Consider the following 63932-nt stretch of genomic DNA (forward strand, 5'->3'; position numbering starts at 1 on the left):
GTGCGGAGTCTGTGCGGGGTCTGTGCGGGGTCTGTGCGGGGTCTGTGCGGGGTCTGCGAGGAGTCTGTGCGGAGTCTGTGCGGGGTCTGTGCGGGGTCTGCGAGGAGTCTGCGAGGAGTCTGTGCGGGGTCTGCGAGGAGTCTGTGCGGGGTCTGTGCGGGGCCTGTGTGGAGTCTGTGCGGGGTCTGTGAGGGGTCTGTGCGGAGTCTGCGAGGGGTCTGCGAGGAGTCTGTGCGGAGTCTGTGCGGAGTCTGTGCGGAGTCTGTGCGGGGTCTGCGAGGAGTCTGTGCGGGGTCTGTGCGGGGTCTGTGTGGAGTCTGTGCGGATTCTGTGCGGGGTCTGTGCGGAGTCTGTGCGGGGTCTGTGCGGGGTCTGCGAGGGGTCTGCGAGGGGTCTGCGCGGGGTCTGCGCGGGGTCTGCGCGGGGTCTGTGCGGGGTCTGCGAGGAGTCTGTGTGGGGTCTGTGCGGGGTCTGTGCGGGGTCTGTGCGGGGTCTGTGCGGAGTCTGTGCGGAGTCTGTGCGGGGTCTGTGCGGGGTCTGTGCGGGGTCTGTGCGGGGTCTGCGCGGGGTCTGCGCGGGGTCTGCGAGGAGTCTGTGTGGGGTCTGTATGGGGTCTGTGCGGGGTCTGTGCGGGGTCTGTGCGGAGTCTGTGCGGGGTCTGTGCGGGGTCTGTGCGGGGTCTGTGCGGGGTCTGTGCGGAGTCTGTGCGGCGTCTGTGCGGGGTCTGTGCGGGGTCTGTGCGGGGTCTGTGCGGGGTCTGTGCGGAGTCTGTGCGGAGTCTGAGCGGGGTCTGTGCGGGGTCTGTGCGGGGTCTGTGCGGGGTCTGTGCGGGGTCTGTGCGGAGTCTGTGCGGAGTCTGTGCGGGGTCTGTGCGGGGTCTGTGAGGGGTCTGCGAGGAGTCTGTGCGGGGTCTGTGCGAGGTCTGTGCGGAGTCTGTGAGGGGTCTGTGCGGGGTCTGTGAGGGGTCTGTGCGGGGTCTGTGCGGAGTCTGTGTGGGGTCTGTGCGGAGTCTGTGCGGAGTCTGTGCGGAGTCTGTGCGGGGTCTGTGCGGGGTCTGCGAGGAGTCTGCGCGGGGTCTGTGCGGGGTCTGTGCGGGGTCTGTGCGGGGTCTGTGCGGAGTCTGTGCGGGGTCTGTGTGGTGTCTGTGCGGGGTCTGCGAGGAGTCTGTGCGGGGTCTGTGCGGGGTCTGTGCGGGGCCTGTGTGGAGTCTGTGAGGAGTCTGTGCGGGGCCTGTGTGGAGTCTGTGCGGGGCCTGTGTGGAGTCTGTGCGGAGTCTGTGCGGGGCCTGTGCGGAGTCTGTGCGGGGTCTGTGCGGGGTCTGTGTGGAGTCTGTGCGCGGCCTGTGCGGGGTCTGTGCGGAGTCTGTGCGGAATCTGTGCGGAGTCTGTGCGGGGTCTGTGCGGGGTCTGCGAGGGGTTTGTGCGGAATCTGTGCGGAGTCTGTGCGGGGTCGGTGCGGAGTCTGTGCAGAGTCTGTGCGGGGTCTGTGCGGGGTCTGTGCGGGGTCTGTGCAGGTCTGTGCGGGGTCTGCGAGGGGTTTGTGCGGAATCTGTGCGGAGTCTGTGCGGGGTCTGTGCGGGGTCTGTGCGGGGTCTGCGCGGGGTCTGCGCGGGGTCTGCGCGGGGTCTGCGCGGGGTCTGTGCGGGGTCTGCGCGGGGTCTGCGCGGGGTCTGTGCGGGGTCTGTGCGGGGTCTGTGCGGAGTCTGTGCGGGGTCTGTGCGGGGTCTGTGCGGGGTCTGTGCGGGGTCTGTGCGGGGTCTGTGCGGGGTCTGTGTGGAATCTGTGCGGAGTCTGTGCGGGGTCTGTGCGGGGTCTGCGCGGGGTCTGCGCGGGGTCTGCGCGGGGTCTGTGCGGGGTCTGCGCGGGGTCTGTGCGGAATCTGTGCGGAGTCTATGCGGGGTCTGTGCGGGGTCTGTGTGGGGTCTGCGCGGGGTCTGCGCGGGGTCTGCGCGGGGTCTGCGCGGGGTCTGCGCGGGGTCTACGAGGGGTCTGCGAGGGGTCTGTGCGGGGTCTGTGCGGAGTCTGTGCGGGGTCTGTGCGGGGTCTGTGCGGGGTCTGTGCGGGGTCTGTGCGGAATCTGTGCGGGATCTGCGAGGGGTCTGCGAGGGGTCTGCGCGGGGTCTGCGCGGAGTCTGCGAGGGGTCTGTGCGGGGTCTGTGCGGGGTCTGTGAGGAGTCTGTGAGGAGTCTGCGAGGGGTCTGCGAGGGGTCTGTGCGGGGTCTGTGTGGAGTCTGTGCGGGGTCTGCGAGGGGTCTGCGCGGGGTCCGTGCGGGGTCTGCGAGGGGTCTGCGAGGGGTCTGTGCGGGGTCTGTGCGGAGTCTGTGCGGGGTCTGCGAGGGGTCTGTGCGGGGTCTGCGAGGAGTCTGTGCGGGGTCTGTGCGGGGCCTGTGTGGAGTCTGTGCGGGGTCTGTGAGGGGTCTGTGCGGAGTCTGCGAGGGGTCTGCGAGGAGTCTGTGCGGAGTCTGTGCGGAGTCTGTGCGGAGTCTGTGCGGGGTCTGCGAGGAGTCTGTGCGGGGTCTGTGCGGGGTCTGTGTGGAGTCTGTGCGGATTCTGTGCGGGGTCTGTGCGGAGTCTGTGCGGGGTCTGTGCGGGGTCTGCGAGGGGTCTGCGAGGGGTCTGCGCGGGGTCTGCGCGGGGTCTGCGCGGGGTCTGTGCGGGGTCTGCGAGGAGTCTGTGTGGGGTCTGTGCGGGGTCTGTGCGGGGTCTGTGCGGGGTCTGTGCGGAGTCTGTGCGGAGTCTGTGCGGGGTCTGTGCGGGGTCTGTGCGGGGTCTGTGCGGGGTCTGCGCGGGGTCTGTGCGGGGTCTGCGAGGAGTCTGTGTGGGGTCTGTATGGGGTCTGTGCGGGGTCTGTGCGGGGTCTGTGCGGAGTCTGTGCGGGGTCTGTGCGGGGTCTGTGCGGGGTCTGTGCGGGGTCTGTGCGGAGTCTGTGCGGCGTCTGTGCGGGGTCTGTGCGGGGTCTGTGCGGGGTCTGTGCGGGGTCTGTGCGGGGTCTGTGCGGAGTCTGAGCGGGGTCTGTGCGGGGTCTGTGCGGGGTCTGTGCGGGGTCTGTGCGGGGTCTGTGCGGAGTCTGTGCGGAGTCTGTGCGGGGTCTGTGCGGGGTCTGTGAGGGGTCTGCGAGGAGTCTGTGCGGGGTCTGTGCGAGGTCTGTGCGGAGTCTGTGAGGGGTCTGTGCGGGGTCTGTGAGGGGTCTGTGCGGGGTCTGTGCGGGGTCTGTGCGGAGTCTGTGTGGGGTCTGTGCGGAGTCTGTGCGGAGTCTGTGCGGAGTCTGTGCGGGGTCTGTGCGGGGTCTGCGAGGAGTCTGCGCGGGGTCTGTGCGGGGTCTGTGCGGGGTCTGTGCGGGGTCTGTGCGGAGTCTGTGCGGGGTCTGTGTGGTGTCTGTGCGGGGTCTGCGAGGAGTCTGTGCGGGGTCTGTGCGGGGTCTGTGCGGGGCCTGTGTGGAGTCTGTGAGGAGTCTGTGCGGGGCCTGTGTGGAGTCTGTGCGGGGCCTGTGTGGAGTCTGTGCGGAGTCTGTGCGGGGCCTGTGCGGAGTCTGTGCGGGGTCTGTGCGGGGTCTGTGTGGAGTCTGTGCGCGGCCTGTGCGGTGTCTGTGCGGAGTCTGTGCGGAATCTGTGCGGAGTCTGTGCGGGGTCTGTGCGGGGTCTGCGAGGGGTTTGTGCGGAATCTGTGCGGAGTCTGTGCGGGGTCGGTGCGGAGTCTGTGCAGAGTCTGTGCGGGGTCTGTGCGGGGTCTGTGCGGGGTCTGTGCAGGTCTGTGCGGGGTCTGCGAGGGGTTTGTGCGGAATCTGTGCGGGGTCTGTGCGGGGTCTGTGCGGGGTCTGTGCGGGGTCTGCGCGGGGTCTGCGCGGGGTCTGCGCGGGGTCTGCGCGGGGTCTGCGCGGGGTCTGCGCGGGGTCTGCGCGGGGTCTGCGCGGGGTCTGCGCGGGGTCTGCGCGGGGTCTGTGCGGGGTCTGTGCGGGGTCTGTGCGGGGTCTGTGCGGGGTCTGTGCGGGGTCTGTGCGGGGTCTGTGTGGAATCTGTGCGGAGTCTGTGCGGGGTCTGTGCGGGGTCTGCGCGGGGTCTGCGCGGGGTCTGCGCGGGGTCTGTGCGGGATCTGCGCGGGGTCTGTGCGGAATCTGTGCGGAGTCTATGCGGGGTCTGTGCGGGGTCTGTGTGGGGTCTGCGCGGGGCCTGCGCGGGGTCTGCGCAGGGTCTGCGCGGGGTCTACGAGGGGTCTGCGAGGGGTCTGTGCGGGGTCTGTGCGGAGTCTGTGCGGGGTCTGTGCGGGGTCTGTGCGGGGTCTGTGCGGGGTCTGTGCGGAATCTGTGCGGGATCTGCGAGGGGTCTGCGAGGGGTCTGCGCGGGGTCTGCGCGGAGTCTGCGAGGGGTCTGTGCGGGGTCTGTGCGGGGTCTGTGAGGAGTCTGTGAGGAGTCTGCGAGGGGTCTGCGAGGGGTCTGTGCGGGGTCTGTGTGGAGTCTGTGCGGGGTCTGCGAGGGGTCTGCGCGGGGTCCGTGCGGGGTCTGCGAGGGGTCTGCGAGGGGTCTGTGCGGGGTCTGTGCGGAGTCTGTGCGGGGTCTGCGAGGGGTCTGCGAGGGGTCTGCGAGGGGTCTGCACGGGGTCTGCGCGGGGTCTGCGCGGGGTCTGCGCGGGGTCTGTGAGGGGTCTGCGAGGGGTCTGTGCGGGTCTGTGCGGAGTCTGTGCGGGGTCTGTGCGGGGTCTGCGAGGAGTCTGCGCGGGGTCTGTGCGGGGTCTGTGCGGGGTCTGTGCGGGGTCTGTGCGGAGTCTGTGCGGGGTCTGTGTGGAGTCTGTGCGGGGTCTGCGAGGAGTCTGTGCGGGGTCTGTGCGGGGTCTGTGTGGAGTCTGTGCGGAGTCTGTGCGGGGCCTGTGCGGGGTCTGTGTGGAGTCTGTGCGGAGTCTGTGCGGGGCCTGTGTGGAGTCTGTGCGGAGTCTGTGCGGGGCCTGTGCGGAGTCTGTGCGGGGTCTGTGCGGGGCCTGTGTGGAGTCTGTGCGGAGTCTGTGCGGGGCCTGTGTGGAGTCTGTGCGGAGTCTGTGCGGGGCCTGTGCGGAGTCTGTGCGGGGTCTGTGCGGGGCCTGTGCGGAGTCTGTGCGGGGTCTGTGCGGGGTCTGTGTGGAGTCTGTGCGGAGTCTGTGCGGGGCCTGTGCGGGGTCTGTGTGGAGTCTGTGCGGAGTCTGTGCGGGGCCTGTGTGGAGTCTGTGCGGAGTCTGTGCGGGGCCTGTGCGGAGTCTGTGCGGGGTCTGTGCGGGGCCTGTGCGGAGTCTGTGCGGGGTCTGTGCGGGGTCTGTGTGGAGTCTGTGCGGAGTCTGTGCGGGGTCTGTGCGGGGTCTGTGTGGAGTCTGTGCGCGGCCTGTGCGGGGTCTGTGCGGAGTCTGTGCGGAATCTGTGCGGAGTCTGTGCGGGGTCTGTGCGGGGTCGGTGCGGAGTCTGTGCAGAGTCTGTGCGGGGTCTGTGCGGGGTCTGTGCGGGGTCTGTGCAGGTCTGTGCGGGGTCTGCGAGGGGTTTGTGCGGAATCTGTGCGGAGTCTGTGCGGGGTCTGTGCGGAGTCTGTGCGGGGCCTGTGTGGAGTCTGTGCGGGGCCTGTGTGGAGTCTGTGCGGAGTCTGTGCGGGGCCTGTGCGGAGTCTGTGCGGGGTCTGTGCGGGGTCTGTGTGGAGTCTGTGCGCGGCCTGTGCGGGGTCTGTGCGGAGTCTGTGCGGAATCTGTGCGGAGTCTGTGCGGGGTCTGTGCGGGGTCGGTGCGGAGTCTGTGCAGAGTCTGTGCGGGGTCTGTGCGGGGTCTGTGCGGGGTCTGTGCAGGTCTGTGCGGGGTCTGCGAGGGGTTTGTGCGGAATCTGTGCGGAGTCTGTGCGGGGTCTGTGCGGGGTCTGTGCGGGGTCTGCGCGGGGTCTGCGCGGGGTCTGCGCGGGGTCTGCGCGGGGTCTGTGCGGGGTCTGCGCGGGGTCTGTGCGGGGTCTGTGCGGGGTCTGTGCGGGGTCTGTGCGGAGTCTGTGCGGGGTCTGTGCGGGGTCTGTGCGGGGTCTGTGCGGGGTCTGTGCGGGGTCTGTGTGGAATCTGTGCGGAGTCTGTGCGGGGTCTGTGCGGGGTCTGCGCGGGGTCTGCGCGGGGTCTGCGCGGGGTCTGCACGGAGTCTGTGCGGAGTCTGTGCGGGGTCTGTGTGGGGTCTGCGAGGGGTCTGCACGGGGTCTGCACGGAGTCTGTGCGGAGTCTGTGCGGGGTCTGTGTGGGGTCTGCGAGGGGTCTGCGAGGGGTCTGCACGGGGTCTGTGCGGAGTCTGTGCGGGGTCTGTGCGGGGTCTGTGCGGGGTCAGTGCGGGGTCTGTGCGGGGTCTGTGCGGGGTCTGTGCGGAGTCTGTGCGGGGCCTGTGTGGGGTCTGTGCGGGGTTTGTGTGGAGTCTGTGAGGGGTCTGTGCGGGGTCTGTGTGGAGTCTGTGTGGAGTCTGTGTGGAGTCTGTGCGGGGTCTGTGCGGAGTCTGTGCGGGGTCTGCGAGGAGTCTGTGCGGGGTCTGTGCGGGGCCTGTGTGGGGTCTGTGCGGGGTCTGTGTGGAGTCTGTGAGGGGTCTGTGCGGGGTCTGTGCGGGGTCTGTGCGGGGTCTGTGCGGAGTCTGTGTGGAGTCTGTGCGGGGTCTGCGAGGAGTCTGTGTGGGGTCTGTGCGGGGTCTGTGCGGGGTCTGCGAGGAGTCTGTGCGGGGTCTGTGCGGGGCCTGTGAGGGGTCTGTGCGGGGTCTGTGCGGGGTCTGCGAGGAGTCTGTGCGGGGTCTGTGCGGGGCCTGTGAGGGGTCTGTGTGGAGTCTGTGCGGGGTCTGCGAGGAGTCTGTGCGGGGTCTGTGCGGGGCCTGTGTGGGGTCTGTGCGGGGTCTGTGCGGGGTCTGTGCGGGGTCTGTGCGGGGTCTGCGAGGAGTCTGTGCGTGGTCTGTGCGGGGTCTGTGCGGAGTCTGTGCGGGGTCTGTGCGGGGTCTGTGCGGGGTCTGTGCGGGGTCTGTGCGGGGTCTGTGCGGGGTCTGCGAGGAGTCTGTGCGGGGTCTGCGAGGAGTCTGTGCGGGGTCTGTGCGGGGTCTGCGAGGGGTCTGTGCGGGGTCTGTGCGGGGCCTGTGCGGGGTCTGTGCGGGGTCTGTGCGGGGTCTGTGCGGAGTCTGTGCGGGGTCTGTGTGGAGTCTGTGCGGGGTCTGCGAGGAGTCTGTGCGGGGTCTGTGCGGGGCCTGTGTGGGGTCTGTGCGGGGTCTGTGCGGGGTCTGCGAGGAGTCTGTGCGGAGTCTGTGCGGAGTCTGTGCGGGGTCTGTGCGGAGTCTGTGCGGAGTCTGTGCGGGGTCTGTGCGGGGTCTGTGCGGGGTCTGTGCGGAGTCTGTGCGGGGTCTGTGTGGAGTCTGTGCGGGGTCTGCGAGGAGTCTGTGCGGGGTCTGTGCGGGGCCTGTGTGGAGTCTGTGCGGGGTCTGCGAGGAGTCTGTGCGGAGTCTGTGCGGGGCCTGTGTGGAGTCTGTGCGGGGCCTGTGCGGGGCCTGTGCGGGGTCTGTGCGGGGTCTGCGAGGAGTCTGTGCGGGGTCTGTGCGGGGTCTGTGCGGGGTCTGCGAGGAGTCTGTGCGGAATCTGTGCGGAGTCTGTGCGGAGTCTGTGCGGGGTCTGTGCGGGGTCTGCGAGGAGTCTGCGAGGAGTCTGTGCGGGGTCTGTGCGGAGTCTGTGCGGGGTCTGTGCGGGGTCTGTGCGGGGTCTGTGCGGAGTCTGTGTGGAGTCTGTGCGGGGTCTGCGAGGAGTCTGTGCGGGGTCTGTGCGGGGCCTGTGTGGAGTCTGTGCGGGGTCTGCGAGGAGTCTGTGCGGGGTCTGTGCGGGGTCTGTGCGGGGTCTGTGCGGAGTCTGCGAGGGGTCTGCGAGGAGTCTGTGCGGAGTCTGCGAGGGGTCTGCGAGGAGTCTGTGCGGGGTCTGTGAGGGGTCTGTGCGGAGTCTGCGAGGGGTCTGCGAGGAGTCTGTGCGGAGTCTGTGCGGAGTCTGTGCGGAGTCTGTGCGGGGTCTGCGAGGAGTCTGTGCGGGGTCTGCCAGGAGTCTGTGCGGGGTCTGTGCGGGGTCTGTGCGGGGTCTGTGCGGAGTCTGTGCGGGGTCTGTGCGGGGTCTGTGTGGAGTCTGTGCGGAGTCTGTGCGGGGTCTGTGCGGAGTCTGTGCGGGGTCTGTGCGGGGTCTGTGCGGGGTCTGCGAGGAGTCTGTGCGGAGTCTGTGCGGGGTCTGTGCGGGGTCTGCGAGGAGTCTGCGAGGAGTCTGTGCGGGGTCTGCGAGGAGTCTGTGCGGGGTCTGTGAGGGGTCTGTGCGGAGTCTGCGAGGGGTCTGCGAGGAGTCTGTGCGGAGTCTGTGCGGAGTCTGTGCGGAGTCTGTGCGGGGTCTGCGAGGAGTCTGTGCGGGGTCTGTGCGGGGTCTGTGCGGAGTCTGTGCGGGGTCTGTGCGGGGTCTGTGTGGAGTCTGTGCGGAGTCTGTGCGGTGTCTGCGCGGTGTCTTCGAGGAGTCTGTGCGGGGCCTGTGTGGAGTCTGTGCGGGGTCTGTGAGGGGTCTGTGCGGAGTCTGCGAGGGGTCTGCGAGGAGTCTGTGCGGAGTCTGTGCGGAGTCTGTGCGGAGTATGTGCGGGGTCTGCGAGGAGTCTGAGCGGGGTCTGTGCGGGGTCTGTGCGGAGTCTGTGCGGGGTCTGTGTGGAGTCTGTGCGGAGTCTGTGCGGGGTCTGTGCGGAGTCTGTGCGGGGTCTGAGCGGGGTCTGCGAGGGGTCTGCGAGGGGTCTGCGCGGGGTCTGTGCGGGGTCTGCGAGGAGTCTGTGCGGGGTCTGTGCGGGGTCTGTGCGGGGTCTGTGAGGGGTCTGTGCGGAGTCTGTGCGGGGTCTGTGCGGGGTCTGTGCGGGGTCTGTGAGGGGTCTGCGAGGCGTCTGTGCGGGGTCTGTGCGGAGTCTGTGCGGGGTCTGTGCGGGGTCTGTGCGGGGTCTGCGCGGGGTCTGCGAGGGGTCTGTGCGGGGTCTGTGCGGAGTCTGTGCGGGGTCTGTGCGGAGTCTGTGCGGAGTCTGTGCGGAGTCTGTGTGGGGTCTGTACGGGGTCTGTGCGGGGTCTGTGCGGGGTCTGTGTGGAGTCTGTGCGGAGTCTGTGCGGGGTCTGTGCGGGGTCTGTGCGGGGTCTGCGAGGGGTCTGAGAGGGGTCTGCGCGGGGTCTGCGCGGGGTCTGCGCGGGGTCTGCGCGGGGTCTGCGCGGGGTCTGTGCGGGGTCTGTGCGGGGTCTGTGCGGAGTCTGTGCGGGGTCTGTGCGGGGTCTGTGCGGGGTCTGCGAGGAGTCTGTGTGGGGTCTGTGCGGGGTCTGTGCGGAGTCTGTGCGGAGTCTGTGCGGGGTCTGTGCGGGGTCTGTGCGGGGTCTGTGCGGGGTCTGTGCGGGGTCTGTGCGGAGTCTGTGCGGAGTCTGTGCGGGGTCTGTGCGGGGTCTGTGCGGGGTCTGTGCGGGGTCTGTGCGGGGTCTGTGCGGAGTCTGAGCGGGGTCTGTGCGGGGTCTGTGCGGGGTCTGTGCGGGGTCTGTGCGGAGTCTGTGCGGGGTCTGTGCGGGGTCTGTGCGGGGTCTGTGAGGGGTCTGCGAGGAGTCTGTGCGGGGTCTGTGCGGGGTCTGTGCGGAGTCTGTGAGGGGTCTGTGCGGGGTCTGTGAGGGGTCTGTGCGGGGTCTGTGCGGGGTCTGTGCGGAGTCTGTGCGGGGTCTGTGCGGAGTCTGTGCGGAGTCTGTGCGGAGTCTGTGCGGAGTCTGTGCGGGGTCTGTGCGGAGTCTGTGCGGGGTCTGCGAGGAGTCTGTGCGGGGTCTGTGCGGGGTCTGTGCGGGGTCTGTGCGGGTTCTGTGCGGAGTCTGTGCGGGGTCTGTGTGGAGTCTGTGCGGGGTCTGCGAGGAGTCTGTGCGGGGTCTGTGCGGGGTCTGTGCGGGGCCTGTGTGGAGTCTGTGCGGAGTCTGTGCGGAGTCTGTGCGGGGTCTGCGAGGAGTCTGTGCGGGGTCTGCCAGGAGTCTGTGCGGGGTCTGTGCGGGGTCTGTGCGGGGTCTGTGCGGGGTCTGTGCGGAGTCTGTGCGGGGTCTGTGCGGGGTCTGTGTGGAGTCTGTGCGGAGTCTGTGCGGGGTCTGTGCGGAGTCTGTGCGGGGTCTGTGCGGGGTCTGTGCGGGGTCTGCGAGGAGTCTGTGCGGAGTCTGTGCGGGGTCTGTGCGGGGTCTGCGAGGAGTCTGCGAGGAGTCTGTGCGGGGTCTGCGAGGAGTCTGTGCGGGGTCTGTGAGGGGTCTGTGCGGAGTCTGCGAGGGGTCTGCGAGGAGTCTGTGCGGAGTCTGTGCGGAGTCTGTGCGGAGTCTGTGCGGGGTCTGCGAGGAGTCTGTGCGGGGTCTGTGCGGGGTCTGTGCGGAGTCTGTGCGGGGTCTGTGCGGGGTCTGTGTGGAGTCTGTGCGGAGTCTGTGCGGTGTCTGCGCGGTGTCTTCGAGGAGTCTGTGCGGGGCCTGTGTGGAGTCTGTGCGGGGTCTGTGAGGGGTCTGTGCGGAGTCTGCGAGGGGTCTGCGAGGAGTCTGTGCGGAGTCTGTGCGGGGCCTGTGAGGGGTCTGTGTGGAGTCTGTGCGGGGTCTGCGAGGAGTCTGTGCGGGGTCTGTGCGGGGCCTGTGTGGGGTCTGTGCGGGGTCTGTGCGGGGTCTGTGCGGGGTCTGTGCGGGGTCTGCGAGGAGTCTGTGCGGGGTCTGTGCGGGGTCTGTGCGGAGTCTGTGCGGGGTCTGTGCGGGGTCTGTGCGGGGTCTGTGCGGGGTCTGTGCGGGGTCTGTGCGGGGTCTGCGAGGAGTCTGTGCGGGGTCTGCGAGGAGTCTGTGCGGGGTCTGTGCGGGGTCTGCGAGGGGTCTGTGCGGAGTCTGTGCGGGGTCTGTGTGGAGTCTGTGCGGGGTCTGCGAGGAGTCTGTGCGGGGTCTGTGCGGGGCCTGTGTGGGGTCTGTGCGGGGTCTGTGCGGGGTCTGCGAGGAGTCTGTGCGGAGTCTGTGCGGAGTCTGTGCGGGGTCTGTGCGGAGTCTGTGCGGAGTCTGTGCGGGGTCTGTGCGGGGTCTGTGCGGGGTCTGTGCGGAGTCTGTGCGGGGTCTGTGTGGAGTCTGTGCGGGGTCTGCGAGGAGTCTGTGCGGGGTCTGTGCGGGGCCTGTGTGGAGTCTGTGCGGGGTCTGCGAGGAGTCTGTGCGGAGTCTGTGCGGGGCCTGTGTGGAGTCTGTGCGGGGCCTGTGCGGGGCCTGTGCGGGGTCTGTGCGGGGTCTGCGAGGAGTCTGTGCGGGGTCTGTGCGGGGTCTGTGCGGGGTCTGCGAGGAGTCTGTGCGGAATCTGTGCGGAGTCTGTGCGGAGTCTGTGCGGGGTCTGTGCGGGGTCTGCGAGGAGTCTGCGAGGAGTCTGTGCGGGGTCTGTGCGGAGTCTGTGCGGGGTCTGTGCGGGGTCTGTGCGGGGTCTGTGCGGAGTCTGTGTGGAGTCTGTGCGGGGTCTGCGAGGAGTCTGTGCGGGGTCTGTGCGGGGCCTGTGTGGAGTCTGTGCGGGGTCTGCGAGGAGTCTGTGCGGGGTCTGTGCGGGGTCTGTGCGGGGTCTGTGCGGAGTCTGCGAGGGGTCTGCGAGGAGTCTGTGCGGAGTCTGCGAGGGGTCTGCGAGGAGTCTGTGCGGGGTCTGTGAGGGGTCTGTGCGGAGTCTGCGAGGGGTCTGCGAGGAGTCTGTGCGGAGTCTGTGCGGAGTCTGTGCGGAGTCTGTGCGGGGTCTGCGAGGAGTCTGTGCGGGGTCTGCCAGGAGTCTGTGCGGGGTCTGTGCGGGGTCTGTGCGGGGTCTGTGCGGAGTCTGTGCGGGGTCTGTGCGGGGTCTGTGTGGAGTCTGTGCGGAGTCTGTGCGGGGTCTGTGCGGAGTCTGTGCGGGGTCTGTGCGGGGTCTGTGCGGGGTCTGCGAGGAGTCTGTGCGGAGTCTGTGCGGGGTCTGTGCGGGGTCTGCGAGGAGTCTGCGAGGAGTCTGTGCGGGGTCTGCGAGGAGTCTGTGCGGGGTCTGTGAGGGGTCTGTGCGGAGTCTGCGAGGGGTCTGCGAGGAGTCTGTGCGGAGTCTGTGCGGAGTCTGTGCGGAGTCTGTGCGGGGTCTGCGAGGAGTCTGTGCGGGGTCTGTGCGGGGTCTGTGCGGAGTCTGTGCGGGGTCTGTGCGGGGTCTGTGTGGAGTCTGTGCGGAGTCTGTGCGGTGTCTGCGCGGTGTCTTCGAGGAGTCTGTGCGGGGCCTGTGTGGAGTCTGTGCGGGGTCTGTGAGGGGTCTGTGCGGAGTCTGCGAGGGGTCTGCGAGGAGTCTGTGCGGAGTCTGTGCGGAGTCTGTGCGGAGTATGTGCGGGGTCTGCGAGGAGTCTGAGCGGGGTCTGTGCGGGGTCTGTGCGGAGTCTGTGCGGGGTCTGTGTGGAGTCTGTGCGGAGTCTGTGCGGGGTCTGTGCGGAGTCTGTGCGGGGTCTGAGCGGGGTCTGCGAGGGGTCTGCGAGGGGTCTGCGCGGGGTCTGTGCGGGGTCTGCGAGGAGTCTGTGCGGGGTCTGTGCGGGGTCTGTGCGGGGTCTGTGAGGGGTCTGTGCGGAGTCTGTGCGGGGTCTGTGCGGGGTCTGTGCGGGGTCTGTGAGGGGTCTGCGAGGCGTCTGTGCGGGGTCTGTGCGGAGTCTGTGCGGGGTCTGTGCGGGGTCTGTGCGGGGTCTGCGCGGGGTCTGCGAGGGGTCTGTGCGGGGTCTGTGCGGAGTCTGTGCGGGGTCTGTGCGGAGTCTGTGCGGGGTCTGTGCGGGGTCTGTGTGGGGTCTGTGCGGGGTCTGTGCGGGGTCTGCGAGGGGTCTGAGAGGGGTCTGCGCGGGGTCTGCGCGGGGTCTGCGCGGGGTCTGCGCGGGGTCTGCGCGGGGTCTGTGCGGGGTCTGTGCGGGGTCTGTGCGGAGTCTGTGCGGGGTCTGTGCGGGGTCTGTGCGGGGTCTGCGAGGAGTCTGTGTGGGGTCTGTGCGGGGTCTGTGCGGAGTCTGTGCGGAGTCTGTGCGGGGTCTGTGCGGGGTCTGTGCGGGGTCTGTGCGGGGTCTGTGCGGGGTCTGTGCGGAGTCTGTGCGGAGTCTGTGCGGGGTCTGTGCGGGGTCTGTGCGGGGTCTGTGCGGGGTCTGTGCGGGGTCTGTGCGGAGTCTGAGCGGGGTCTGTGCGGGGTCTGTGCGGGGTCTGTGCGGAGTCTGTGCGGGGTCTGTGCGGGGTCTGTGCGGGGTCTGTGAGGGGTCTGCGAGGAGTCTGTGCGGGGTCTGTGCGGGGTCTGTGCGGAGTCTGTGAGGGGTCTGTGCGGGGTCTGTGAGGGGTCTGTGCGGGGTCTGTGCGGGGTCTGTGCGGAGTCTGTGCGGGGTCTGTGCGGAGTCTGTGCGGAGTCTGTGCGGAGTCTGTGCGGAGTCTGTGCGGGGTCTGTGCGGAGTCTGTGCGGGGTCTGCGAGGAGTCTGTGCGGGGTCTGTGCGGGGTCTGTGCGGGGTCTGTGCGGGTTCTGTGCGGAGTCTGTGCGGGGTCTGTGTGGAGTCTGTGCGGGGTCTGCGAGGAGTCTGTGCGGGGTCTGTGCGGGGTCTGTGCGGGGCCTGTGTGGAGTCTGTGCGGAGTCTGTGCGGAGTCTGTGCGGGGTCTGCGAGGAGTCTGTGCGGGGTCTGCCAGGAGTCTGTGCGGGGTCTGTGCGGGGTCTGTGCGGGGTCTGTGCGGGGTCTGTGCGGAGTCTGTGCGGGGTCTGTGCGGGGTCTGTGTGGAGTCTGTGCGGAGTCTGTGCGGGGTCTGTGCGGAGTCTGTGCGGGGTCTGTGCGGGGTCTGTGCGGGGTCTGCGAGGAGTCTGTGCGGAGTCTGTGCGGGGTCTGTGCGGGGTCTGCGAGGAGTCTGCGAGGAGTCTGTGCGGGGTCTGCGAGGAGTCTGTGCGGGGTCTGTGAGGGGTCTGTGCGGAGTCTGCGAGGGGTCTGCGAGGAGTCTGTGCGGAGTCTGTGCGGAGTCTGTGCGGAGTCTGTGCGGGGTCTGCGAGGAGTCTGTGCGGGGTCTGTGCGGGGTCTGTGCGGAGTCTGTGCGGGGTCTGTGCGGGGTCTGTGTGGAGTCTGTGCGGAGTCTGTGCGGTGTCTGCGCGGTGTCTTCGAGGAGTCTGTGCGGGGCCTGTGTGGAGTCTGTGCGGGGTCTGTGAGGGGTCTGTGCGGAGTCTGCGAGGGGTCTGCGAGGAGTCTGTGCGGAGTCTGTGCGGAGTCTGTGCGGAGTATGTGCGGGGTCTGCGAGGAGTCTGAGCGGGGTCTGTGCGGGGTCTGTGCGGAGTCTGTGCGGGGTCTGTGCGGGGTCTGTGTGGAGTCTGTGCGGAGTCTGTGCGGGGTCTGTGCGGAGTCTGTGCGGGGTCTGAGCGGGGTCTGCGAGGGGTCTGCGAGGGGTCTGCGCGGGGTCTGTGCTGGGTCTGCGAGGAGTCTGTGCGGGGTCTGTGCGGGGTCTGTGCGGGGTCTGTGAGGGGTCTGTGCGGAGTCTGTGCGGGGTCTGTGCGGGGTCTGTGCGGGGTCTGTGAGGGGTCTGCGAGGCGTCTGTGCGGGGTCTGTGCGGAGTCTGTGCGGGGTCTGTGCGGGGTCTGTGCGGGGTCTGCGCGGGGTCTGCGAGGGGTCTGTGCGGGGTCTGTGCGGAGTCTGTGCGGAGTCTGTGCGGAGTCTGTGCGGAGTCTGTGTGGGGTCTGTACGGGGTCTGTGCGGGGTCTGTGCGGGGTCTGTGTGGAGTCTGTGCGGAGTCTGTGCGGGGTCTGTGCGGGGTCTGTGCGGGGTCTGCGAGGGGTCTGAGAGGGGTCTGCGCGGGGTCTGCGCGGGGTCTGCGCGGGGTCTGCGCGGGGTCTGCGCGGGGTCTGTGCGGGGTCTGTGCGGGGTCTGTGCGGAGTCTGTGCGGGGTCTGTGCGGGGTCTGTGCGGGGTCTGCGAGGAGTCTGTGTGGGGTCTGTGCGGGGTCTGTGCGGAGTCTGTGCGGAGTCTGTGCGGGGTCTGTGCGGGGTCTGTGCGGGGTCTGTGCGGGGTCTGTGCGGGGTCTGTGCGGAGTCTGTGCGGAGTCTGTGCGGGGTCTGTGCGGGGTCTGTGCGGGGTCTGTGCGGGGTCTGTGCGGGGTCTGTGCGGAGTCTGACCGGGGTCTGTGCGGGGTCTGTGCGGGGTCTGTGCGGGGTCTGTGCGGAGTCTGTGCGGGGTCTGTGCGGGGTCTGTGCGGGGTCTGTGAGGGGTCTGCGAGGAGTCTGTGCGGGGTCTGTGCGGGGTCTGTGCGGAGTCTGTGAGGGGTCTGTGCGGGGTCTGTGAGGGGTCTGTGCGGGGTCTGTGCGGGGTCTGTGCGGAGTCTGTGCGGGGTCTGTGCGGAGTCTGTGCGGAGTCTGTGCGGAGTCTGTGCGGAGTCTGTGCGGGGTCTGTGCGGAGTCTGTGCGGGGTCTGCGAGGAGTCTGTGCGGGGTCTGTGCGGGGTCTGTGCGGGGTCTGTGCGGGTTCTGTGCGGAGTCTGTGCGGGGTCTGTGTGGAGTCTGTGCGGGGTCTGCGAGGAGTCTGTGCGGGGTCTGTGCGGGGTCTGTGCGGGGCCTGTGTGGAGTCTGTGCGGAGTCTGTGCGGGGCCTGTGTGGAGTCTGTGCGGGCTCTGTGCGGGGCCTGTGCGGAGTCTGTGCGGGGCCTGTGTGGAGTCTGTGCGGAGTCTGTGCGGGGCCTGTGCGGAGTCTGTGCGGGGTCTGTGTGGAGTCTGTGCGCGGCCTGTGCGGGGTCTGTGCGGGGTCTGCGAGGAGTCTGTGCGGAATCTGTGCGGAGTCTGTGCGGAGTCTGTGCGGGGTCTGCGAGGAGTCTGCGAGGAGTCTGTGCGGGGTCTGCGAGGAGTCTGTGCGGGGTCTGTGCGGGGTCTGTGCGGGGTCTGTGCGGAGTCTGCGAGGGGTCTGCGAGGAGTCTGTGCGGAGTCTGTGCGGGGTCTGTGCGGGGTCTGTGCGGGGTCTGTGCGGGGTCTGTGCGGAGTCTGTGTGGAGTCTGTGCGGGGTCTGCGAGGAGTCTGTGCGGGGTCTGTGAGGAGTCTGTGCGGAGTCTGTGCGGGGTCTGTGCGGGGTCTGCGAGGAGTCTGTGTGGAGTCTGTGCGGGGTCTGCGAGGAGTCTGTGCGGGGTCTGTGAGGGGTCTGTGCGGAGTCTGCGAGGGGTCTGCGAGGGGACTGCGAGGAGTCTGTGCGGGGTCTGTGCGGAGTCTGTGCGGAATCTGCGAGGGGTCTGCGAGGAGTCTGTGCGGGGTCTGTGCGGAGTCTGTGCGGAGTCTGTGCGGAGTCTGTGCGGAGTCTGTGCGGGGTCTGTGTGGGGTCTGCGAGGGGTCTGCGAGGGGTCTGCACGGGGTCTGCACGGAGTCTGTGCGGAGTCTGTGCGGGGTCTGTGTGGGGTCTGCGAGGGGTCTGCGAGGGGTCTGCACGGGGTCTGTGCGGAGTCTGTGCGGGGTCTGTGCGGGGTCTGTGCGGGGTCAGTGCGGGGTCTGTGCGGGGTCTGTGCGGGGTCTGTGCGGAGTCTGTGCGGGGTCTGTGCGGAGTCTGTGCGGGGTCAGTGCGGGGTCTGTGCGGAGTCTGTGCGGGGTCTGTGCGGGGTCTGTGCGGGGTCTGTGCGGGGTCTGTGCGAGGAGTCTGTGCGGGGTCTGCGAGGAGTCTGTGCGGGGTCTGTGCGAGGTCTGTGCGGGGTCTGTGCGGGGTCTGTGCGAGGAGTCTGTGCGTGGTCTGCGAGGAGTTTGTGCGGGGTCTGTGCGGGGTCTGTGCGGGGTCTGTGCGGAGTCTGTGCGGGGTCTGTGTGGAGTCTGTGCGGAGTCTGTGCGGGGTCTGTGCGGAGTCTGTGCGGGGTCTGTGCGGGGTCTGTGCGGGGTCTGTGCGGAGTCTGTGCGGGGTCTGTGCGGGGTCTGTGCGGGGTCTGCGAGGAGTCTGTGCGGGGTCTGTGCGGGGTCTGTGCGGGGTCTGTGCGGGGTCTGCGAGGAGTCTGTGCGGGGTCTGTGCGGGGTCTGTGCGGGGTCTGCGAGGAGTCTGCGAGGAGTCTGTGCGGGGTCTGTGCGGAGTCTGTGCGGGGTCTGTGCGGGGTCTGTGCGGGGTCTGTGCGGAGTCTGTGTGGAGTCTGTGCGGGGTCTGCGAGGAGTCTGTGCGGGGTCTGTGCGGGGCCTGTGTGGAGTCTGTGCGGGGTCTGCGAGGAGTCTGTGCGGGGTCTGTGCGGGGTCTGTGCGGGGTCTGTGCGGAGTCTGCGAGGGGTCTGCGAGGAGTCTGTGCGGAGTCTGCGAGGGGTCTGCGAGGAGTCTGTGCGGGGTCTGTGAGGGGTCTGTGCGGAGTCTGCGAGGGGTCTGCGAGGAGTCTGTGCGGAGTCTGTGCGGAGTCTGTGCGGGGTCTGCGAGGAGTCTGTGCGGGGTCTGCCAGGAGTCTGTGCGGGGTCTGTGCGGGGTCTGTGCGGGGTCTGTGCGGAGTCTGTGCGGGGTCTGTGCGGGGTCTGCGAGGAGTCTGCGAGGAGTCTGTGCGGGGTCTGCGAGGAGTCTGTGCGGGGTCTGTGCGGGGTCTGTGCGGGGTCTGTGCGGAGTCTGCGAGGGGTCTGCGAGGAGTCTGTGCGGAGTCTGTGCGGGGTCTGTGCGGGGTCTGTGCGGGGTCTGTGCGGGGTCTGTGCGGAGTCTGTGTGGAGTCTGTGCGGGGTCTGCGAGGAGTCTGTGCGGGGTCTGTGAGGAGTCTGTGCGGAGTCTGTGCGGGGTCTGTGCGGGGTCTGCGAGGAGTCTGTGTGGAGTCTGTGCGGGGTCTGCGAGGAGTCTGTGCGGGGTCTGTGAGGGGTCTGTGCGGAGTCTGCGAGGGGTCTGCGAGGGGTCTGCGAGGAGTCTGTGCGGGGTCTGTGCGGAGTCTGTGCGGAATCTGCGAGGGGTCTGCGAGGAGTCTGTGCGGGGTCTGTGCGGAGTCTGTGCGGAGTCTGTGCGGAGTCTGTGCGGAGTCTGTGCGGGGTCTGTGTGGGGTCTGCGAGGGGTCTGCGAGGGGTCTGCACGGGGTCTGCACGGAGTCTGTGCGGAGTCTGTGCGGGGTCTGTGTGGGGTCTGCGAGGGGTCTGCGAGGGGTCTGCACGGGGTCTGTGCGGAGTCTGTGCGGGGTCTGTGCGGGGTCTGTGCGGGGTCAGTGCGGGGTCTGTGCGGGGTCTGTGCGGGGTCTGTGCGGAGTCTGTGCGGGGTCTGTGCGGAGTCTGTGCGGGGTCAGTGCGGGGTCTGTGCGGAGTCTGTGCGGGGTCTGTGCGGGGTCTGTGCGGGGTCTGTGCGGGGTCTGTGCGAGGAGTCTGTGCGGGGTCTGCGAGGAGTCTGTGCGGGGTCTGTGCGAGGTCTGTGCGGGGTCTGTGCGGGGTCTGTGCGAGGAGTCTGTGCGTGGTCTGCGAGGAGTTTGTGCGGGGTCTGTGCGGGGTCTGTGCGGGGTCTGTGCGGAGTCTGTGCGGGGTCTGTGTGGAGTCTGTGCGGAGTCTGTGCGGGGTCTGTGCGGAGTCTGTGCGGGGTCTGTGCGGGGTCTGTGCGGGGTCTGTGCGGAGTCTGTGCGGGGTCTGTGCGGGGTCTGTGCGGGGTCTGCGAGGAGTCTGTGCGGGGTCTGTGCGGGGTCTGTGCGGGGTCTGTGCGGGGTCTGCGAGGAGTCTGTGCGGGGTCTGTGCGGGGTCTGTGCGGGGTCTGCGAGGAGTCTGCGAGGAGTCTGTGCGGGGTCTGTGCGGAGTCTGTGCGGGGTCTGTGCGGGGTCTGTGCGGGGTCTGTGCGGAGTCTGTGTGGAGTCTGTGCGGGGTCTGCGAGGAGTCTGTGCGGGGTCTGTGCGGGGCCTGTGTGGAGTCTGTGCGGGGTCTGCGAGGAGTCTGTGCGGGGTCTGTGCGGGGTCTGTGCGGGGTCTGTGCGGAGTCTGCGAGGGGTCTGCGAGGAGTCTGTGCGGAGTCTGCGAGGGGTCTGCGAGGAGTCTGTGCGGGGTCTGTGAGGGGTCTGTGCGGAGTCTGCGAGGGGTCTGCGAGGAGTCTGTGCGGAGTCTGTGCGGAGTCTGTGCGGAGTCTGTGCGGGGTCTGCGAGGAGTCTGTGCGGGGTCTGCCAGGAGTCTGTGCGGGGTCTGTGCGGGGTCTGTGCGGGGTCTGTGCGGAGTCTGTGCGGGGTCTGTGCGGGGTCTGTGTGGAGTCTGTGCGGAGTCTGTGCGGGGTCTGTGCGGAGTCTGTGCGGGGTCTGTGCGGGGTCTGTGCGGGGTCTGCGAGGAGTCTGTGCGGAGTCTGTGCGGGGTCTGTGCGGGGTCTGCGAGGAGTCTGCGAGGAGTCTGTGCGGGGTCTGCGAGGAGTCTGTGCGGGGTCTGTGAGGGGTCTGTGCGGAGTCTGCGAGGGGTCTGCGAGGAGTCTGTGCGGAGTCTGTGCGGAGACTGTGCGGAGTCTGTGCGGGGTCTGCGAGGAGTCTGTGCGGGGTCTGTGCGGGGTCTGTGCGGAGTCTGTGCGGGGTCTGTGCGGGGTCTGTGTGGAGTCTGTGCGGAGTCTGTGCGGTGTCTGCGCGGTGTCTTCGAGGAGTCTGTGCGGGGCCTGTGTGGAGTCTGTGCGGGGTCTGTGAGGGGTCTGTGCGGAGTCTGCGAGGGGTCTGCAAGGAGTCTGTGCGGAGTCTGTGCGGAGTCTGTGCGGGGTCTGCGAGGAGTCTGAGCGGGGTCTGTGCGGGGTCTGTGCGGAGTCTGTGCGGGGTCTGTGCGGGGTCTGTGTGGAGTCTGTGCGGGGTCTGTGCGGGGTCTGTGCGGGGTCTGTGCGGGGTCTGAGCGGGGTCTGCGAGGGGTCTGCGAGGGGTCTGCGCGGGGTCTGCGCGGGGTCTGTGCGGGGTCTGCGAGGAGTCTGTGCGGGGTCTGTGCGGGGTCTGTGCGGGGTCTGTGAGGGGTCTGTGCGGAGTCTGTGCGGGGTCTGTGCGGGGTCTGTGCGGGGTCTGTGAGGGGTCTGCGAGGTGTCTGTGCGGGGTCTGTGCGGAGTCTGTGCGGGGTCTGCGAGGAGTCTGTGTGGGGTCTGTGCGGGGTCTGTGCGGAGTCTGTGCGGAGTCTGTGCGGGGTCTGTGCGGGGTCTGTGCGGGGTCTGTGCGGGGTCTGTGCGGGGTCTGTGCGGAGTCTGTGCGGAGTCTGTGCGGGGTCTGTGCGGGGTCTGTGCGGGGTCTGTGCGGGGTCTGTGCGGGGTCTGTGCGGAGTCTGAGCGGGGTCTGTGCGGGGTCTGTGCGGGGTCTGTGCGGAGTCTGTGCGGGGTCTGTGCCGGGTCTGTGCGGGGTCTGTGAGGGGTCTGCGAGGAGTCTGTGCGGGGTCTGTGCGGGGTCTGTGCGGAGTCTGTGAGGGGTCTGTGCGGGGTCTGTGAGGGGTCTGTGCGGGGTCTGTGCGGGGTCTGTGCGGAGTCTGTGCGGGGTCTGTGCGGAGTCTGTGCGGAGTCTGTGCGGGGTCTGTGCGGAGTCTGTGCGGGGTCTGCGAGGAGTCTGTGCGGGGTCTGTGCGGGGTCTGTGCGGGGTCTGTGCGGGTTCTGTGCGGAGTCTGTGCGGGGTCTGTGTGGAGTCTGTGCGGGGTCTGCGAGGAGTCTGTGCGGGGTCTGTGCGGGGTCTGTGCGGGGCCTGTGTGGAGTCTGTGCGGAGTCTGTGCGGGGCCTGTGTGGAGTCTGTGCGGGGTCTGTGCGGGGCCTGTGCGGAGTCTGTGCGGGGCCTGTGTGGAGTCTGTGCGGAGTCTGTGCGGGGCCTGTGCGGAGTCTGTGCGGCGTCTGTGTGGAGTCTGTGCGCGGCCTGTGCGGGGTCTGTGCGGGGTCTGCGAGGAGTCTGTGCGGAATCTGTGCGGAGTCTGTGCGGAGTCTGTGCGGGGTCTGCGAGGAGTCTGCGAGGAGTCTGTGCGGGGTCTGCGAGGAGTCTGTGCGGGGTCTGTGCGGGGTCTGTGCGGAGTCTGCGAGGGGTCTGCGAGGAGTCTGTGCGGAGTCTGTGCGGGGTCTGTGCGGGGTCTGTGCGGAGTCTGTGTGGAGTCTGAGCGGGGTCTGCGAGGAGTCTGTGCGGGGTCTGTGAGGAGTCTGTGCGGAGTCTGTGCGGGGTCTGTGCGGGGTCTGCGAGGAGTCTGTGTGGAGTCTGTGCGGGGTCTGCGAGGAGTCTGTGCGGGGTCTGTGAGGGGTCTGTGCGGAGTCTGCGAGGGGTCTGCGAGGGGTCTGCGAGGAGTCTGTGCGGGGTCTGTGCGGAGTCTGTGCGGAATCTGCGAGGGGTCTGCGAGGAGTCTGTGCGGGGTCTGTGCGGAGTCTGTGCGGAGTCTGTGCGGAGTCTGTGCGGGGTCTGTGCGGGGTCTGTGTGGGGTCTGCGAGGGGTCTGCGAGGGGTCTGCACGGGGTCTGCACGGAGTCTGTGCGGAGTCTGTGCGGGGTCTGTGTGGGGTCTGCGAGGGGTCTGCGAGGGGTCTGCACGGGGTCTGTGCGGAGTCTGTGCGGGGTCTGTGCGGGGTCTGTGCGGGGTCAGTGCGGGGTCTGTGCGGGGTCTGTGCGGGGTCTGTGCGGAGTCTGTGCGGGGTCTGTGCGGAGTCTGTGCGGGGTCAGTGCGGGGTCTGTGCGGAGTCTGTGCGGGGTCTGTGCGGGGTCTGTGCGGGGTCTGTGCGGGGTCTGTGCGAGGAGTCTGTGCGGGGTCTGCGAGGAGTCTGTGCGGGGTCTGTGCGGGGTCTGTGCGGGGTCTGTGCGGGGTCTGTGCGAGGAGTCTGTGCGTGGTCTGCGAGGAGTTTGTGCGGGGTCTGTGCGGGGTCTGTGCGGGGTCTGTGCGGAGTCTGTGCGGGGTCTGTGTGGAGTCTGTGCGGAGTCTGTGCGGGGTCTGTGCGGAGTCTGTGCGGGGTCTGTGCGGGGTCTGTGCGGGGTCTGTGCGGAGTCTGTGCGGGGTCTGTGCGGGGTCTGTGCGGGGTCTGCGAGGAGTCTGTGCGGGGTCTGTGCGGGGTCTGTGCGGGGTCTGTGCGGGGTCTGCGAGGAGTCTGTGCGGGGTCTGTGCGGGGTCTGTGCGGGGTCTGCGAGGAGTCTGCGAGGAGTCTGTGCGGGGTCTGTGCGGAGTCTGTGCGGGGTCTGTGCGGGGTCTGTGCGGGGTCTGTGCGGAGTCTGTGTGGAGTCTGTGCGGGGTCTGCGAGGAGTCTGTGCGGGGTCTGTGCGGGGCCTGTGTGGAGTCTGTGCGGGGTCTGCGAGGAGTCTGTGCGGGGTCTGTGCGGGGTCTGTGCGGAGTCTGCGAGGGGTCTGCGAGGAGTCTGTGCGGGGTCTGTGAGGGGTCTGTGCGGAGTCTGCGAGGGGTCTGCGAGGAGTCTGTGCGGAGTTTGTGCGGAGTCTGTGCGGAGTCTGTGCGGGGTCTGCGAGGAGTCTGTGCGGGGTCTGCCAGGAGTCTGTGCGGGGTCTGTGCGGGGTCTGTGCGGGGTCTGTGCGGAGTCTGTGCGGGGTCTGTGCGGGGTCTGTGTGGAGTCTGTGCGGAGTCTGTGCGGGGTCTGTGCGGAGTCTGTGCGGGGTCTGTGCGGGGTCTGTGCGGGGTCTGCGAGGAGTCTGTGCGGAGTCTGTGCGGGGTCTGTGCGGGGTCTGCGAGGAGTCTGCGAGGAGTCTGTGCGGGGTCTGCGAGGAGTCTGTGCGGGGTCTGTGAGGGGTCTGTGCGGAGTCTGCGAGGGGTCTGCGAGGAGTCTGTGCGGAGTCTGTGCGGAGTCTGTGCGGAGTCTGTGCGGGGTCTGCGAGGAGTCTGTGCGGGGTCTGTGCGGGGTCTGTGCGGAGTCTGTGCGGGGTCTGTGCGGGGTCTGTGTGGAGTCTGTGCGGAGTCTGTGCGGTGTCTGCGCGGTGTCTTCGAGGAGTCTGTGCGGGGCCTGTGTGGAGTCTGTGCGGGGTCTGTGAGGGGTCTGTGCGGAGTCTGCGAGGGGTCTGCAAGGAGTCTGTGCGGAGTCTGTGCGGAGTCTGTGCGGAGTCTGTGCGGGGTCTGCGAGGAGTCTGAGCGGGGTCTGTGCGGGGTCTGTGCGGAGTCTGTGCGGGGTCTGTGCGGGGTCTGTGTGGAGTCTGTGCGGAGTCTGTGCGGGGTCTGTGCGGAGTCTGTGCGGGGTCTGAGCGGGGTCTGCGAGGGGTCTGCGAGGGGTCTGCGCGGGGTCTGCGCGGGGTCTGTGCGGGGTCTGCGAGGAGTCTGTGCGGGGTCTGTGCGGGGTCTGTGCGGGGTCTGTGAGGGGTCTGTGCGGAGTCTGTGCGGGGTCTGTGCGGGGTCTGTGCGGGGTCTGTGAGGGGTCTGCGAGGTGTCTGTGCGGGGTCTGTGCGGAGTCTGTGCGGGGTCTGTGCGGGGTCTGTGCGGGGTCTGCGCGGGGTCTGCGAGGGGTCTGTGCGGGGTCTGTGCGGAGTCTGTGCGGGGTCTGTGCGGAGTCTGTGCGGAGTCTGTGCGGAGTCTGTGTGGGGTCTGTACGGGGTCTGTGCGGGGTCTGTGCGGGGTCTGTGTGGAGTCTGTGCGGAGTCTGTGCGGGGTCTGTGCGGGGTCTGTGCGGGGTCTGCGAGGGGTCTGAGAGGGGTCTGCGCGGGGTCTGCGCGGGGTCTGCGCGGGGTCTGCGCGGGGTCTGTGCGGGGTCTGTGCGGGGTCTGTGCGGGGTCTGTGCGGAGTCTGTGCGGAGTCTGTGCGGGGTCTGTGCGGGGTCTGTGCGGGGTCTGCGAGGAGTCTGTGTGGGGTCTGTGCGGGGTCTGTGCGGAGTCTGTGCGGGGTCTGTGCGGGGTCTGTGCGGGGTCTGTGCGGGGTCTGTGCGGGGTCTGTGCGGGGTCTGTGCGGAGTCTGTGCGGAGTCTGTGCGGGGTCTGTGCGGGGTCTGTGCGGGGTCTGTGCGGGGTCTGTGCGGGGTCTGTGCGGAGTCTGAGCGGGGTCTGTGCGGGGTCTGTGCGGGGTCTGTGCGGGGTCTGTGCGGAGTCTGTGCGCGGTCTGTGCGGGGTCTGTGCGGGGTCTGTGAGGGGTCTGCGAGGAGTCTGTGCGGGGTCTGTGCGGGGTCTGTGCGGAGTCTGTGAGGGGTCTGTGCGGGGTCTGTGAGGGGTCTGTGCGGGGTCTGTGCGGGGTCTGTGCGGAGTCTGTGCGGGGTCTGTGCGGAGTCTGTGCGGAGTCTGTGCGGAGTCTGTGCGGAGTCTGTGCGGGGTCTGTGCGGAGTCTGTGCGGGGTCTGCGAGGAGTCTGTGCGGGGTCTGTGCGGGGTCTGTGCGGGGTCTGTGCGGGTTCTGTGCGGAGTCTGTGCGGGGTCTGTGTGGAGTCTGTGCGGGGTCTGCGAGGAGTCTGTGCGGGGTCTGTGCGGGGTCTGTGCGGGGCCTGTGTGGAGTCTGTGCGGAGTCTGTGCGGGGCCTGTGTGGAGTCTGTGCGGGGTCTGTGCGGGGCCTGTGCGGAGTCTGTGCGGGGCCTGTGTGGAGTCTGTGCGGAGTCTGTGCGGGGCCTGTGCGGAGTCTGTGCGGTGTCTGTGTGGAGTCTGTGCGCGGCCTGTGCGGGGTCTGTGCGGGGTCTGCGAGGAGTCTGTGCGGAATCTGTGCGGAGTCTGTGCGGAGTCTGTGCGGGGTCTGCGAGGAGTCTGCGAGGAGTCTGTGCGGGGTCTGCGAGGAGTCTGTGCGGGGTCTGTGCGGGGTCTGTGCGGGGTCTGTGCGGAGTCTGCGAGGGGTCTGCGAGGAGTCTGTGCGGAGTCTGTGCGGGGTCTGTGCGGGGTCTGTGCGGGGTCTGTGCGGGGTCTGTGCGGAGTCTGTGTGGAGTCTGTGCGGGGTCTGCGAGGAGTCTGTGCGGGGTCTGTGAGGAGTCTGTGCGGAGTCTGTGCGGGGTCTGTGCGGGGTCTGCGAGGAGTCTGTGTGGAGTCTGTGCGGGGTCTGCGAGGAGTCTGTGCGGGGTCTGTGAGGGGTCTGTGCGGAGTCTGCGAGGGGTCTGCGAGGGGTCTGCGAGGAGTCTGTGCGGGGTCTGTGCGGAGTCTGTGCGGAATCTGCGAGGGGTCTGCGAGGAGTCTGTGCGGGGTCTGTGCGGAGTCTGTGCGGAGTCTGTGCGGGGTCTGTGTGGGGTCTGCGAGGGGTCTGCGAGGGGTCTGTGCGGGGCCTGTGCGGAGTCTGTGCGGGGCCTGTGTGGAGTCTGTGCGGAGTCTGTGCGGGGCCTGTGCGGAGTCTGTGCGGGGTCTGTGTGGAGTCTGTGCGCGGCCTGTGCGGGGTCTGTGCGGGGTCTGCGAGGAGTCTGTGCGGAATCTGTGCGGAGTCTGTGCGGAGTCTGTGCGGGGTCTGCGAGGAGTCTGCGAGGAGTCTGTGCGGGGTCTGCGAGGAGTCTGTGCGGGGTCTGTGCGGGGTCTGTGCGGGGTCTGTGCGGAGTCTGCGAGGGGTCTGCGAGGAGTCTGTGCGGAGTCTGTGCGGGGTCTGTGCGGGGTCTGTGCGGGGTCTGTGCGGGGTCTGTGCGGAGTCTGTGTGGAGTCTGTGCGGGGTCTGCGAGGAGTCTGTGCGGGGTCTGTGAGGAGTCTGTGCGGAGTCTGTGCGGGGTCTGTGCGGGGTCTGCGAGGAGTCTGTGTGGAGTCTGTGCGGGGTCTGCGAGGAGTCTGTGCGGGGTCTGTGAGGGGTCTGTGCGGAGTCTGCGAGGGGTCTGCGAGGGGTCTGCGAGGAGTCTGTGCGGGGTCTGTGCGGAGTCTGTGCGGAATCTGCGAGGGGTCTGCGAGGAGTCTGTGCGGGGTCTGTGCGGAGTCTGTGCGGAGTCTGTGCGGGGTCTGTGTGGGGTCTGCGAGGGGTCTGCGAGGGGTCTGCACGGGGTCTGCACGGAGTCTGTGCGGAGTCTGTGCGGGGTCTGTGTGGGGTCTGCGAGGGGTCTGCGAGGGGTCTGCACGGGGTCTGTGCGGAGTCTGTGCGGGGTCTGTGCGGGGTCTGTGCGGGGTCAGTGCGGGGTCTGTGCGGGGTCTGTGCGGGGTCTGTGCGGAGTCTGTGCGGGGTCTGTGCGGAGTCTGTGCGGGGTCAGTGCGGGGTCTGTGCGGAGTCTGTGCGGGGTCTGTGCGGGGTCTGTGCGGGGTCTGTGCGGGGTCTGTGCGAGGAGTCTGTGCGGGGTCTGCGAGGAGTCTGTGCGGGGTCTGTGCGGGGTCTGTGCGGGGTCTGTGCGGGGTCTGTGCGAGGAGTCTGTGCGTGGTCTGCGAGGAGTTTGTGCGGGGTCTGTGCGGGGTCTGTGCGGGGTCTGTGCGGAGTCTGTGCGGGGTCTGTGTGGAGTCTGTGCGGAGTCTGTGCGGGGTCTGTGCGGAGTCTGTGCGGGGTCTGTGCGGGGTCTGTGCGGGGTCTGTGCGGAGTCTGTGCGGGGTCTGTGCGGGGTCTGTGCGGGGTCTGCGAGGAGTCTGTGCGGGGTCTGTGCGGGGTCTGTGCGGGGTCTGTGCGGGGTCTGCGAGGAGTCTGTGCGGGGTCTGTGCGGGGTCTGTGCGGAGTCTGTGCGGGGTCAGTGCGGTGTCTGTGCGGAGTCTGTGCGGGGTCTGTGCGGGGTCTGCGAGGAGTCTGTGCGGGGTCTGTGCGGGGTCTGTGCGGGGTCTGTGCGGAGTCTGTGCGGGGTCTGTGTGGAGTCTGTGCGGAGTCTGTGCGGGGTCTGTGCGGAGTCTGTGCGGGGTCTGTGCGGTGTCTGTGTGGAGTCTGTGCGGAGTCTGTGCGGGGTCTGTGCGGGGTCTGCGAGGAGTCTGTGCGGTGTCTGTGTGGAGTCTGTGAGGGGTCTGCGAGGGGTCTGTGCGGGGTCTGCGAGGAGTCTGTGCGGGGTCTGTGTGGAGTCTGTGAGGGGTCTGCGAGTGGTCTGTGCGGGGTCTGTGCGGGGTCTGTGCGGAGTCTGTGCGGGGTCTGCGAGGGGTCTGTGCGGGGTCTGCGAGGAGTCTGTGCGGGGTCTGTGTGGAGTCTGTGAGGGGTCTGCGAGGGGTCTGTGCGGGGTCTGCGAGGAGTCTGTGCGGGGTCTGTGTGGAGTCTGTGAGGGGTCTGCGAGGGGTCTGTGCGGGGTCTGCGAGGAGTCTGTGCGGGGTCTGTGTGGAGTCTGTGAGGGGTCTGCGAGTGGTCTGTGCAGGGTCTGTGCGGAGTCTGTGCGGGGTCTGTGCGGGGTCTGTGCGGTGTCTGTGAGGGGTCTGTGCGGGGTCTGTGCGGGGTCTGTGCGGGGTCTGTGCGGGGTCTGTGCGGGGTCTGTGCGGTGTCTGTGCGGGGTCTGTGCGGGGTCTGTGCGGGGTCTGTGCGGGGTCTGTGCGGGGTCTGCGAGGGGTCTGTGTGGAGTCTGTGCGGTGTCTGTGTGGAGTCTGTGAGGGGTCTGCGAGGGGTCTGTGCGGGGTCTTCGAGGAGTCTGTGCGGGGTCTGTGCGGGGTCTGTGCGGGGTCTGTGCGGGGTCTGTGCGGGGTCTGTGCGGGGTCTGTGCGGGGTCTGTGCGGGGTCTGTGCGGGGTCTGTGCGGTGTCTGTGCGGGGTCTGTGCGGGGTCTGTGCGGGGTCTGTGCGGGGTCTGCGAGGGGTCTGTGCGGGGTCTGTGCGGGGTCTGTGCGGTGTCTGTGTGGAATCTGTGCGGAGTCTGTGCGCAGTCTGTGCGGGGTCTGTGCGGAGTCTGTGCGGTGTCTGTGCGGGGCCTGCGAGGAGTCTGTGCGGAGTCTGTGCGGAGTCTGTGCGCAGTCTGTGCGGGGCCTGTGTGGAGTCTGTGCGGGGTCTGTGCGGAGTCTGTGCGGAGTCTGTGCGGAGTCTGTGCGGGGTCTGTGCGGGGTCTGTGCGGAGTCTGTGCGGTGTCTGTGCGGGGTCTGTGCGGGGTCTGTGCGGGTTGTGTGCGGGGTCTGTGCGGGGTCTGTGCGGGGTCTGTGCGGAGTCTGTGCGGAGTCTGTGCGGGGTCTGTGCGGAGTCTGTGCGGGGTCTGTGCGGGGTCTGTGCGGGGTCTGTGCGGGGTCTGTGCGGAGTCTGTGCGGGGTCTGCGAGGAGTCTGTGCGGAATCTGTGCGCAGTCTGTGCGGGGTCTGTGCGGAATCTGTGCGGAGTCTGTGCGGAGTCTGTGCGGGGTCTGTGCGGGGTCTGTGCGGAGTCTGTGCGGAGTCTGTGCGGAGTCTGTGCGCAGTCTGTGCGGGGTCTGTGCGGAGTCTGTGCGGTGTCTGTGCGGTGTCTGTGCGGGGTCTGCGAGGAGTCTGTGCGGAGTCTGTGCGGGGTCTGTGCGGGGTCTGCGAGGAGTCTGTGCGGGGTCTGTGCGGGGTCTGTGCGGGGTCTGTGCGGAGTCTGTGCGGAGTCTGTGCGGAGTCTGTGCGGAGTCTGTGCGCAGTCTGTGCGGGGTCTGTGCGGAGTCTGTGCGGTGTCTGTGCGGGGTCTGCGAGGAGTCTGTGCGGGGTCTGTGCGGGGTCTGTGCGGGGTCTGTGTGGAGTCTGTGTGGAGTCTGTGCGGGGTCTGCGAGGAGTCTGTGCGGGGTCTGCGAGGAGTCTGTGCGGGGTCTGTGCGGGGTCTGTGCGGAGTCTGTGTGGGGTCTTTGTGGGGTCTTTGTGGGGTCTGTGCGGAGTCTGTGCGGAGTCTGTGCGGGGTCTGTGCGGGGTCTGTGCGGAGTCTGTGCGGAGTCTGTGCGGGGTCTGTGCGGGGTCTGTGAGGGGTCTGTGCGGGGTCTGTGCGGAATCTGTGCGGGGTCTGTGCGGAGTCTGTGCGGAGTCTGTGTGGAGTCTGTGCGGGGTCTGTGCGGGGTCTGTGCGGGGTCTGTGCGGGGTCTGTGCGGGGTCTGCGAGGAGTCTGTGCGGGGTCTGTGCGGGGCCTGTGTGGAGTCTGTGCGGGGTCTGTGCGGGGTCTGTGCGGGGTCTGCGAGGAGTCTGTGCGGGGTCTGTGCGGGGCCTGTGCGGAGTCTGTGCGGGTCTGTGCGTGGTCTGCGAGGAGTCTGTGCGGGGTCTGTGCGGGGTCGGTCAGTGCGGGGTCTGTGCGGGGTCTGTGCGGGGTCTGTGCGGGGTCTGTGTGGAGTCTGTGCGGGGTCTGTGCGGAGTCTGTGCGGAGTCTGTGCGGGGTCTGTGCGGGGTCTGTGCGGGGTCTGTGCGGGGTCTGTGCGGGGTCTGTGCGGGGTCTGTGCGTGGTCTCTGCGGGGTCTGTGCGGGGTCGGTCTGTGCGGGGTCTGTGCGGGGTCTGTGCGGGGTCTGTGCGGGGTCTGTGCGGGGTCTGTGCGGGGTCTGTGAGGGGTCTGTGTGGAGTCTGTGCGGAGTCTGTGCGGGGTCTGTGCGGGGTCTGTGCGGAGTCTGTGCGGGGTCTGTGCGGGGTCTGTGCGGGGTCTGTGCGGGGTCTGTGCGGGGTCTGCGAGGGGTCTGTGCGGAGTCTGTGTGGAGTCTGTGCGGGGTCTGTGTGGAGTCTGTGCGGAGTCTGTGCGGGGTCTGTGCGGAGTCTGTGCGGAGCCTGTGCGGAATCTGTGCGGAATCTGTGCGGAGTCTGTGCGGGGTCTGTGCGGAATCTGTGCGGAGTCTGTGCGGGGTCTGTGCGGGGTCTGCGAGGAGTCTGTGCGGGGTCTGTGCGGGGCCTGTGTGGAGTCTGTGCGGGGTCTGCGAGGAGTCTGTGCGGGGTCTGTGCGGAGTCTGTGCGGAGTCTGTGCGGAGTCTGTGCGGGGTCTGCGAGGAGTCTGTGCGGGGTCTGTGCGGAGTCTGTGCGGAGTCTGTGCGGGGTCTGTGCGGAGTCTGTGCGGAGTCTGTGCGGGGTCTGTGCGGAGTCTGTGCGGGGCCTGTGCGGAGTCTGTGCGGGGTCTGTGCGGGGTCTGTGCGGGGTCTGTGCGGAGTCTGTGCGGAGTCTGTGCGCAGTCTGTGCGGGGTCTGCGAGGAGTCTGTGCGGAGTCTGTGCGGGGTCTGTGCGGGGTCTGTGCGGAGTCTGTGCGGGGTCTGTGCGGGGTCTGTGCGGGGTCTGTGCGGGGTCTGTGCGGGGTCTGTGCGGGGTCTGTGCGGAGTCTGTGCGGAGTCTGTGTGGAGTCTGTGCGGGGTCTGTGTGGGGTCTGTGCGGGGTCTGTGCGGGGTCTGTGCGGAGTCTGTGTGGAGTCTGTGCGGGGTCTGTACGGGGTCTGTGCGGGGTCTGTGCGGGGTCTGTGCGGGGTCTGTGCGGGGTCTGTGCGGGGTCTGTGCGGAGTCTGTGCGGGGTCTGCGAGGGGTCTGCGAGGAGTCTGCGAGGAGTCTGTGCGGGGTCTGTGTGGGGTCTGTGCGGGGTCTGTGCGGAGTCTGTGCGGGGTCTGCGAGGAGTCTGTGCGGAGTCTGTGCGGAATCTGTGCGGAGTCTGTGCGGAGTCTGTGCGGGGTCTGTGCGGGGTCTGTGCGGAGTCTGTGCGGGGTCTGCGAGGAGTCTGTGCGGAGTCTGTGCGGGGTCTGCGAGGGGTCTGTGCGGAGTCTGTGCGGAATCTGTGCGGAGTCTGTGCGGAGTCTGTGCGGAGTCTGTGCGGAGTCTGTGCGGGGTCTGTGCGGGGTCTGCGAGGGGTCTGCGAGGGGTTTGTGCGGAATCTGTGCGGAGTCTGTGCGGGGTCTGTGCGGGGTCTGTGCGGGGTCTGTGCGGGGTCTGTGCGGGGTCTGCGAGGGGTCTGTGCGGGGTCTGCGAGGAGTCTGTGCGGGGTCTGTGCGGGGTCTGTGCGGGGTCTGCGAGGGGTCTGTGCGGAGTCTGTGCGGAGTCTGTGCGGAATCTGTGCGGAGTCTGTGCGGGGTCTGTGCGGAGTCTGTGCGGAGTCTGTGTGGAGTCTGTGCGGGGTCTGTGCGGAGTCTGTGCGGAGTCTGTGCGGGGCCTGTGTGGAGTCTGTGCGGAGTCTGTGCGGAGTCTGTGAGGGGTCTGTGCGGGGTCTGTGAGGGGTCTGTGCGGGGTCTGTGAGGGGTCTGTGCGGGGTCTGTGAGGGGTCTGTGCGGAGTCTGTGCGGGGTCTGTGCGGGGTCTGCGAGGAGTCTGTGCGGGGTCTGTGCGGGGCCTGTGTGGAGTCTGTGCGGAGTCTGTGCGGAGTCTGTGCGGGGTCTGCGAGGAGTCTGTGCGGGGTCTGTGCGGGGTCTGCGAGGAGTCTGTGCGGGGTCTGTGCGGGGTCTGTGCGGAGTCTGTGCGGAGTCTGTGCGGAGTCTGTGCGGGGTCTGCGAGGAGTCTGTGCGGGGTCTGTGCGGGGCCTGTGTGGAGTCTGTGAGGGGTCTGTGCGGGGTCTGTGCGGGGTCTGTGCGGAGTCTGTGCGGGGTCTGTGTGGAGTCTGTGCGGGGTCTGCGAGGAGTCTGTGCGGGGTCTGTGCGGGCCCTGTGTGGGGTCTGTGCGGGGTCTGTGTGGAGTCTGTGAGGGGTCTGTGCGGGGTCTGTGCGGGGTCTGTGCGGAGTCTGTGCGGGGTCTGTGTGGAGTCTGTGCGGGGTCTGCGAGGAGTCTGTGCGGGGTCTGTGCGGGGCCTGTGTGGGGTCTGTGCGGGGTCTGTGTGGAGTCTGTGAGGGGTCTGTGCGGGGTCTGTGCGGGGTCTGTGCGGGGTCTGTGCGGAGTCTGTGTGGAGTCTGTGCGGGGTCTGCGAGGAGTCTGTGCGGGGTCTGTGCGGGGCCTGTGTGGGGTCTGTGCGGGGTCTGTGCGGGGTCTGCGAGGAGTCTGTGTGGGGTCTGTGCGGGGCCTGTGAGGGGTCTGTGCGGGGTCTGTGCGGGGTCTGCGAGGAGTCTGTGCGGGGTCTGTGCGGGGCCTGTGAGGGGTCTGTGTGGAGTCTGTGCGGGGTCTGCGAGGAGTCTGTGCGGGGTCTGTGCGGGGCCTGTGCGGGGTCTGTGCGGGGCCTGTGCGGTGTCTGTGCGGGGTCTGTGCGGGGTCTGTGCGGGGTCTGTGCGGGGTCTGTGCGGAGTCTGTGCGGGGTCTGTGCGGGGTCTGTGCGGGGTCTGCGAGGAGTCTGTGCGGGGTCTGTGCGGGGTCTGTGCGGGGTCTGCGAGGAGTCTGTGCGGGGTCTGTGCGGGGCCTGTGCGGGGTCTGTGCGGGGCCTGTGCGGGGTCTGTGCGGGGTCTGTGCGGGGTCTGTGCGGAGTCTGTGCGGGGTCTGTGTGGAGTCTGTGCGGGGTCTGCGAGGAGTCTGTGCGGGGTCTGTGCGGGGCCTGTGTGGGGTCTGTGCGGGGTCTGTGCGGGGTCTGCGAGGAGTCTGTGCGTAGTCTGTGCGGAGTCTGTGCGGGGTCTGTGCGGAGTCTGTGCGGAGTCTGTGCGGGGTCTGTGCGGGGTCTGTGCGGGGTCTGTGCGGGGTCTGTGCGGGGTCTGTGTGGTGTCTGTGCGGGGTCTGCGAGGAGTCTGTGCGGGGTCTGTGCGGGGCCTGTGTGGAGTCTGTGCGGGGTCTGCGAGGAGTCTGTGCGGAGTCTGTGCGGGGCCTGTGTGGAGTCTGTGCGGGGCCTGTGCGGGGTCTGTGCGGGGTCTGCGAGGAGTCTGTGCGGGGTCTGTGCGGGGTCTGTGCGGAGTCTGTGCGGGGTCTGTGTGGGGTCTGTGCGGGGTCTGTGCGGGGTCTGTGCGGGGTCTGTGCGGGGTCTGTGCGGAGTCTGTGCGGAGTCTGTGTGGAGTCTGTGCGGGGTCTGTGTGGGGTCTGTGCGGGGTCTGTGCGGGGTCTGTGCGGAGTCTGTGTGGAGTCTGTGCGGGGTCTGTACGGGGTCTGTGCGGGGTCTGTGCGGGGTCTGTGCGGGGTCTGTGCGGGTTCTGTGCGGGGTCTGTGCGGAGTCTGTGCGGGGTCTGCGAGGGGTCTGCGAGGAGTCTGTGCGGGGTCTGTGTGGGGTCTGTGCGGGGTCTGTGCGGAGTCTGTGCGGGGTCTGCGAGGAGTCTGTGCGGAGTCTGTGCGGAATCTGTGCGGAGTCTGTGCGGAGTCTGTGCGGGGTCTGTGCGGGGTGTGTGCGGAGTCTGTGCGGGGTCTGCGAGGAGTCTGTGCGGAGTCTGTGCGGGGTCTGCGAGGGGTCTGTGCGGAGTCTGTGCGGAATCTGTGCGGAGTCTGTGCGGAGTCTGTGCGGAGTCTGTGCGGAGTCTGTGCGGGGTCTGCGAGGGGTCTGCGAGGGTTTTGTGCGGAATCTGTGCGGAGTCTGTGCGGGGTCTGTGCGGGGTCTGTGCGGGGTCTGTGCGGGGTCTGCGAGGCGTCTGTGCGGGGTCTGCGAGGAGTCTGTGCGGGGTCTGTGCGGGGTCTGTGCGGGGTCTGCGAGGGGTCTGTGCGGAGTCTGTGCGGAGTCTGTGCGGAATCTGTGCGGAGTCTGTGCGGGGTCTGTGCGGAGTCTGTGCGGAGTCTGTGTGGAGTCTGTGCGGGGTCTGTGCGGAGTCTGTGCGGAGTCTGTGCGGGGCCTGTGTGGAGTCTGTGCGGAGTCTGTGCGGAGTCTGTGAGGGGTCTGTGCGGGGTCTGTGAGGGGTCTGTGCGGGGTCTGTGAGGGGTCTGTGCGGGGTCTGTGAGGGGTCTGTGCGGAGTCTGTGCGGGGTCTGTGCGGGGTCTGCGAGGAGTCTGTGCGGGGTCTGTGCGGGGCCTGTGTGGAGTCTGTGCGGAGTCTGTGCGGAGTCTGTGCGGGGTCTGCGAGGAGTCTGTGCGGGGTCTGTGCGGGGTCTGCGAGGAGTCTGTGCGGGGTCTGTGCGGGGTCTGTGCGGAGTCTGTGCGGAGTCTGTGCGGAGTCTGTGCGGGGTCTGCGAGGAGTCTGTGCGGGGTCTGTGCGGGGCCTGTGTGGAGTCTGTGAGGGGTCTGTGCGGGGTCTGTGCGGGGTCTGTGCGGAGTCTGTGCGGGGTCTGTGTGGAGTCTGTGCGGGGTCTGCGAGGAGTCTGTGCGGGGTCTGTGCGGGGCCTGTGTGGGGTCTGTGCGGGGTCTGTGTGGAGTCTGTGAGGGGTCTGTGCGGGGTCTGTGCGGGGTCTGTGCGGAGTCTGTGCGGGGTCTGTGTGGAGTCAGTGCGGGGTCTGCGAGGAGTCTGTGCGGGGTCTGTGCGGGGCCTGTGTGGGGTCTATGCGGGGTCTGTGTGGAGTCTGTGAGGGGTCTGTGCGGGGTCTGTGCGGGGCCTGTGTGGGGTCTGTGCGGGGTCTGTGTGGAGTCTGTGAGGGATCTGTGCGGGGTCTGTGTGGAGTCTGTGTGGAGTCTGTGCGGGGTCTGTGCGGAGTCTGTGCGGGGTCTGCGAGGAGTCTGTGCGGGGTCTGTGCGGGGCCTGTGTGGGGTCTGTGCGGGGTCTGTGTGGAGTCTGTGAGGGGTCTGTGCGGGGTCTGTGCGGGGTCTGTGCGGGGTCTGTGCGGAGTCTGTGTGGAGTCTGTGCGGGGTCTGCGAGGAGTCTGTGCGGGGTCTGTGCGGGGCCTGTGTGGGGTCTGTGCGGGGTCTGTGCGGGGTCTGCGAGGAGTCTGTGTGGGGTCTGTGCGGGGCCTGTGAGGGGTCTGTGCGGGGTCTGTGCGGGGTCTGCGAGGAGTCTGTGCGGGGTCTGTGCGGGGCCTGTGAGGGGTCTGTGTGGAGTCTGTGCGGGGTCTGCGAGGAGTCTGTGCGGGGTCTGTGCGGGGCCTGTGCGGGGTCTGTGCGGGGCCTGTGCGGTGTCTGTGCGGGGTCTGTGCGGGGTCTGTGCGGGGTCTGTGCGGAGTCTGTGCGGGGTCTGTGCGGGGTCTGTGCGGGGTCTGCGAGGAGTCTGTGCGGGGTCTGTGCGGGGTCTGTGCGGGGTCTGCGAGGAGTCTGTGCGGGGTCTGTGCGGGGCCTGTGCGGGGTCTGTGCGGGGCCTGTGCGGGGTCTGTGCGGGGTCTGTGCGGAGTCTGTGCGGGGTCTGTGTGGAGTCTGTGCGGGGTCTGCGAGGAGTCTGTGCGGGGTCTGTGCGGGGCCTGTGTGGGGTCTGTGCGGGGTCTGTGCGGGGTCTGCGAGGAGTCTGTGCGTAGTCTGTGCGGAGTCTGTGCGGGGTCTGTGCGGAGTCTGTGCGGAGTCTGTGCGGGGTCTGTGCGGGGTCTGTGCGGGGTCTGTGCGGGGTCTGTGTGGAGTCTGTGCGGGGTCTGCGAGGAGTCTGTGCGGGGTCTGTGCGGGGCCTGTGTGGAGTCTGTGCGGGGTCTGCGAGGAGTCTGTGCGGAGTCTGTGCGGGGCCTGTGTGGAGTCTGTGCGGGGCCTGTGCGGGGTCTGTGCGGGGTCTGCGAGGAGTCTGTGCGGGGTCTGTGCGGGGTCTGTGCGGGGTCTGCGAGGAGTCTGTGCGGAATCTGTGCGGAGTCTGTGCGGAGTCTGTGCGGGGTCTGTGCGGGGTCTGCGAGGAGTCTGCGAGGAGTCTGTGCGGAGTCTGCGAGGAGTCTGTGCGGGGTCTGTGCGGGGCCTGTGTGGAGTCTGTGCGGGGTCTGCGAGGAGTCTGTGCGGGGTCTGTGCGGGGTCTGTGCGGGGTCTGTGCGGAGTCTGCGAGGGGTCTGCGAGGAGTCTGTGCGGAGTCTGCGCGGGGTCTGCGAGGAGTCTGTGCGGGGTCTGTGAGGGGTCTGTGCGGAGTCTGCGAGGGGTCTGCGAGGAGTCTGTGCGGAGTCTGTACGGAGTCTGTGCGGGGTCTGCGAGGAGTCTGTGCGGGGTCTGCGAGGAGTCTGTGCACGGTCTGTGCGGGGTCTGTGCGGGGTCTGTGGGGAGTCTGTGCGGGGTCTGTGCGGGGTCTGTGTGGAGTCTGTGCGGAGTCTGTGCGGGGTCTGTGCGGAGTCTGTGCGGGGTCTGTGCGGGGTCTGTGCGGGGTCTGTGCGGGGTCAGCGAGGAGTCTGTGCGGAGTCTGTGCGGGGTCTGTGCGGGGTCTGCGAGGAGTCTGCGAGGAGTCTGTGCGGGGTCTGCGAGGAGTCTGTGCGGGGTCTGTGCGGGGCCTGTGTGGAGTCTGTGCGGGGTCTGTGAGGGGTCTGTGCGGAGTCTGCGAGGGGTCTGCGAGGAGTCTGTGCGGAGTCTGTGCGGAGTCTGTGCGGAGTCTGTGCGGGGTCTGCGAGGAGTCTGTGCGGGGTCTGTGCGGGGTCTGTGCGGAGTCTGTGCGGGGTCTGTGCGGGGTCTGTGTGGAGTCTGTGCGGAGTCTGTGCGGGGTCTGTGCGGAGTCTGTGCGGGGTCTGTGCGGGGTCTGCGAGGGGTCTGCGAGGGGTCTGCGCGGGGTCTGCGTGGGGTCTGCGTGGGGTCTGCGCGGGGTCTGTGCGGGGTCTGCGAGGAGTCTGTGTGGGGTCTGTGCGGGGTCTGTGCGGGGTCTGTGCGGGGTCTGTGCGGGGTCTGCGAGGGGTCTGTGCGGGGTCTGCGAGGAGTCTGTGCGGGGTCTGTGCGGGGTCTGTGCGGGGTCTGCGAGGGGTCTGTGCGGAGTCTGTGCGGAGTCTGTGCGGAGTCTGTGCGGAATCTGTGCGGAGTCTGTGCGGGGTCTGTGCGGAGTCTGTGCGGAGTCTGTGTGGAGTCTGTGCGGGGTCTGTGCGGAGTCTGTGCGGGGCCTGTGTGGAGTCTGTGCGGAGTCTGTGCGGAGTCTGTGAGGGGTCTGTGCGGGGTCTGTGAGGGGTCTGTGCGGGGTCTGTGAGGGGTCTGTGCGGGGTCTGTGAGGGGTCTGTGCGGAGTCTGTGCGGGGTCTGTGCGGGGTCTGCGAGGAGTCTGTGCGGGGTCTGTGCGGGGCCTGTGTGGAGTCTGTGCGGAGTCTGTGCGGAGTCTGTGCGGGGTCTGCGAGGAGTCTGTGCGGGGTCTGTGCGGGGTCTGCGAGGAGTCTGTGCGGGGTCTGTGCGGGGTCTGTGCGGAGTCTGTGCGGAGTCTGTGCGGGGTCTGCGAGGAGTCTGTGCGGGGTCTGTGCGGGGCCTGTGTGGAGTCTGTGAGGGGTCTGTGCGGGGTCTGTGCGGGGTCTGTGCGGAGTCTGTGCGGGGTCTGTGTGGAGTCTGTGCGGGGTCTGCGAGGAGTCTGTGCGGGGTCTGTGCGGGGCCTGTGTGGGGTCTGTGCGGGGTCTGTGTGGAGTCTGTGAGGGGTCTGTGCGGGGTCTGTGCGGGGTCTGTGCGGAGTCTGTGCGGGGTCTGTGTGGAGTCTGTGCGGGGTCTGCGAGGAGTCTGTGCGGGGTCTGTGCGGGGCCTGTGTGGGGTCTATGCGGGGTCTGTGTGGAGTCTGTGAGGGGTCTGTGCGGGGTCTGTGCGGGGCCTGTGTGGGGTCTGTGCGGGGTCTGTGTAGAGTCTGTGAGGGGTCTGTGCGGGGTCTGTGTGGAGTCTGTGTGGAGTCTGTGCGGGGTCTGTGCGGAGTCTGTGCGGGGTCTGCGAGGAGTCTGTGCGGGGTCTGTGCGGGGCCTGTGTGGGGTCTGTGCGGGGTCTGTGTGGAGTCTGTGAGGGGTCTGTGCGGGGTCTGTGCGGGGTCTGTGCGGGGTCTGTGCGGAGTCTGTGTGGAGTCTGTGCGGGGTCTGCGAGGAGTCTGTGCGGGGTCTGTGCGGGGCCTGTGTGGGGTCTGTGCGGGGTCTGTGCGGGGTCTGCGAGGAGTCTGTGCGGGGTCTGTGCGGGGCCTGTGAGGGGTCTGTGCGGGGTCTGTGCGGGGTCTGCGAGGAGTCTGTGCGGGGTCTGTGCGGGGCCTGTGAGGGGTCTGTGTGGAGTCTGTGCGGGGTCTGCGAGGAGTCTGTGCGGGGTCTGTGCGGGGCCTGTGCGGGGTCTGTGCGGGGCCTGTGCGGTGTCTGTGCGGGGTCTGTGCGGGGTCTGTGCGGGGTCTGTGCGGGGTCTGTGCGGGGTCTGTGCGGAGTCTGTGCGGGGTCTGTGCGGGGTCTGTGCGGGGTCTGCGAGGAGTCTGTGCGGGGTCTGTGCGGGGTCTGTGCGGGGTCTGCGAGGAGTCTGTGCGGGGTCTGTGCGGGGCCTGTGCGGGGTCTGTGCGGGGTCTGTGCGGGGTCTGTGCGGAGTCTGTGCGGGGTCTGTGTGGAGTCTGTGCGGGGTCTGCGAGGAGTCTGTGCGGGGTCTGTGCGGGGCCTGTGTGGGGTCTGTGCGGGGTCTGTGCGGGGTCTGCGAGGAGTCTGTGCGTAGTCTGTGCGGAGTCTGTGCGGGGTCTGTGCGGAGTCTGTGCGGAGTCTGTGCGGGGTCTGTGCGGGGTCTGTGCGGGGTCTGTGCGGGGTCTGTGCGGGGTCTGTGCGGGGTCTGTGTGGAGTCTGTGCGGGGTCTGCGAGGAGTCTGTGCGGGGTCTGTGCGGGGCCTGTGTGGAGTCTGTGCGGGGTCTGCGAGGAGTCTGTGCGGAGTCTGTGCGGGGCCTGTGTGGAGTCTGTGCGGGGCCTGTGCGGGGTCTGTGCGGGGTCTGCGAGGAGTCTGTGCGGGGTCTGTGCGGGGTCTGTGCGGGGTCTGCGAGGAGTCTGTGCGGAATCTGTGCGGAGTCTGTGCGGAGTCTGTGCGGGGTCTGTGCGGGGTCTGCGAGGAGTCTGCGAGGAGTCTGTGCGGAGTCTGCGAGGAGTCTGTGCGGGGTCTGTGCGGGGCCTGTGTGGAGTTTGTGCGGGGTCTGCGAGGAGTCTGTGCGGGGTCTGTGCGGGGTCTGTGCGGGGTCTGTGCGGAGTCTGCGAGCGGTCTGCGAGGAGTCTGTGCGGAGTCTGCGAGGGGTCTGCGAGGAGTCTGTGCGGGGTCTGTGAGGGGTCTGTGCGGAGTCTGCGAGGGGTCTGCGAGGAGTCTGTACGGAGTCTGTGCGGGGTCTGCGAGGAGTCTGTGCGGGGTCTGCGAGGAGTCTGTGCGCGGTCTGTGCGGGGTCTGTGCGGGGTCTGTGCGGAGTCTGTGCGGGGTCTGTGCGGGGTCTGTGTGGAGTCTGTGCGGAGTCTGTGCGGGGTCTGTGCGGAGTCTGTGCGGGGTCTGTGCGGGGTCTGTGCGGGGTCTGTGCGGGGTCTGCGAGGAGTCTGTGCGGAGTCTGTGCGGAGTCTGTGCGGGGTCTGTGCGGGGTCTGCGAGGAGTCTGCGAGGAGTCTGTGCGGGGTCTGCGAGGAGTCTGTGCGGGGTCTGTGCGGGGCCTGTGTGGAGTCTGTGCGGGGTCTGTGAGGGGTCTGTGCGGAGTCTGCGAGGGGTCTGCGAGGAGTCTGTGCGGAGTCTGTGCGGAGTCTGTGCGGAGTCTGTGCGGGGTCTGCGAGGAGTCTGTGCGGGGTCTGTGCGGGGTCTGTGTGGAGTCTGTGCGGAGTCTGTGCGGGGTCTGTGCGGAGTCTGTGCGGGGTCTGTGCGGGGTCTGCGAGGGGTCTGCGAGGGGTCTGCGCGGGGTCTGCGCGGGGTCTGCGCGGGGTCTGTGCGGGGTCTGCGAGGAGTCTGTGTGGGGGCTGTGCGGGGTCTGTGCGGGGTCTGTGCGGGGTCTGTGCGGAGTCTGTGCGGAGTCTGTGCGGGGTCTGTGCGGGGTCTGTGCGGGGTCTGCGCGGGGTCTGTGCGGGGTCTGCGAGGAGTCTGTGTGGGGTCTGTATGGGGTCTGTGCGGGGTCTGTGCGGGGTCTGTGCGGAGTCTGTGCGGGGTCTGTGCGGGGTCTGTGCGGGGTCTGTGCGGGGTCTGTGCGGAGTCTGTGCGGCGTCTGTGCGGGGTCTGTGCGGGGTCTGTGCGGGGTCTGTGCGGGGTCTGTGCGGAGTCTGTGCGGAGTCTGAGCGGGGTCTGTGCGGGGTCTGTGCGGGGTCTGTGCGGGGTCTGTGCGGGGTCTGTGCGGAGTCTGTGCGGAGTCTGTGCGGGGTCTGTGCGGGGTCTGTGAGGGGTCTGCGAGGAGTCTGTGCGTAGTCTGTGCGGGGTCTGTGCGGAGTCTGTGAGGGGTCTGTGCGGGGTCTGTGAGGGGTCTGTGCGGGGTCTGTGCGGGGTCTGTGCGGAGTCTGTGTGGGGTCTGTGCGGAGTCTGTGCGGAGTCTGTGCGGAGTCTGTGCGGGGTCTGTGCGGGGTCTGCGAGGAGTCTGCGCGGGGTATGTGCGGGGTCTGTGCGGGGTCTGTGCGGAGTCTGTGTGGAGTCTGTGCGGGGTCTGCGAGGAGTCTGTGCGGGGTCTGCGAGGAGTCTGTGCGGGGTCTGTGCAGGGCCTGTGTGGGGTCTGTGCGGGGTCTGTGCGGGGTCTGCGAGGAGTCTGTGCGTAGTCTGTGCGGAGTCTGTGCGGGGTCTGTGCGGAGTCTGTGCGGAGTCTGTGCGGGGTCTGTGCGGGGTCTGTGCGGGGTCTGTGCGGGGTCTGTGCGGGGTCTGTGTGGAGTCTGTGCGGGGTCTGCGAGGAGTCTGTGCGGGGTCTGTGCGGGGCCTGTGTGGAGTCTGTGCGGGGTCTGCGAGGAGTCTGTGCGGAGTCTGTGCGGGGCCTGTGTGGAGTCTGTGCGGGGCCTGTGCGGGGTCTGTGCGGGGTCTGCGAGGAGTCTGTGCGGGGTCTGTGCGGGGTCTGTGCGGGGTCTGCGAGGAGTCTGTGCGGAATCTGTGCGGAGTCTGTGCGGAGTCTGTGCGGGGTCTGTGCGGGGTCTGCGAGGAGTCTGCGAGGAGTCTGTGCGGAGTCTGCGAGGAGTCTGTGCGGGGTCTGTGCGGGGCCTGTGTGGAGTTTGTGCGGGGTCTGCGAGGAGTCTGTGCGGGGTCTGTGCGGGGTCTGTGCGGGGTCTGTGCGGAGTCTGCGAGGGGTCTGCGAGGAGTCTGTGCGGAGTCTGCGAGGGGTCTGCGAGGAGTCTGTGCGGGGTCTGTGAGGGGTCTGTGCGGAGTCTGCGAGGGGTCTGCGAGGAGTCTGTGCGGAGTCTGTACGGAGTCTGTGCGGGGTCTGCGAGGAGTCTGTGCGGGGTCTGCGAGGAGTCTGTGCGCGGTCTGTGCGGGGTCTGTGCGGGGTCTGTGCGGAGTCTGTGCGGGGTCTGTGCGGGGTCTGTGTGGAGTCTGTGCGGAGTCTGTGCGGGGTCTGTGCGGAGTCTGTGCGGGGTCTGTGCGGGGTCTGTGCGGGGTCTGTGCGGGGTCTGCGAGGAGTCTGTGCGGAGTCTGTGCGGGGTCTGTGCGGGGTCTGCGAGGAGTCTGCGAGGAGTCTGTGCGGGGTCTGCGAGGAGTCTGTGCGGGGTCTGTGCGGGGCCTGTGTGGAGTCTGTGCGGGGTCTGTGAGGGGTCTGTGCGGAGTCTGTGAGGGGTCTGCGAGGAGTCTGTGCGGAGTCTGTGCGGAGTCTGTGCGGAGTCTGTGCGGGGTCTGCGAGGAGTCTGTGCGGGGTCTGTGCGGGGTCTGTGTGGAGTCTGTGCGGATTCTGTGCGGGGTCTGTGCGGGGTCTGCGAGGAGTCTGTGCGGGGTCTGTGCGGGGCCTGTGTGGAGTCTGTGCGGGGTCTGTGAGGGGTCTGTGCGGAGTCTGTGAGGGGTCTGCGAGGAGTCTGTGCGGAGTCTGTGCGGAGTCTGTGCGGAGTCTGTGCGGGGTCTGCGAGGAGTCTGTGCGGGGTCTGTGCGGGGTCTGTGTGGAGTCTGTGCGGATTCTGTGCGGGGTCTGTGCGGAGTCTGTGCGGGGTCTGTGCGGGGTCTGCGAGGGGTCTGCGAGGGGTCTGCGCGGGGTCTGCGCGGGGTCTGCGCGGGGTCTGTGCGGGGTCTGCGAGGAGTCTGTGTGGGGTCTGTGCGGGGTCTGTGCGGGGTCTGTGCGGGGTCTGTGCGGAGTCTGTGCGGGGTCTGTGAGGGGTCTGCGAGGAGTCTGTGCGTCGTCTGTGCGGGGTCTGTGCGGAGTCTGTGAGGGGTCTGTGCGGGGTCTGTGAGGGGTCTGCGCGGGGTCTGTGCGGGGTCTGTGCGGAGTCTGTGTGGGGTCTGTGCGGAGTCTGTGCGGAGTCTGTGCGGGGTCTGTGCGGGGTCTGTGAGGGGTCTGCGAGGAGTCTGTGCGGGGTCTGTGCGAGGTCTGTGCGGAGTCTGTGAGGGGTCTGTGCGGGGTCTGTGAGGGGTCTGTGCGGGGTCTGTGCGGGGTCTGTGCGGAGTCTGTGTGGGGTCTGTGCGGAGTCTGTGCGGAGTCTGTGCGGAGTCTGTGCGGGGTCTGCGAGGAGTCTGTGCGTAGTCTGTGCGGAGTCTGTGCGGGGTCTGTGCGGAGTCTGTGCGGAGTCTGTGCGGGGTCTGTGCGGGGTCTGTGCGGGGTCTGTGCGGGGTCTGTGCGGGGTCTGTGTGGAGTCTGTGCGGGGTCTGCGAGGAGTCTGTGCGGGGTCTGTGCGGGGCCTGTGTGGAGTCTGTGCGGGGTCTGCGAGGAGTCTGTGCGGAGTCTGTGCGGGGCCTGTGTGGAGTCTGTGCGGGGCCTGTGCGGGGTCTGTGCGGGGTCTGCGAGGAGTCTGTGCGGGGTCTGTGCGGGGTCTGTGCGGGGTCTGCGAGGAGTCTGTGCGGAATCTGTGCGGAGTCTGTGCGGAGTCTGTGCGGGGTCTGTGCGGGGTCTGCGAGGAGTCTGTGCGGAGTCTGCGAGGAGTCTGTGCGGGGTCTGTGCGGGGCCTGTGTGGAGTTTGTGCGGGGTCTGCGAGGAGTCTGTGCGGGGTCTGTGCGGGGTCTGTGCGGGGTCTGTGCGGAGTCTGCGAGGGGTCTGCGAGGAGTCTGTGCGGAGTCTGCGAGGGGTCTGCGAGGAGTCTGTGCGGGGTCTGTGAGGGGTCTGTGCGGAGTCTGCGAGGGGTCTGCGAGGAGTCTGTGCGGAGTCTGTACGGAGTCTGTGCGGGGTCTGCGAGGAGTCTGTGCGGGGTCTGCGAGGAGTCTGTGCGCGGTCTGTGCGGGGTCTGTGCGGGGTCTGTGCGGAGTCTGTGCGGGGTCTGTGCGGGGTCTGTGTGGAGTCTGTGCGGAGTCTGTGCGGGGTCTGTGCGGAGTCTGTGCGGGGTCTGTGCGGGGTCTGTGCGGGGTCTGTGCGGGGTCTGTGAGGAGTCTGTGCGGAGTCTGTGCGGGGTCTGTGCGGGGTCTGCGAGGAGTCTGCGAGGAGTCTGTGCGGGGTCTGCGAGGAGTCTGTGCGGGGTCTGTGCGGGGCCTGTGTGGAGTCTGTGCGGGGTCTGTGAGGGGTCTGTGCGGAGTCTGTGAGGGGTCTGCGAGGAGTCTGTGCGGAGTCTGTGCGGAGTCTGTGCGGAGTCTGTGCGGGGTCTGCGAGGAGTCTGTGCGGGGTCTGTGCGGGGTCTGTGTGGAGTCTGTGCGGATTCTGTGCGGGGTCTGTGCGGAGTCTGTGCGGGGTCTGTGCGGGGTCTGCGAGGGGTCTGCGAGGGGTCTGCGCGGGGTCTGCGCGGGGTCTGCGCGGGGTCTGTGCGGGGTCTGCGAGGAGTCTGTGTGGGGTCTGTGCGGGGTCTGTGCGGGGTCTGTGCGGGGTCTGTGCGGAGTCTGTGCGGAGTCTGTGCGGGGTCTGTGCGGGGTCTGTGCGGGGTCTGTGCGGGGTCTGCGCGGGGTCTGTGCGGGGTCTGCGAGGAGTCTGTGTGGGGTCTGTATGGGGTCTGTGCGGGGTCTGTGCGGGGTCTGTGCGGAGTCTGTGCGGGGTCTGTGCGGGGTCTGTGCGGGGTCTGTGCGGGGTCTGTGCGGAGTCTGTGCGGCGTCTGTGCGGGGTCTGTGCGGGGTCTGTGCGGGGTCTGTGCGGGGTCTGTGCGGGGTCTGTGCGGAGTCTGTGCGGAGTCTGAGCGGGGTCTGTGCGGGGTCTGTGCGGGGTCTGTGCGGGGTCTGTGCGGGGTCTGTGCGGAGTCTGTGCGGAGTCTGTGCGGGGTCTGTGCGGGGTCTGTGAGGGGTCTGCGAGGAGTCTGTGCGGGGTCTGTGCGAGGTCTGTGCGGAGTCTGTGAGGGGTCTGTGCGGGGTCTGTGAGGGGTCTGTGCGGGGTCTGTGCGGGGTCTGTGCGGAGTCTGTGTGGGGTCTGTGCGGAGTCTGTGCGGAGTCTGTGCGGAGTCTGTGCGGGGTCTGTGCGGGGTCTGCGAGGAGTCTGCGCGGGGTCTGTGCGGGGTCTGTGCGGGGTCTGTGCGGGGTCTGTGCGGAGTCTGTGCGGGGTCTGTGTGGTGTCTGTGCGGGGTCTGCGAGGAGTCTGTGCGGGGTCTGTGCGGGGTCTGTGCGGGGCCTGTGTGGAGTCTGTGCGGAGTCTGTGCGGAGTCTGTGCGGGGCCTGTGTGGAGTCTGTGCGGAGTCTGTGCGGGGCCTGTGCGGAGTCTGTGCGGGGTCTGTGCGGGGTCTGTGTGGAGTCTGTGCGCGGCCTGTGCGGGGTCTGTGCGGAGTCTGTGCGGAATCTGTGCGGAGTCTGTGCGGGGTCTGTGCGGGGTCTGCGAGGGGTTTGTGCGGAATCTGTGCGGAGTCTGTGCGGGGTCGGTGCGGAGTCTGTGCAGAGTCTGTGCGGGGTCTGTGCGGGGTCTGTGCGGGGTCTGTGCAGGTCTGTGCGGGGTCTGCGAGGGGTTTGTGCGGAATCTGTGCGGAGTCTGTGCGGGGTCTGTGCGGGGTCTGTGCGGGGTCTGCGCGGGGTCTGCGCGGGGTCTGCGCGGGGTCTGCGCGGGGTCTGTGCGGGGTCTGCGCGGGGTCTGCGCGGGGTCTGCGCGGGGTCTGTGCGGGGTCTGTGCGGAGTCTGTGCGGGGTCTGTGCGGGGTCTGTGCGGGGTCTGTGCGGGGTCTGTGCGGGGTCTGTGCGGGGTCTGTGCGGGGTCTGTGTGGAATCTGTGCGGAGTCTGTGCGGGGTCTGTGCGGGGTCTGCGCGGGGTCTGCGCGGGGTCTGCGCGGGGTCTGTGCGGGGTCTGCGCGGGGTCTGTGCGGAATCTGTGCGGAGTCTGTGCGGGGTCTGTGCGGGGTCTGTGCGGGGTCTGCGCGGGGTCTGCGCGGGGTCTGCGCGGGGTCTGCGCGGGGTCTGCGCGGGGTCTACGAGGGGTCTGCGAGGGGTCTGTGCGGGGTCTGTGCGGAGTCTGTGCGGGGTCTGTGCGGGGTCTGTGCGGGGTCTGTGCGGGGTCTGTGCGGAATCTGTGCGGGATCTGCGAGGGGTCTGCGAGGGGTCTGCGCGGGGTCTGCGCGGAGTCTGCGAGGGGTCTGTGCGGGGTCTGTGCGGGGTCTGTGAGGAGTCTGTGAGGAGTCTGCGAGGGGTCTGCGAGGGGTCTGTGCGGGGTCTGTGTGGAGTCTGTGCGGGGTCTGCGAGGGGTCTGCGCGGGGTCCGTGCGGGGTCTGCGAGGGGTCTGCGAGGGGTCTGTGCGGGGTCTGTGCGGAGTCTGTGCGGGGTCTGCGAGGGGTCTGCGAGGGGTCTGCGAGGGGTCTGCACGGGGTCTGCGCGGGGTCTGCGCGGGGTCTGTGAGGGGTCTGCGAGGGGTCTGTGCGGGGTCTGTGCGGAGTCTGTGCGGGGTCTGTGCGGGGTCTGCGAGGAGTCTGCGCGGGGTCTGTGCGGGGTCTGTGCGGGGTCTGTGCGGGGTCTGTGCGGAGTCTGTGCGGGGTCTGTGTGGAGTCTGTGCGGGGTCTGCGAGGAGTCTGTGCGGGGTCTGTGCGGGGTCTGTGCGGGGCCTGTGTGGAGTCTGTGCGGAGTCTGTGCGGGGCCTGTGTGGAGTCTGTGCGGGGCCTGTGTGGAGTCTGTGCGGAGTCTGTGCGGGGCCTGTGCGGAGTCTGTGCGGGGTCTGTGCGGGGTCTGTGTGGAGTCTGTGCGCGGCCTGTGCGGGGTCTGTGCGGAGTCTGTGCGGAATCTGTGTGGAGTCTGTGCGGGGTCTGCGAGGAGTCTGTGCGGGGTCTGTGCGGGGTCTGTGCGGGGTCTGCGAGGGGTTTGTGCGGAATCTGTGCGGAGTCTGTGCGGGGTCGGTGCGGAGTCTGTGCAGAGTCTGTGCGGGGTCTGTGCGGGGTCTGTGCGGGGTCTGTGCAGGTCTGTGCGGGGTCTGCGAGGGGTTTGTGCGGGGTCTGTGTGGAGTCTGTGCGGGGTCTGCGAGGAGTCTGTGCGGGGTCTGTGCGGGGCCTGTGTGGGGTCTGTGCGGGGTCTGTGCGGGGTCTGCGAGGAGTCTGTGCGTAGTCTGTGCGGAGTCTGTGCGGAGTCTGTGCGGGGTCTGTGCGGGGTCTGTGCGGGGTCTGTGTGGAGTCTGTGCGGGGTCTGCGAGGAGTCTGTGCGGGGTCTGTGCGGGGCCTGTGTGGAGTCTGTGCGGGGTCTGCGAGGAGTCTGTGCGGAGTCTGTGCGGGGCCTGTGTGGAGTCTGTGCGGGGCCTGTGCGGGGTCTGTGCGGGGTCTGCGAGGAGTCTGTGCGGGGTCTGTGCGGGGTCTGTGCGGGGTCTGCGAGGAGTCTGTGCGGAATCTGTGCGGAGTCTGTGCGGAGTCTGTGCGGGGTCTGTGCGGGGCCTGCGAGGAGTCTGCGAGGAGTCTGTGCGGAGTCTGCGAGGAGTCTGTGCGGGGTCTGTGCGGGGCCTGTGTGGAGTTTGTGCGGGGTCTGCGAGGAGTCTGTGCGGGGTCTGTGCGGGGTCTGTGCGGGGTCTGTGCGGAGTCTGCGAGGGGTCTGCGAGGAGTCTGTGCGGAGTCTGCGAGGGGTCTGCGAGGAGTCTGTGCGGGGTCTGTGAGGGGTCTGTGCGGAGTCTGCGAGGGGTCTGCGTGGAGTCTGTGCGGAGTCTGTACGGAGTCTGTGCGGGGTCTGCGAGGAGTCTGTGCGGGGTCTGCGAGGAGTCTGTGCGCGGTCTGTGCGGGGTCTGTGCGGGGTCTGTGCGGAGTCTGTGCGGGGTCTGTGCGGGGTCTGTGTGGAGTCTGTGCGGAGTCTGTGCGGGGTCTGTGCGGAGTCTGTGCGGGGTCTGTGCGGGGTCTGTGCGGGGTCTGTGCGGGGTCTGCGAGGAGTCTGTGCGGAGTCTGTGCGGGGTCTGTGCGGGGTCTGCGAGGAGTCTGCGAGGAGTCTGTGCGGGGTCTGCGAGGAGTCTGTGCGGGGTCTGTGCGGGGCCTGTGTGGAGTCTGTGCGGGGTCTGTGAGGGGTCTGTGCGGAGTCTGCGAGGGGTCTGCGAGGAGTCTGTGCGGAGTCTGTGCGGAGTCTGTGCGGAGTCTGTGCGGGGTCTGCGAGGAGTCTGTGCGGGGTCTGTGCGGGGTCTGTGTGGAGTCTGTGCGGATTCTGTGCGGGGTCTGTGCGGAGTCTGTGCGGGGTCTGTGCGGGGTCTGCGAGGGGTCTGCGAGGGGTCTGCGCGGGGTCTGCGCGGGGTCTGCGCGGGGTCTGTGCGGGGTCTGCGAGGAGTCTGTGTGGGGTCTGTGCGGGGTCTGTGCGGGGTCTGTGCGGGGTCTGTGCGGAGTCTGTGCGGAGTCTATGCGGGGTCTGTGCGGGGTCTGTGCGGGGTCTGTGCGGGGTCTGCGCGGGGTCTGTGCGGGGTCTGCGAGGAGTCTGTGTGGGGTCTGTATGGGGTCTGTGCGGGGTCTGTGCGGGGTCTGTGCGGAGTCTGTGCGGGGTCTGTGCGGGGTCTGTGCGGGGTCTGTGCGGGGTCTGTGCGGAGTCTGTGCGGCGTCTGTGCGGGGTCTGTGCGGGGTCTGTGCGGGGTCTGTGCGGGGTCTGTGCGGGGTCTGTGCGGAGTCTGTGCGGAGTCTGAGCGGGGTCTGTGCGGGGTCTGTGCGGGGTCTGTGCGGGGTCTGTGCGGGGTCTGTGCGGAGTCTGTGCGGAGTCTGTGCGGGGTCTGTGCGGGGTCTGTGAGGGGTCTGCGAGGAGTCTGTGCGGGGTCTGTGCGAGGTCTGTGCGGAGTCTGTGAGGGGTCTGTGCGGGGTCTGTGAGGGGTCTGTGCGGGGTCTGTGCGGGGTCTGTGCGGAGTCTGTGTGGGGTCTGTGCGGAGTCTGTGCGGAGTCTGTGCGGAGTCTGTGCGGGGTCTGTGCGGGGTCTGCGAGGAGTCTGCGCGGGGTCTGTGCGGGGTCTGTGCGGGGTCTGTGCGGGGTCTGTGCGGAGTCTGTGCGGGGTCTGTGTGGTGTCTGTGCGGGGTCTGCGAGGAGTCTGTGCGGGGTCTGTGCGGGGTCTGTGCGGGGCCTGTGTGGAGTCTGTGAGGAGTCTGTGCGGGGCCTGTGTGGAGTCTGTGCGGGGCCTGTGTGGAGTCTGTGCGGAGTCTGTGCGGGGCCTGTGCGGAGTCTGTGCGGGGTCTGTGCGGGGTCTGTGTGGAGTCTGTGCGCGGCCTGTGCGGGGTCTGTGCGGAGTCTGTGCGGAATCTGTGCGGAGTCTGTGCGGGGTCTGTGCGGGGTCTGCGAGGGGTTTGTGCGGAATCTGTGCGGAGTCTGTGCGGGGTCGGTGCGGAGTCTGTGCAGAGTCTGTGCGGGGTCTGTGCGGGGTCTGTGCGGGGTCTGCGAGGGGTTTGTGCGGGGTCTGTGTGGAGTCTGTGCGGGGTCTGCGAGGAGTCTGTGCGGGGTCTGTGCGGGGCCTGTGTGGGGTCTGTGCGGGGTCTGTGCGGGGTCTGCGAGGAGTCTGTGCGTAGTCTGAGCGGAGTCTGTGCGGAGTCTGTGCGGGGTCTGTGCGGGGTCTGTGCGGGGTCTGTGTGGAGTCTGTGCGGGGTCTGCGAGGAGTCTGTGCGGGGTCTGTGCGGGGCCTGTGTGGAGTCTGTGCGGGGTCTGCGAGGAGTCTGTGCGGAGTCTGTGCGGGGCCTGTGTGGAGTCTGTGCGGGGCCTGTGCGGGGTCTGTGCGGGGTCTGCGAGGAGTCTGTGCGGGGTCTGTGCGGGGTCTGTGCGGGGTCTGCGAGGAGTCTGTGCGGAATCTGTGCGGAGTCTGTGCGGAGTCTGTGCGGGGTCTGTGCGGGGCCTGCGAGGAGTCTGCGAGGAGTCTGTGCGGAGTCTGCGAGGAGTCTGTGCGGGGTCTGTGCGGGGCCTGTGTGGAGTTTGTGCGGGGTCTGCGAGGAGTCTGTGCGGGGTCTGTGCGGGGTCTGTGCGGGGTCTGTGCGGAGTCTGCGAGGGGTCTGCGAGGAGTCTGTGCGGAGTCTGCGAGGGGTCTGCGAGGAGTCTGTGCGGGGTCTGTGAGGGGTCTGTGCGGAGTCTGCGAGGGGTCTGCGTGGAGTCTGTGCGGAGTCTGTACGGAGTCTGTGCGGGGTCTGCGAGGAGTCTGTGCGGGGTCTGCGAGGAGTCTGTGCGCGGTCTGTGCGGGGTCTGTGCGGGGTCTGTGCGGAGTCTGTGCGGGGTCTGTGCGGGGTCTGTGTGGAGTCTGTGCGGAGTCTGTGCGGGGTCTGTGCGGAGTCTGTGCGGGGTCTGTGCGGGGTCTGTGCGGGGTCTGTGCGGGGTCTGCGAGGAGTCTGTGCGGAGTCTGTGCGGGGTCTGTGCGGGGTCTGCGAGGAGTCTGCGAGGAGTCTGTGCGGGGTCTGCGAGGAGTCTGTGCGGGGTCTGTGCGGGGCCTGTGTGGAGTCTGTGCGGGGTCTGTGAGGGGTCTGTGCGGAGTCTGCGAGGGGTCTGCGAGGAGTCTGTGCGGAGTCTGTGCGGAGTCTGTGCGGAGTCTGTGCGGGGTCTGCGAGGAGTCTGTGCGGGGTCTGTGCGGGGTCTGTGTGGAGTCTGTGCGGATTCTGTGCGGGGTCTGTGCGGAGTCTGTGTGGGGTCTGTGCGGGGTCTGCGAGGGGTCTGCGAGGGGTCTGCGCGGGGTCTGCGCGGGGTCTGCGCGGGGTCTGTGCGGGGTCTGCGAGGAGTCTGTGTGGGGTCTGTGCGGGGTCTGTGCGGGGTCTGTGCGGGGTCTGTGCGGAGTCTGTGCGGAGTCTGTGCGGGGTCTGTGCGGGGTCTGTGCGGGGTCTGTGCGGGGTCTGCGCGGGGTCTGTGCGGGGTCTGCGAGGAGTCTGTGTGGGGTCTGTATGGGGTCTGTGCGGGGTCTGTGCGGGGTCTGTGCGGAGTCTGTGCGGGGTCTGTGCGGGGTCTGTGCGGGGTCTGTGCGGGGTCTGTGCGGAGTCTGTGCGGCGTCTGTGCGGGGTCTGTGCGGGGTCTGTGCGGGGTCTGTGCGGGGTCTGTGCGGGGTCTGTGCGGAGTCTGTGCGGAGTCTGAGCGGGGTCTGTGCGGGGTCTGTGCGGGGTCTGTGCGGGGTCTGTGCGGGGTCTGTGCGGAGTCTGTGCGGAGTCTGTGCGGGGTCTGTGCGGGGTCTGTGAGGGGTCTGCGAGGAGTCTGTGCGGGGTCTGTGCGAGGTCTGTGCGGAGTCTGTGAGGGGTCTGTGCGGGGTCTGTGAGGGGTCTGTGCGGGGTCTGTGCGGGGTCTGTGCGGAGTCTGTGTGGGGTCTGTGCGGAGTCTGTGCGGAGTCTGTGCGGAGTCTGTGCGGGGTCTGTGCGGGGTCTGCGAGGAGTCTGCGCGGGGTCTGTGCGGGGTCTGTGCGGGGTCTGTGCGGGGTCTGTGCGGAGTCTGTGCGGGGTCTGTGTGGTGTCTGTGCGGGGTCTGCGAGGAGTCTGTGCGGGGTCTGTGCGGGGTCTGTGCGGGGCCTGTGTGGAGTCTGTGAGGAGTCTGTGCGGGGCCTGTGTGGAGTCTGTGCGGGGCCTGTGTGGAGTCTGTGCGGAGTCTGTGCGGGGCCTGTGCGGAGTCTGTGCGGGGTCTGTGCGGGGTCTGTGTGGAGTCTGTGCGCGGCCTGTGCGGGGTCTGTGCGGAGTCTGTGCGGAATCTGTGCGGAGTCTGTGCGGGGTCTGTGCGGGGTCTGCGAGGGGTTTGTGCGGAATCTGTGCGGAGTCTGTGCGGGGTCGGTGCGGAGTCTGTGCAGAGTCTGTGCGGGGTCTGTGCGGGGTCTGTGCGGGGTCTGTGCAGGTCTGTGCGGGGTCTGCGAGGGGTTTGTGCGGAATCTGTGCGGAGTCTGTGCGGGGTCTGTGCGGGGTCTGTGCGGGGTCTGCGCGGGGTCTGCGCGGGGTCTGCGCGGGGTCTGCGCGGGGTCTGTGCGGGGTCTGCGCGGGGTCTGCGCGGGGTCTGTGCGGGGTCTGTGCGGGGTCTGTGCGGAGTCTGTGCGGGGTCTGTGCGGGGTCTGTGCGGGGTCTGTGCGGGGTCTGTGCGGGGTCTGTGCGGGGTCTGTGTGGAATCTGTGCGGAGTCTGTGCGGGGTCTGTGCGGGGTCTGCGCGGGGTCTGCGCGGGGTCTGCGCGGGGTCTGTGCGGGGTCTGCGCGGGGTCTGTGCGGAATCTGTGCGGAGTCTATGCGGGGTCTGTGCGGGGTCTGTGTGGGGTCTGCGCGGGGTCTGCGCGGGGTCTGCGCGGGGTCTGCGCGGGGTCTGCGCGGGGTCTACGAGGGGTCTGCGAGGGGTCTGTGCGGGGTCTGTGCGGAGTCTGTGCGGGGTCTGTGCGGGGTCTGTGCGGGGTCTGTGCGGAATCTGTGCGGGATCTGCGAGGGGTCTGCGAGGGGTCTGCGCGGGGTCTGCGCGGAGTCTGCGAGGGGTCTGTGCGGGGTCTGTGCGGGGTCTGTGAGGAGTCTGTGAGGAGTCTGCGAGGGGTCTGCGAGGGGTCTGTGCGGGGTCTGTGTGGAGTCTGTGCGGGGTCTGCGAGGGGTCTGCGCGGGGTCCGTGCGGGGTCTGCGAGGGGTCTGCGAGGGGTCTGTGCGGGGTCTGTGCGGAGTCTGTGCGGGGTCTGCGAGGGGTCTGCGAGGGGTCTGCGAGGGGTCTGCACGGGGTCTGCGCGGGGTCTGCGCGGGGTCTGCACGGGGTCTGTGAGGGGTCTGCGAGGGGTCTGTGCGGGGTCTGTGCTGAGTCTGTGCGGGGTCTGTGCGGGGTCTGCGAGGAGTCTGCGCGGGGTCTGTGCGGGGTCTGTGCGGGGTCTGTGCGGGGTCTGTGCGGAGTCTGTGCGGGGTCTGTGTGGAGTCTGTGCGGGGTCTGCGAGGAGTCTGTGCGGGGTCTGTGCGGGGTCTGTGCGGGGCCTGTGTGGAGTCTGTGCGGAGTCTGTGCGGGGCCTGTGTGGAGTCTGTGCGGAGTCTGTGCGCGGCCTGTGCGGGGTCTGTGCGGGGCCTGTGCGGGGTCTGTGTGGAGTCTGTGCGCGGCCTGTGCGGGGTCTGTGCGGAGTCTGTGCGGAATCTGTGCGGAGTCTGTGCGGGGTCTGTGCGGGGTCGGTGCGGAGTCTGTGCAGAGTCTGTGCGGGGTCTGTGCGGGGTCTGTGCGGGGTCTGTGCAGGTCTGTGCGGGGTCTGCGAGGGGCCTGCGAGGAGTCTGCGAGGAGTCTGTGCGGAGTCTGCGAGGAGTCTGTGCGGGGTCTGTGCGGGGTCTGCGCGGGGTCTGCGCGGGGTCTGTGCGGGGTCTGCGCGGGGTCTGTGCGGGGTCTGTGCGGGGTCTGTGCGGGGTCTGTGCGGAGTCTGTGCGGGGTCTGTGCGGGGTCTGTGCGGGGTCTGTGCGGGGTCTGTGCGGGGTCTGTGTGGAATCTGTGCGGAGTCTGTGCGGGGTCTGTGCGGAGTCTGTACGGAGTCTGTGCGGGGTCTGCGAGGAGTCTGTGCGGGGTCTGCGAGGAGTCTGTGCGCGGTCTGTGCGGGGTCTGTGCGGGGTCTGTGCGGAGTCTGTGCGGGGTCTGTGCGGGGTCTGTGTGGAGTCTGTGCGGAGTCTGTGCGGGGTCTGTGCGGAGTCTGTGCGGGGTCTGTGCGGGGTCTGTGCGGGGTCTGTGCGGGGTCTGCGAGGAGTCTGTGCGGAGTCTGTGCGGGGTCTGTGCGGGGTCTGCGAGGAGTCTGCGAGGAGTCTGTGCGGGGTCTGCGAGGAGTCTGTGCGGGGTCTGTGCGGGGCCTGTGTGGAGTCTGTGCGGGGTCTGTGAGGGGTCTGTGCGGAGTCTGCGAGGGGTCTGCGAGGAGTCTGTGCGGAGTCTGTGCGGAGTCTGTGCGGAGTCTGTGCGGGGTCTGCGAGGAGTCTGTGCGGGGTCTGTGCGGGGTCTGTGTGGAGTCTGTGCGGATTCTGTGCGGGGTCTGTGCGGAGTCTGTGCGGGGTCTGTGCGGGGTCTGCGAGGGGTCTGCGAGGGGTCTGCGCGGGGTCTGCGCGGGGTCTGCGCGGGGTCTGTGCGGGGTCTGCGAGGAGTCTGTGTGGGGTCTGTGCGGGGTCTGTGCGGGGTCTGTGCGGGGTCTGTGCGGAGTCTGTGCGGAGTCTGTGCGGGGTCTGTGCGGGGTCTGTGCGGGGTCTGTGCGGGGTCTGCGCGGGGTCTGTGCGGGGTCTGCGAGGAGTCTGTGTGGGGTCTGTATGGGGTCTGTGCGGGGTCTGTGCGGGGTCTGTGCGGAGTCTGTGCGGGGTCTGTGCGGGGTCTGTGCGGGGTCTGTGCGGGGTCTGTGCGGAGTCTGTGCGGCGTCTGTGCGGGGTCTGTGCGGGGTCTGTGCGGGGTCTGTGCGGGGTCTGTGCGGGGTCTGTGCGGAGTCTGTGCGGAGTCTGAGCGGGGTCTGTGCGGGGTCTGTGCGGGGTCTGTGCGGGGTCTGTGCGGGGTCTGTGCGGAGTCTGTGCGGAGTCTGTGCGGGGTCTGTGCGGGGTCTGTGAGGGGTCTGCGAGGAGTCTGTGCGGGGTCTGTGCGAGGTCTGTGCGGAGTCTGTGAGGGGTCTGTGCGGGGTCTGTGAGGGGTCTGTGCGGGGTCTGTGCGGGGTCTGTGCGGAGTCTGTGTGGGGTCTGTGCGGAGTCTGTGCGGAGTCTGTGCGGAGTCTGTGCGGGGTCTGTGCGGGGTCTGCGAGGAGTCTGCGCGGGGTCTGTGCGGGGTCTGTGCGGGGTCTGTGCGGGGTCTGTGCGGAGTCTGTGCGGGGTCTGTGTGGTGTCTGTGCGGGGTCTGCGAGGAGTCTGTGCGGGGTCTGTGCGGGGTCTGTGCGGGGCCTGTGTGGAGTCTGTGAGGAGTCTGTGCGGGGCCTGTGTGGAGTCTGTGCGGGGCCTGTGTGGAGTCTGTGCGGAGTCTGTGCGGGGCCTGTGCGGAGTCTGTGCGGGGTCTGTGCGGGGTCTGTGTGGAGTCTGTGCGCGGCCTGTGCGGTGTCTGTGCGGAGTCTGTGCGGAATCTGTGCGGAGTCTGTGCGGGGTCTGTGCGGGGTCTGCGAGGGGTTTGTGCGGAATCTGTGCGGAGTCTGTGCGGGGTCGGTGCGGAGTCTGTGCAGAGTCTGTGCGGGGTCTGTGCGGGGTCTGTGCGGGGTCTGTGCAGGTCTGTGCGGGGTCTGCGAGGGGTTTGTGCGGAATCTGTGCGGGGTCTGTGCGGGGTCTGTGCGGGGTCTGCGCGGGGTCTGCGCGGGGTCTGCGCGGGGTCTGCGCGGGGTCTGCGCGGGGTCTGCGCGGGGTCTGCGCGGGGTCTGTGCGGGGTCTGTGCGGGGTCTGTGCGGAGTCTGTGCGGGGTCTGTGCGGGGTCTGTGCGGGGTCTGTGCGGGGTCTGTGCGGGGTCTGTGCGGGGTCTGTGCGGGGTCTGTGTGGAATCTGTGCGGAGTCTGTGCGGGGTCTGTGCGGGGTCTGCGCGGGGTCTGCGCGGGGTCTGCGCGGGGTCTGTGCGGGGTCTGCGCGGGGTCTGTGCGGAATCTGTGCGGAGTCTATGCGGGGTCTGTGCGGGGTCTGTGTGGGGTCTGCGCGGGGTCTGCGCGGGGTCTGCGCGGGGTCTGCGCGGGGTCTGCGCGGGGTCTACGAGGGGTCTGCGAGGGGTCTGTGCGGGGTCTGTGCGGAGTCTGTGCGGGGTCTGTGCGGGGTCTGTGCGGGGTCTGTGCGGAATCTGTGCGGGATCTGCGAGGGGTCTGCGAGGGGTCTGCGCGGGGTCTGCGCGGAGTCTGCGAGGGGTCTGTGCGGGGTCTGTGCGGGGTCTGTGAGGAGTCTGTGAGGAGTCTGCGAGGGGTCTGCGAGGGGTCTGTGCGGGGTCTGTGTGGAGTCTGTGCGGGGTCTGCGAGGGGTCTGCGAGGGGTCTGCGTGGGGTCCGTGCGGGGTCTGCGAGGGGTCTGCGAGGGGTCTGTGCGGGGTCTGTGCGGAGTCTGTGCGGGGTCTGCGAGGGGTCTGCGAGGGGTCTGCGAGGGGTCTGCACGGGGTCTGCGCGGGGTCTGCGCGGGGTCTGCGCGGGGTCTGTGAGGGGTCTGCGAGGGGTCTGTGCGGGGTCTGTGCGGAGTCTGTGCGGGGTCTGTGCGGGGTCTGCGAGGAGTCTGCGCGGGGTCTGTGCGGGGTCTGTGCGGGGTCTGTGCGGGGTCTGTGCGGAGTCTGTGCGGGGTCTGTGTGGAGTCTGTGCGGGGTCTGCGAGGAGTCTGTGCGGGGTCTGTGCGGGGTCTGTGCGGGGCCTGTGTGGAGTCTGTGCGGAGTCTGTGCGGGGCCTGTGTGGAGTCTGTGCGGAGTCTGTGCGGGGCCTGTGCGGAGTCTGTGCGGGGTCTGTGCGGGGCCTGTGCGGAGTCTGTGCGGGGTCTGTGCGGGGTCTGTGTGGAGTCTGTGCGGAGTCTGTGCGGGGCCTGTGCGGGGTCTGTGTGGAGTCTGTGCGGAGTCTGTGCGGGGCCTGTGTGGAGTCTGTGCGGAGTCTGTGCGGGGCCTGTGCGGAGTCTGTGCGGGGTCTGTGCGGGGCCTGTGCGGGGTCTGTGCGGGGTCTGTGCGGGGTCTGTGTGGAGTCTGTGCGGAGTCTGTGCGGGGTCTGTGCGGGGTCTGTGTGGAGTCTGTGCGCGGCCTGTGCGGGGTCTGTGCGGAGTCTGTGCGGAATCTGTGCGGAGTCTGTGCGGGGTCTGTGCGGGGTCGGTGCGGAGTCTGTGCAGAGTCTGTGCGGGGTCTGTGCGGGGTCTGTGCGGGGTCTGTGCAGGTCTGTGCGGGGTCTGCGAGGGGTTTGTGCGGAATCTGTGCGGAGTCTGTGCGGGGTCTGTGCGGGGTCTGTGCGGAGTCTGTGCGGGGCCTGTGTGGAGTCTGTGCGGGGCCTGTGTGGAGTCTGTGCGGAGTCTGTGCGGGGCCTGTGCGGAGTCTGTGCGGGGTCTGTGCGGGGTCTGTGTGGAGTCTGTGCGCGGCCTGTGCGGGGTCTGTGCGGAGTCTGTGCGGAATCTGTGCGGAGTCTGTGCGGGGTCTGTGCGGGGTCGGTGCGGAGTCTGTGCAGAGTCTGTGCGGGGTCTGTGCGGGGTCTGTGCGGGGTCTGTGCAGGTCTGTGCGGGGTCTGCGAGGGGTTTGTGCGGAATCTGTGCGGAGTCTGTGCGGGGTCTGTGCGGGGTCTGTGCGGGGTCTGCGCGGGGTCTGCGCGGGGTCTGCGCGGGGTCTGCGCGGGGTCTGTGCGGGGTCTGCGCGGGGTCTGTGCGGGGTCTGTGCGGGGTCTGTGCGGGGTCTGTGCGGAGTCTGTGCGGGGTCTGTGCGGGGTCTGTGCGGGGTCTGTGCGGGGTCTGTGCGGGGTCTGTGTGGAATCTGTGCGGAGTCTGTGCGGGGTCTGTGCGGGGTCTGCGCGGGGTCTGCGCGGGGTCTGCGCGGGGTCTGTGCGGGGTCTGCGCGGGGTCTGTGCGGAATCTGTGCGGAGTCTATGCGGGGTCTGTGCGGGGTCTGTGTGGGGTCTGCGCGGGGTCTGCGCGGGGTCTGCGCGGGGTCTGCGCGGGGTCTGCGCGGGGTCTGCGAGGGGTCTGCGAGGGGTCTGTGCGGGGTCTGTGCGGAGTCTGTGCGGGGTCTGTGCGGGGTCTGTGCGGGGTCTGTGCGGGGTCTGTGCGGAATCTGTGCGGGATCTGCGAGGGGTCTGCGAGGGGTCTGCGCAGGGTCTGCGCGGAGTCTGCGAGGGGTCTGTGCGGTGTCTGTGCGGGGTCTGTGAGGAGTCTGTGAGGAGTCTGCGAGGGGTCTGCGAGGGGTCTGTGCGGGGTCTGTGTGGAGTCTGTGCGGGGTCTGCGAGGGGTCTGCGCGGGGTCCGTGCGGGGTCTGCGAGGGGTCTGCGAGGGGTCTGTGCGATGTCTGTGCGGAGTCTGTGCGGGGTCTGCGAGGGGTCTGCGAGGGGTCTGCGAGGGGTCTGCACGGGGTCTGCGCGGGGTCTGCGCGGGGTCTGCGCGGGGTCTGTGAGGGGTCTGCGAGGGGTCTGTGCGGGGTCTGTGCGGGGTCTGCGAGGGGTCTGTGCGGGGTCTGTGTGGAGTCTGTGAGGGGTCTGCGAGGGGTCTGTGCGGGGTCTGGGTGGAGTCTGTGCGGGGTCTGTGCGAGGTCTGCGAGGGGTCTGTGTGGAGTCTGTGCGGGGTCTGCGAGGGGTCTGCGCGGGGTCTGTGTGGAGTCTGTGAGGGGTCTGCGAGGGGTCTGTGCGGGGTCTGTGCGGGGTCTGCGAGGGGTCTGTGCGGGGTCTGTGCGGGGTCTGTGTGGAGTCTGTGAGGGGTCTGCGAGGGGTCTGTGCGGGGTCTGTGTGGAGTCTGTGCGGGGTCTGTGCGGGGTCTGCGCGGAGTCTGTGTGGAGTCTGTGCGGGGTCTGCGAGGAGTCTGTACGGGGTCTGTGCGGGGCCTGTGTGGGGTCTGTGCGGGGTCTGTGCGGGGTCTGCGAGGAGTCTGTGCGGGGTCTGTGCGGGGCCTGTGAGGGGTCTGTGCGGGGTCTGTGCGGGGTCTGCGAGGAGTCTGTGCGGGGTCTGTGCGGGGCCTGTGAGGGGTCTGTGTGGAGTCTGTGCGGGGTCTGCGAGGAGTCTGTGCGGGGTCTGTGCGGGGCCTGTGCGGGGTCTGTGCGGGGCCTGTGCGGTGTCTGTGCGGGGTCTGTGCGGGGTCTGTGCGGGGTCTGCGAGGAGTCTGTGCGGAGTCTGCGAGGGGTCTGCGAGGAGTCTGTGCGGGGTCTGTGAGGGGTCTGTGCGGAGTCTGCGAGGGGTCTATGCGGGGTCTGCGAGGAGTCTGTGCGCGGTCTGTGCGGGGTCTGTGCGGGGTCTGTGCGGAGTCTGTGCGGGGTCTGTGCGGGGTCTGTGTGGAGTCTGTGCGGAGTCTGTGCGGGGTCTGTGCGGAGTATGTGCGGGGTCTGTGCGGGGTCTGTGCGGGGTCTGTGCGGGGTCTGCGAGGAGTCTGTGCGGAGTCTGTGCGGGGTCTGTGCGGGGTCTGCGAGGAGTCTGCGAGGAGTCTGTGCGGGGTCTGCGAGGAGTCTGTGCGGGGTCTGTGCGGGGCCTGTGTGGAGTCTGTGCGGGGTCTGTGAGGGGTCTGTGCGGAGTCTGCGAGGGGTCTGCGAGGAGTCTGTGCGGAGTCTGTGCGGAGTCTGTGCGGAGTCTGTGCGGGGTCTGCGAGGAGTCTGTGCGGGGTCTGTGCGGGGTCTGTGCGGAGTCTGTGCGGGGTCTGTGCGGGGTCTGTGCGGGGTCTGTGTGGAGTCTGTGCGGAGTCTGTGCGGGGTCTGTGCGGGGTCTGCGAGGGGTCTGCGAGGGGTCTGCGTGGGGTCTGCGCGGGGTCTGCGCGGGGTCTGTGCGGGGTCTGCGAGGAGTCTGTGTGGGGTCTGTGCGGGGTCTGTGCGGGGTCTGTGCGGGGTCTGTGCGGAGTCTGTGCGGAGTCTGTGCGGGGTCTGTGCGGGGTCTGTGCGGGGTCTGTGCGGGGTCTGCGCGGGGTCTGTGCGGGGTCTGCGAGGAGTCTGTGTGGGGTCTGTATGGGGTCTGTGCGGGGTCTGTGCGGGGTCTGTGCGGAGTCTGTGCGGGGTCTGTGCGGGGTCTGTGCGGGGTCTGTGCGGGGTCTGTGCGGAGTCTGTGCGGAGTCTGTGCGGGGTCTGTGCGGGGTCTGTGCGGGGTCTGTGCGGGGTCTGTGCGGGGTCTGTGCGGAGTCTGTGCGGGGTCTGAGCGGGGTCTGTGCGGGGTCTGTGCGGGGTCTGTGCGGGGTCTGTGCGGGGTCTGTGCGGAGTCTGTGCGGAGTCTGTGCGGGGTCTGTGCGGGGTCTGTGAGGGGTCTGCGAGGAGTCTGTGCGGGGTCTGTGCGGGGTCTGTGCGGAGTCTGTGAGGGGTCTGTGAGGGGTCTGTGCGGGGTCTGTGCGGGGTCTGTGCGGAGTCTGTGTGGGGTCTGTGCGGAGTCTGTGCGGAGTCTGTGCGGAGTCTGTGCGGGGTCTGTGCGGGGTCTGCGAGGAGTCTGCGCGGGGTCTGTGCGGGGTCTGTGCGGGGTCTGTGCGGGGTCTGTGCGGAGTCTGTGCGGGGTCTGTGTGGAGTCTGTGCGGGGTCTGCGAGGAGTCTGTGCGGGGTCTGTGCGGGGTCTGTGCGGGGCCTGTGTGGAGTCTGTGCGGAGTCTGTGCGGGGCCTGTGTGGAGTCTGTGCGGGGCCTGTGTGGAGTCTGTGCGGAGTCTGTGCGGGGCCTGTGCGGAGTCTGTGCGGGGTCTGTGCGGGGTCTGTGTGGAGTCTGTGCGCGGCCTGTGCGGGGTCTGTGCGGAGTCTGTGCGGAATCTGTGCGGAGTCTGTGCGGGGTCTGTGCGGGGTCTGCGAGGGGTTTGTGCGGAATCTGTGCGGAGTCTGTGCGGGGTCTGTGCGGAGTCTGTGCAGAGTCTGTGCGGGGTCTGTGCGGGGTCTGTGCGGGGTCTGTGCAGGTCTGTGCGGGGTCTGCGAGGGGTTTGTGCGGAATCTGTGCGGAGTCTGTGCGGGGTCTGTGCGGGGTCTGTGCGGGGTCTGCGCGGGGTCTGCGCGGGGTCTGCGCGGGGTCTGTGCGGGGTCTGCGCGGGGTCTGTGCGGGGTCTGTGCGGGGTCTGTGCGGAGTCTGTGCGGAGTCTGTGCGGGGTCTGTGCGGGGTCTGTGCGGGGTCTGTGCGGGGTCTGTGTGGAATCTGTGCGGAGTCTATGCGGGGTCTGTGCGGGGTCTGCGCGGGGTCTGCGCGGGGTCTGCGCGGGGTCTGCGCGGGGTCTGTGCGGAATCTGTGCGGAGTCTATGCGGGGTCTGTGCGGGGTCTGTGTGGGGTCTGCGCGGGGTCTGCGCGTTGTCTGCGCGGGGTCTGCGCGGGGTCTGCGAGGGGTCTGCGAGGGGTCTGTGCGGGGTCTGTGCGGAGTCTGTGCGGGGTCTGTGCGGGGTCTGTGCGGGGTCTGTGCGGAATCTGTGCGGGATCTGCGAGGGGTCTGCGAGGGGTCTGCGCGGGGTCTGCGCGGAGTCTGCGAGGGGTCTGTGCGGGGTCTCTGCGGGGTCTGTGAGGAGTCTGTGAGGAGTCTGCGAGGGGTCTGCATGGGGTCTGTGCGGGGTCTGTGTGGAGTCTGTGCGGGGTCTGCGAGGGGTCTGCGCGGGGTCCGTGCGGGGTCTGCGAGGGGTCTGCGAGGGGTCTGTGCGGGGTCTGTGCAGAGTCTGTGCGGGGTCTGCGAGGGGTCTGCGAGGGGTCTGCACGGGGTCTGCGCGGGGTCTGCGCGGGGTCTGCGCGGGGTCTGTGAGGGGTCTGTGCGGGGTCTGTGCGGGGTCTGCGAGGGGTCTGTGCGGGGTCTGTGTGGAGTCTGTGAGGGGTCTGCGAGGGGTCTGTGCGGGGTCTGTGTGGAGTCTGTGCGCGGCCTGTGCGGGGTCTGTGCGGAGTCTGTGCGGAATCTGTGCGGAGTCTGTGCGGGGTCTGTGCGGGGTCTGCGAGGGGTCTGTGCGGGGTCTGTGCGGGGTCTGTGCGGGGTCTGTGTTGAGTCTGTGCGCGGCCTGTGCGGGGTCTGTGCGGAGTCTGTGCGGAATCTGTGCGGAGTCTGTGCGGGGTCTGTGCGGGGTCTGCGAGGGGTTTGTGCGGAATCTGTGCGGAGTCTGTGCGGGGTCTGTGCGGAGTCTGTGCAGAGTCTGTGCGGGGTCTGTGCGGGGTCTGTGCGGGGTCTGTGCAGGTCTGTGCGGGGTCTGCGAGGGGTTTGTGCGGAATCTGTGCGGAGTCTGTGCGGGGTCTGTGCGGGGTCTGTGCGGGGTCTGCGCGGGGTCTGCGCGGGGTCTGCGCGGGGTCTTTGCGGGGTCTGCGCGGGGTCTGTGCGGGGTCTGTGCGGAGTCTGTGCGGAGTCTGTGCGGAGTCTGTGCGGGGTCTGTGCGGGGTCTGTGCGGGGTCTGTGCGGGGTCTGTGCGGAGTCTGTGCGGAGTCTGTGCGGGGTCTGTGCGGGGGTCTGTGCGGGGTCTGTGCGGGGTCTGCGCGGGGTCTGTGCGGGGTCTGCGCGGGGTCTGCGCGGGGTCTGCGCGGGGTCTGCGCGGGGTCTGCGCGGAATCTGTGCGGAGTCTGTGCGGGGTCTGTGCGGGGTCTGCGCGGGGTCTGCGCGGGGTCTGCGCGGGGTCTGCGCGGGGTCTGCGCGGGGTCTGCGAGGGGTCTGCGAGGGGTCTGTGCGGGGTCTGTGCGGGGTCTGTGCGGGGTCTGTGCGGAATCTGTGCGGGATCTGCGAGGGGTCTGCGAGGGGTCTGCGCGGGGTCTGCGCGGAGTCTGCGAGGGGTCTGTGCGGGGTCTGTGCGGGGTCTGTGAGGAGTCTGTGAGGAGTCTGCGAGGGGTCTGCGAGGGGTCTGTGTGGAGTCTGTGCGGGGTCTGCGAGGGGTCTGCGCGGGGTCCGTGCGGGGTCTGCGAGGGGTCTGCGAGGGGTCTGTGCGGGGTCTGTGCGGAGTCTGTGCGGGGTCTGCGAGGGGTCTGCGAGGGGTCTGCGAGGGTCTGCACGGGGTCTGCGCGGGGTCTGCGCGGGGTCTGCGCGGGGTCTGTGAGGGGTCTGCGAGGGGTCTGTGCGGGGTCTGTGCGGGGTCTGCGAGGGGTCTGTGCGGGGTCTGTGTGGAGTCTGTGAGGGGTCTGCGAGGGGTCTGTGCGGGGTCTGGGTGGAGTCTGTGCGGGGTCTGTGCGGGGTCTGCGAGGGGTCTGTGTGGAGTCTGTGCGGGGTCTCCGAGGGGTCTGCGCGGGGTCTGTGTGGAGTCTGTGAGGGGTCTGCGAGGGGTCTGTGCGGGGTCTGTGCGGGGTCTGCGAGGGGTCTGTGCGGGGTCTGTGTGGAGTCTGTGAGGGGTCTGCGAGGGGTCTGTGCGGGGTCTGTGTGGAGTCTGTGCGGGGTCTGTGCGGGGTCTGCGAGGGGTCTGTGCGGGGTCTGTGCGGAGTCTGCGAGGGGTCTGCGAGGGGTCTGCGCGGAGTCTGCGAGGGGTCTGCGAGGGGTCTGTGCGGGGTCTGTGCGGAGTCTGTGCGGAGTCTATGCGGGGTCTGTGCGGGGTCTGTGCGGGGTCTGTGCGGAGTCTGCGCGGGGTCTGTGCGGAGTCTGCGCGGGGTCTGTGCGGAGTCTGCGCGGGGTCTGTGCGGGGTCTGCGAGGGGTCTGTGCGGGGTCTGTGCGGAGTCTGCGAGCGGTCTGTGCGGGGTCTGTGCGGGGTCTGCGCGGGGTCTGTGCGGAGTCTATGCGGGGTCTGTGCGGAGTCTGCGAGGGGTCTGCGCGGGGTCTGTGCGGAGTCTGCGCGGGGCCTGTGCGGGGTCTGTGCGGAGTCTGCGCGGGGTCTGTGCGGGGTCTGTGCGGTGTCTGCGCGGGGTCTGTGCGGGGTCTGCGAGGGGTTTGTGCGGAATCTGTGCGGAGTCTGTGCGGGGTCTGTGCGGGGTCTGTGCGGGGTCTGCGCGGGGTCTGCGCGGGGTCTGCGCGGGGTCTGTGCGGGGTCTGCACGGGGTCTGTGCGGGGTCTGTGCGGGGTCTGTGCGGGGTCTGTGCGGAGTCTGTGCGGAGTCTGTGCGGGGTCTGTGCGGGGTCTGTGCGGGGTCTGTGCGGGGTCTGTGTGGAATCTGTGCGGAGTCTATGCGGGGTCTGTGCGGGGTCTGCGCGGGGTCTGCGCGGGGTCTGCGCGGGGTCTGCGCGGGGTCTGCGCGGGGTCTGTGCGGAATCTGTGCGGAGTCTATGCGGGGTCTGTGCGGGGTCTGTGTGGGGTCTGCGCGGGGTCTGCGCGGGGTCTGCGCGGGGTCTGCGCGGGGTCTGTGCGGGGTCTGCGCGGGGTCTGCGCAGGGTCTGCGCGGGGTCTGCGCGGGGTCTGCGCGGGGTCTGCGCGGGGTCTGCGAGGGGTCTGCGAGGGGTCTGTGCGGGGTCTGTGCGGGGTCTGTGCGGGGTCTGTGCAGAATCTGTGCGGGATCTGCGAGGGGTCTGCGAGGGGTCTGCGCGGGGTCTGCGCGGAGTCTGCGAGGGGTCTGTGCGGGGTCTGTGCGGGGTCTGTGAGGAGTCTGTGAGGAGTCTGCGAGGGGTCTGCGAGGGGTCTGTGCGGGGTCTGTGTGGAGTCTGTGCGGGGTCTGCGAGGGGTCTGCGCGGGGTCCGTGCGGGGTCTGCGAGGGGTCTGCGAGGGGTCTGTGCGGGGTCTGTGCGGAGTCTGTGCGGGGTCTGCGAGGGGTCTGCGAGGGGTCTGCGAGGGGTCTGCACGGGGTCTGCGCGGGGTCTGCGCGGGGTCTGCGCGGGGTCTGTGAGGGGTCTGCGAGGGGTCTGTGCGGGGTCTGTGCGGGGTCTGCGAGGGGTCTGTGCGGGGTCTGTGTGGAGTCTGTGAGGGGTCTGCGAGGGGTCTGTGCGGGGTCTGGGTGGAGTCTGTGCGGGGTCTGTGCGGGGTCTGCGAGGGGTCTGTGTGGAGTCTGTGCGGGGTCTGCGAGGGGTCTGCGCGGGGTCTGTGTGGAGTCTGTGAGGGGTCTGCGAGGGGTCTGTGCGGGGTCTGTGTGGAGTCTGTGCGGGGTCTGTGCGGGGTCTGCGAGGGGTCTGTGCGGGGTCTGTGCGGAGTCTGCGAGGGGTCTGCGAGGGGTCTGCGCGGAGTCTGCGAGGGGTCTGCGAGGGGTCTGTGCGGGGTCTGTGCGGAGTCTGTGCGGAGTCTATGCGGGGTCTGTGCGGGGTCTGTGCGGGGTCTGTGCGGAGTCTGCGCGGGGTCTGTGCGGAGTCTGCGCGGGGTCTGTGCGGAGTCTGCGCGGGGTCTGTGCGGGTCTGCGAGGGGTCTGTGCGGGGTCTGTGCGGAGTCTGCGAGGGGTCTGTGCGGGGTCTGTGCGGGGTCTGCGCGGGGTCTGTGCGGAGTCTGCGAGGGGTCTGCGCGGGGTCTGTGCGGAGTCTGCGCGGGGCCTGTGCGGGGTCTGTGCGGAGTCTGCGCGGGGTCTGTGCGGGGTCTGTGCGGGGTCTGCGCGGGGTCTGTGCGGGGTCTGCGAGGGGTTTGTGCGGAATCTGTGCGGAGTCTGTGCGGGGTCTGTGCGGGGTCTGTGCGGGGTCTGCGCGGGGTCTGCGCGGGGTCTGCGCGGGGTCTGTGCGGGGTCTGCGCGGGGTCTGTGCGGGGTCTGTGCGGGGTCTGTGCGGGGTCTGTGCGGAGTCTGTGCGGGGTCTGTGCGGGGTCTGTGCGGGGTCTGTGCGGGGTCTGTGCGGGGTCTGTGTGGAATCTGTGCGGAGTCGATGCGGGGTCTGTGCGGGGTCTGCGCGGGGTCTGCGCGGGGTCTGCGCGGGGTCTGCGCGGGGTCTGCGCGGGGTCTGTGCGGAATCTGTGCAGAGTCTATGCGGGGTCTGTGCGGGGTCTGTGTGGGGTCTGCGCGGGGTCTGCGCGGGGTCTGCGCGGGGTCTGCGCGGGGTCTGCGAGGGGTCTGCGAGGGGGTCTGTGCGGGGGTCTGTGCGGAGTCTGTGCGGGGTCTGGTGCGGGGGTCTGTGCGGGGTCTGTGCGGAATCTGTGCGGGATCTGCGAGGGGTCTGCGAGGGGTCTGCGCGGTGTCTGCGCGGAGTCTGCGAGGGGTCTGTGCGGGGTCTGTGCGGGGTCTGTGAGGAGTCTGTGAGGAGTCTGCGAGGGGTCTGCGAGGGGTCTGTGCGGGGTCTGTGTGGAGTC

This window comes from Scyliorhinus torazame, chromosome 4 (genome assembly GCF_047496885.1).
Source record: "Scyliorhinus torazame isolate Kashiwa2021f chromosome 4, sScyTor2.1, whole genome shotgun sequence".
NCBI lineage: Eukaryota > Metazoa > Chordata > Chondrichthyes > Carcharhiniformes > Scyliorhinidae > Scyliorhinus > Scyliorhinus torazame.